This window comes from Arachis hypogaea, chromosome 11, assembly GCF_003086295.3.
Source record: "Arachis hypogaea cultivar Tifrunner chromosome 11, arahy.Tifrunner.gnm2.J5K5, whole genome shotgun sequence".
Lineage (NCBI taxonomy): Eukaryota > Viridiplantae > Streptophyta > Magnoliopsida > Fabales > Fabaceae > Arachis > Arachis hypogaea.
In genome coordinates this window covers 103314351-103386439 of record NC_092046.1, presented here as the reverse complement: position 1 = coordinate 103386439, position 72089 = coordinate 103314351, and the positions used below count along the sequence as shown (strand labels likewise).

At 38.8% G+C, this 72089-nt stretch overlaps 1 protein-coding gene and 1 non-coding gene across 2 annotated transcripts; one reads left to right on the top strand and one right to left on the bottom strand.

Annotated features, from left to right (window-relative positions):
- Positions 1-31284: 31284 nt before the first annotated feature.
- Positions 31285-31392, top strand: LOC112725491 (small nucleolar RNA R71). Its single transcript, XR_003164596.1, has one exon. It is a non-coding gene; the product is annotated as a small nucleolar RNA R71 (small nucleolar RNA).
- A 3941-nt stretch (positions 31393-35333) lies between these two features.
- Positions 35334-36035, bottom strand: LOC112721589 (dof zinc finger protein DOF5.8-like). Its single transcript, XM_025772640.3, has one exon. The coding sequence runs from the start codon at positions 36012-36014 to the stop codon at positions 35334-35336; it is 681 nt and encodes a 226-aa protein (XP_025628425.1). The 5' UTR covers positions 36015-36035.
- Positions 36036-72089: the final 36054 nt, after the last annotated feature.

Sequence of the window (72089 nt, the reverse complement as noted above, 5' to 3'; positions counted from 1 at the left end):
ATCATACTTAGTAGGATCAAAAGTGATTGTGTATACTGACCATGCTGCTCTTAAATATCTACTCACAAAGCAGGATTCAAAACCCAGGCTCATCAGATGGGTATTGCTTCTGCAAGAGTTTGATATAGAAATAAGGGACAGAAAACCAAGTGGCTGATCATCTGTCCCGGATAGAGCCAGTGGAAGGGACGCCCCTCCCTTCTCTTGAGATCTCTGAGACGTTTCCTGATGAGCATTTATTCGCCATTCAGGAGGCACCATGGTTTGCCGATATTGCAAACTATAAAGCTGCAAGGTTCATACCCAAGGAGTACAACAGGATACAAAAGAAGAAATTAATTACTGATGCAAAGTACTACTTGTGGGATGAACCTTATCTCTTTAAGAGATGTGCAGACGGAATTATCCGTAGGTGTGTGCCTAGAGAAGAAGCACAGAGGATCCTGTGGCATTGCCACGGATCTCAATATGGAGGCCATTTCGGAGGTGAGCGAACAGCCACCAAGGTCCTCCAATGTGGCTTCTATTGGCCCACACTCTATAAAGATTCCCGAGAGTTTGTACGTAATTGTGACAGTTGCCAAAGAGCTGGCAATCTGCCTCATGGTTACGCCATGCCTCAACAAGGAATCTTGGAAATTGAGTTGTTTGACGTATGGGGAATTGACTTCATGGGACCTTTTCCACCATCATATTCAAACACTTATATTCTGGTGGCAGTTGACTATGTATCAAAATGGGTTGAGGCTATTGCCACACCCACCAATGATACTAAAACAGTGCTGAAGTTCCTCCAGAAACATATCTTTAGCAGATTTGGTGTTCCTAGAGTATTAATCAGTGATGGGGGCACTCACTTCTGCAATAAACAGCTTTACTCTGCCATGGTTCGGTATGGAATTAGCCACAAGGTGGCCACTCCATATCACCCACAAACCAATGGGCAAGCTGAAGTCTCTAACAGAGAATTAAAGAGAATCCTGGAACGGACAGTAAATACCCGTAGAAAGGATTGGGCACGAAGCTTGGATGATGCTCTGTGGGCTTACAGAACAGCATTCAAGACCCCTATAGGGACCTCTCCATACCAACTCGTGTATGGTAAGGCATGCCACCTGCCCATGGAACTGGAACATAAGGCCTACTGGGCAACCAGATTCCTAAACTTTGATGCCAAATTAGCAGGAGAAAAACGATTGCTCCAGCTAAATGAGCTAGAGGAATTCAGATTCACAGCTTTCGAAAATGCCAAGCTTTATAAAGAAAAATAAAAAAAATGGCATGACAGAAAGCTGTCATCTAGAATCTTTGAACCAGGACAAAAGGTCCTGTTGTTTAACTCTAGACTCAGGCTATTCCCCGGGAAACTGAAATCCCGGTGGAGGGGACCATACGTGATTACAAGTGTGTCACCATATGGCTATGTGGAGCTCCAAGATATTGATTCTGATAAGAAGTTCATTGTCAATGGACAGAGAATCAAGCATTATCTTGAAGGCAACATCGAGCAAGAATGCTCAAGGCTGAAGCTAGATTAAAAGCTCAGCAAGGTCCAGCTAATGACAATAAAGAAGCGCTTGCTGGGAGGCAACCCAGCCATGGGGCAACAATCCTCTAAGCATTTTGCCCTATTTCTATTTTTATTTTTATTTGTTTATATAGAGTTCATTGACAACAAGGTAAATAATCATTTACAGAAGACCTCGGCACACAAAACAGAGTAAAAGAGCTCAATGGCAAGAAAACGCCAGTAAAGGGGCATTTGGGCGTTCAGCGCCCAAAATGGGCATCCACTGGGCGCTGAACGCCAGTAATGGTAGCAATCTGGGCGTTCAACGCCAGAAATGGCCACCTACTGGGCGTTGAACGCCAGTAATGGCAGCAACTGGGCGCTGAACGCCCAGGAGATCAGCATTTGGGCGCTGAACGCCCAAAACAAGCAGTGTTTGGGCGTTCAAACGCCAGGAAGACAGGGAGGAGCCAAATCCATTTGTCCCACACGTATTTCCATTTTAATTTCAAATTTTATGCTTCAATGCATGATTTTTACATGAACATGTCAAGAACCCTGATTTCTAAAATCCTTAATTTCTAAAAATCCATCTTTCCAAATTCAATCCAACTCTTTTCAAAATCTTTTCTGAAAACAAATCTATCTTTTTCACTCAAAAATCTTTTCAACTAATCCATATCTTTTTCAAATATCCATATTATCTTTTTCAAAATTCAGAGTTATCTTTTTCAAAAATCTATCATATCTTTTCAAAATTAAACTCTATCTTCTATCTTATCTTTTTCAACTCAATCTTTTTATCTTATCTCCTCCAATTTTTCGAAAACCCACCCCCCACCCCTTTAAAAATTGGGTTCGGCCTCCCCCTCCTCCATCAACAAGTGCACCTCGATCTCCTTCTATCCTTCTCCTTTCTTTTCTTTTGCTTGAGGACAAGCAAACCTCTAAGTTTGGTGTGTTTTTCCGAGATCAGTAAGATCATGGCTCCCAAAGGAAAACAATCCACTCCAAGAGGCAAGAAAGAGAGCGTTCCAAAACCACTTTGGAATCAAGGGAAGTTCTTATCTAAAGAACATTCAGACCATTATCTTAAAGTAATGGGTCTGAGATCAGTGATCTCGGAAGTTAGATTCGATCTGAAAGAAGACGAATATCCGGAGATCCAGGAGCAAATTCGAATCAGGAACTGGGAAGTCCTAGCTAATCCTGAAACGAAAGTAGGAAGGAACATGGTCCAGGAGTTCTATGCTAATATGTGGCAGACTGACAAGCAAAGACTATCTGGAACTGCCTGCTACGAATTTCGGACCATGGTCAGGGGAAAGATTGTTCATACCACCCCTGACAAGATCAGAGAGATATTAAAGCTACCTCAGCTAAAGGATGATCCAGACTCCTTCAACATGAGGATGATGAGAGCAGACATTGGCCTGGATAAGATTCTAGAGGACATATGTATCCCTGGAGCCAGGTGGACCACCAACACAAAGGGCGTCCCAAATCAACTCAAGAGAGAGGATCTCAAACCAGTTGCCAGAGGATGGCTGGACTTCATTGGGCATTTGATGCACATAAACTAGTTATGCTACGATTTAGGAAATTGCACGATCGGCAAAATTCCTTCCGGCAAGTGCACCGGTTATCGTCAAGTAAAAACTCACAATAGAGTGAGGTCGAATCCCACAAGGATTGGTTGAGTGAGCAATTCGGATTAGAAGTGTGTTCTAGTTGAGCGGAATCAAGATTGAGATGAGTATTGCGGAATGTAAAATTGGCGGGAAAAGTAAATGACAAGAAATTGAAATGGCGGAATCTTAAATTGCATGAATTAAAGAGCAGAAACTAAATTGCTGAAATTAAAAGGGAATGGGGGTGATTGCATGAATTGAGTAGCAGAATGTAAAGAGAAAGTGGAAATCAGAAATGGGGAATTCATTGGGTTATAGGAGATATTGAGATCTCTGAATCAAAACATGTTTATCTCTTCCTCAACCAATGCGTTCATTGAATTACAATAGAGCTCCCTAACCCAATGAAAGGGGTTTAGTGAGTCATAGCTCTGAATTCAATTACAAAACTAAAAGAAAATGATTTCCAGTTCTCTCCCCCTCAGGGGCTGGATTTCCCTTCCATCCCCCCCTTTTCAAATGCAGAAACTAAGGCCTTTAAATAGGCTCCCTAAATTACAAAATGAAAATGAAATTCAAAGCAAATTACAATCAAATGAAAATAAACTATTCTAGATGATTCTTGCGGCCTTGATTTGGTGTTGTTGATGGGCATTGCTTGCTTGAAGGGTAGAGTGACATAATTGATCCAAAAAGGATAATGATCCATTAAACTACACTCAAACGTTGCACCCCCCTTTCTTGAGTCGTCACTTTGTTCTCTTGTCAACCTTGCCAATTTGATGCCAAATATAAACTATTATACCTCGTTGGAAAGCTATGGATGTCAGCTTTCTAACGCAACTGGAAGCACCTCAATTGGATCTCTATAGCTCAAGTTATGCTTGATTGAAGGTGACAAGGTTGCTGGTTGGTTTGACAGCGTTTAAGCCAACGTTTAAGTCACTTAAACGTGCTCGAAAATGCCAATTTTGGGAGCTCAGTTGCATTGTCCACCCCATACTTCTATACATCGTTGGAAAGCTCTGGATGTCTACTTTCCAATGCAACTGGAAGCGCATCATTTGGAGTTCTACAACTCGAGTTATACTCCATGGAAGGTGAAGAGGTCAGCTGGCCTGATTGCATGTTGGTACTATGCTCTTCTATGCACATTACGGGGCTATTTTCTCCCTCCATTTTTAGTATCCACCATGCATGCCATATATGCTTGGAAAGCTCTAGATGTCTTCTTTCCAATGCATTTTGAATCACCTCATTTGGAGTTTTGTAGCTCAAGTTATTTATGTTTGAAGAAGGCATGGTCAAGCTGTTCAATATAACACGTTTAAGCTCCAGTTTAAGGTTAAACTGGAGCTTAAACGTGGAAGCTGAGAAAGGTAGCCCTGGAGGTGTCGAACACGTTTAAGCTCCAGTTTAAGGTTAAACTGGAGCTTAAACGTGGAAATGGAGAAAGCAACCCTGGAGGAGAAAACTTGGTCGAACACGTTTAAGCTCCAGTTTAAGGTTAAACTGGAGCTTAAACGTGGAATTGGCTCCCTGGTGCATTTCCCATTTCTGGCGTTTAACCTCCAGTTTAAGGTTAAACTGGAGGTTAAACGTGGAAATGCTTCCTGAGTGGCATTCTCATTCTGGCGTTTAACCTCTAGTTTAAGGTTAAACTGGAGGTTAAACTTCAGTTTCAGCATTTCTTAGCCTTCATGATTCTGGCGTTTAAGCTCCAGTTTAGGCTTAAACTGGAACTTAAACGCCATTTCCAGCATTATATGGCTTGGTAGTTTAAGTTCCAGTTTAAGCTTAAACTGGAACTTAAACTCCACATGTGATATTCAAGCTTCCTTTATTGATTTTGTTGCTTCCTTGCCTAGCCTCTTCTTTCCTGAAATCATCCAACAATTGCATCAAAGTCTTGCAAAATTTCATGAGAATTCTTCCATTCATAGCATTCAAGGAATATAACTAAAAACTCATGGAATTTGCATCAAAATCTTCATGTTGAATGATTTAAGACAAGCATGACTAATTGGCCCAAAATGATTACTTAAGGCTCAAGAAAATGCATAAAACAACTAAAAATAAAAGAAAAAGGCTAGTGAAACTAGCCTAAGATGCCTTGGCATCACAACACCAAACTTAATCCTTGCTTGTCCCCAAGCAAGTTCTGAATTATTGAGAAGAAAGAATGAAACAGAAAGTAAATTCATTAGCCATATCAGTAAGTAATTGACATTGATTAATGGGGTGTTCATGCAGAAAGTTGTTGCAGCATCACTTTATTGTTTCTTAGGTAAGAATGTCACTTTTTATGTTTCCACTAAAACACTGCTTATGGCCTCTTGTTATTCACATATCCTTGGCAAGTTTCTTTTCTTTGTTTTTCTTTTTCTTTGAGCTTATTTGCTCCTTGTTGCTCAGTGTCATGTGTTGCTCAAGCCTTTGGCATTTTCTTTTTCTTATTAGTGCACTACACATATCCACTACAGGCATTTTAGTTCACATTTCTTCTTGAGACATTGGTGCCCAGCACCTCTTTGTGTGACTAAATGTTTTGTATTTAGGTTGCTCTTCATAATGGACTTTTGGTTGATAATCCCGGGTTAGTTAACCCAAGTTACCAAGTGTTGAAACACTCCTCAGAACCTATTCATCCAAGCATATCCTTAATACATAAACACCACAGGCATTTGTCTCAGAAGTTCAAACCATTGGTGCCTAGCTTATTTTCTCAATTTTTTTGCTTTTTGGTTGCCCTTTTTCAGTGGCTTTTTCTTCTTCTTTTTCTTTCTTTTTCATGGCCAAAGACATTTATTCATCAAGATCCATAGACAGCATCCTAATTTCCACTAAAAGTGACAATTCTAACTTTATTTCTTAGTGAGCTGACTATTCAATCAAACATGCATACCAACACTTAATCTTATTTGATTTCTTACTAAATGGAATTGAGTTACTTTTGTTCAAACTTTTCTTTTATTTTTGGAAACAGAACAAGCATGGCAAGCATACATTTAAGCAAGTGAAGTTTATCCAGACACTTAGACTATCACTTATTTGAAAATTAAACAAACAGACAAACAAAAACTGCAATGACTCAAACTTAAAGCAGGGGTGCATGCAAACTTCCAATATCAGCAATTCAAAGTACAAGCAATTAAGTGACAATACAACCTTTTAGCATCTTCTTTGTTGTTCATCATCCTTCTAGCCTTGTGTTCTCTTTGATGATGATGTATATTCCTTCCATGAGATTGATTGTCTTCCTGCAAAGCTATTAGAAGTTGCTTGTTCCCAAGCACTTTGAGAATTGGTTAGCATGCATGTATGTTTGTAGGCCTCTGAACTTAGATTGGTGTGTGAACACCAAACTTAGTTCCTTGCCATATGCAGCAATTTGGATCATATGCAGAAAACCTCATGTGCTTTTATTAAGAAAATAACTATGAACTAGAAATTAAACTATTGTTTAAGTAGTTTCCCTGATTGGTTGGAGCTAGTGACTAGTCATGCTGAGGTAGAAATGTGCTTTTAATGAAGTTTTTGGTGGAACACCAAACTTAGAATCTCACATTCACCCTTGAATTGTTTTGGTGTGCAACACCAAACTTAGCTCCTTGCTATACAGATAAATCTACTTAACTCTTTTATTGAAATAACTAGAAAAGAAAAACTACCTTTGGTTGGGTTGCCTCCCAACAAGCGCTTCTTTAACGTCATTAGCTTGACATGCTGTTCCTGACTTTCTTCCTCTTCTTCCAGTTTGTTAAGAGGAATGACTTCAAGTGGATAAAGGAGCTAGTTAGTGCCCCTTGTTGTGAATGCTTCTTTCCAGCAAGCTTTCCCTTGTGATTGGCTTGAGTGAACTTGCTTGTTGGCTCAGGAGTTGGATTGTTCTTCGACCTTCTCTTCTTCATGGATATGATCCTTTGTTTCTCGGTCACAATCCTCATTTTGGTGCTTGTTTCTACTGCCTTCACATCCTTGATCTCAGAACTTGGTTGTTGTTGGACAGTTGGAGTATCCTGTTCATCAAAAGCTTCCTGAATTTGTGGTTCAATGAACCCTTCCTCTTTGCCACTCTCTGTTTCATTGGAGTGTGATCTCCCTTGATTGACTTTCTCCCTTTCTTGTTCTTCTGATTCCTCCCTTGGGTTTGCCATGGTATCACTAGAAGAATTGTGGGTAGGGATTTTCTTTGATAGATATCCAATTTGTGCTTCTAGCTTTTGAATGGCAGCACCTTGATTTTGTAAGTTGGATATCACTTCTTCCTTAAAGCCTTTCAAATCGGCCACATCTCTGCCCATAGTTGCAATCATTCCTTCTATCCTGTTTAATTGATCTTGAAATTGTTGGTTCGGATTGGGTTGATGAGGTTGATTATCTTGGCTGTGATATGGTGGCTGGGAGTATGTGTTTTGTGTGGGCTGATAGAGTCTTTGGTTGGAGTGTTGGTAGTGGTATGACTCTTGTGTGTAGTGGAATGAGTCTTGTGGATAGTGAAATGGATTGTATGAATTTGAGAAGGAATTTTGTGCTGAGAAATGCTCAAGTGATGAAGAATTTGGATATGTAAAACTAGGAGGTGAGGTTGGATAATTCAGAGGTGATGGCTCTTGATGAATGGGGTGTGAATAAGTGAAATCTCTTTGGTTTTGATCTTCCCAGCCACAACTTGAGTAGTGATCAAATTCACCAAAACATGGACCATTTTGTGGCTCTGGGAAGTACCCCGTTTCCTGTTCCTGATACTCCCACCCACCATGAGCATAATAACATGAATCATTCTGTGGTGGTGGAGAGTTTCTCATGAATTTTGATTGACCAAAAGATGATGGATACTCCTTTCTTTTTTGCAATGTGCTCAGTCTCAAACAATACTCATCCAAAGATAGTGGAAATTCCATAGTGAGGCAATATCACAAACAGCTAGTGGTTAGTATGCTAACAAGTGAATAAGCAAAGAAAACAAATTAAAATTTGCAGAAATTAGCAGTAATAAACTGAAACAAAAACTATTAACAAAAGAAAAGAATAATTGCTCAATCTAGTTAACTTCCAATTTGAGAATTGTCAATCGAAAACCAATCCCCGGCAACGGCGCCATAAACTTGATGCACATAAACTAGTTATGCTACGATTTAGGAAATTGCACGATCGGCAAAATTCCTTCCGGCAAGTGCACCGGTTATCGTCAAGTAAAAACTCACAATAGAGTGAGGTCGAATCCCACAAGGATTGGTTGAGTGAGCAATTCGGATTAGAAGTGTGTTCTAGTTGAGCGGAATCAAGATTGAGATGAGTATTGCGGAATGTAAAATTGGCGGGAAAAGTAAATGACAAGAAATTGAAATGGCGGAATCTTAAATTGCATGAATTAAAGAGCAGAAACTAAATTGCTGAAATTAAAAGGGAATGGGGGTGATTGCATGAATTGAGTAGCAGAATGTAAAGAGAAAGTGGAAATCAGAAATGGGGAATTCATTGGGTTATAGGAGATATTGAGATCTCTGAATCAAAACATGTTTATCTCTTCCTCAACCAATGCGTTCATTGAATTACAATAGAGCTCCCTAACCCAATGAAAGGGGTTTAGTGAGTCATAGCTCTGAATTCAATTACAAAACTAAAAGAAAATGATTTCCAGTTCTCTCCCCCTCAGGGGCTGGATTTCCCTTCCATCCCCCCCTTTTCAAATGCAGAAACTAAGGCCTTTAAATAGGCTCCCTAAATTACAAAATGAAAATGAAATTCAAAGCAAATTACAATCAAATGAAAATAAACTATTCTAGATGATTCTTGCGGCCTTGATTTGGTGTTGTTGATGGGCCTTGCTTGCTTGAAGGGTAGAGTGACATAATTGATCCAAAAAGGATAATGATCCATTAAACTACACTCAAACGTTGCACCCCCCTTTCTTGAGTCGTCACTTTGTTCTCTTGTCAACCTTGCCAATTTGATGCCAAATATAAACTATTATACCTCGTTGGAAAGCTATGGATGTCAGCTTTCTAACGCAACTAGAAGCACCTCAATTGGATCTCTATAGCTCAAGTTATGCTTGATTGAAGGTGACAAGGTTGCTGGTTGGTTTGACAGCGTTTAAGCCAACGTTTAAGTCACTTAAACGTGCTCGAAAATGCCAATTTTGGGAGCTCAGTTGCATTGTCCACCCCATATTTCTATACATCATTGGAAAGCTCTGGATGTCTACTTTCCAATGCAACTGGAAGCGCATCATTTGGAGTTCTACAACTCGAGTTATACTCCATGGAAGGTGAAGAGGTCAGCTGGCCTGATTGCATGTTGGTACTATGCTCTTCTATGCACATTACGGGGCTATTTTCTCCCTCAATTTTTAGTATCCACCATGCATGCCATATATGCTTGGAAAGCTCTAAATGTCTTCTTTCCAATGCATTTTGAATCACCTCATTTGGAGTTTTGTAGCTCAAGTTATTTATGTTTGAAGAAGGCATGGTCAAGCTGTTCAATATAACACGTTTAAGCTCCAGTTTAAGGTTAAACTGGAGCTTAAACGTGGAAGCTGAGAAAGGTAGCCCTGGAGGTGTCGAACACGTTTAAGCTCCAGTTTAAGGTTAAACTGGAGCTTAAACGTGGAAATGGAGAAAGCAACCCTGGAGGAGAAAACTTGGTCGAACACGTTTAAGCTCCAGTTTAAGGTTAAACTGGAGCTTAAACATGGAATTGGCTCCCTGGTGCATTTCCCATTTCTGGCGTTTAACCTCCAGTTTAAGGTTAAACTGGAGGTTAAACGTGGAAATGCTTCCTGAGTGGCATTCTCATTCTGGCGTTTAACCTCTAGTTTAAGGTTAAACTGGAGGTTAAACTTCAGTTTCAGCATTTCTTAGCCTTCATGATTCTGGCGTTTAAGCTCCAGTTTAGGCTTAAACTGGAACTTAAACGCCATTTCCAGCATTATATGGCTTGGTAGTTTAAGTTCCAGTTTAAGCTTAAACTGGAACTTAAACTCCACATGTGATATTCAAGCTTCCTTTATTGATTTTGTTGCTTCCTTGCCTAGCCTCTTCTTTCCTGAAATCATCCAACAATTGCATCAAAGTCTTGCAAAATTTCATGAGAATTCTTCCATTCATAGCATTCAAGGAATATAACTAAAAACTCATGGAATTTGCATCAAAATCTTCATGTTGAATGATTTAAGACAAGCATGACTAATTGGCCCAAAATGATTACTTAAGGCTCAAGAAAATGCATAAAACAACTAAAAATAAAAGAAAAAGGCTAGTGAAACTAGCCTAAGATGCCTTGGCATCAGCATTCTCTGTTACCCACTAGCAACCGTTCTGAAGTCACAGTTAAAAGAGCAGTGATGATTCATTGCATCATGACGGGGAAGGAAGTGGAGGTTCATCAGCTGATTTCCACTGAACTCTACAAGATAGCTAATAAAAATTCAAAAGAGGCCAGGTTGGCTTATCCAAGCGTGATTTCTCTGCTCTGCAAGGACGCTGGAGTCAAGATGGGAATAACTAAATATATCCTAATTGAAAAGTCAATCACCAAAGCATCAATGGAGAGACAACAAGCACAGGAGGATCATATCAAGAAGAGAGCACAGGAATTCCTCCCAGAGATTCCTCAAGCGGAATATTGGGAATATCTTAAGACGTCTGTCACCAAGATACAGGAAGCTATGGAGCAAATAATAAAACAACAGAAGGAACACAGTCAAATTCTGACCCATATGTTTAAACATGAATAAAATAGTAGATCTTTTGAATAAGAAGCAATAAAATTTTGAGTTTAATAAAAGAAATTCTAATTGGTTAAATGTGGTGGCAACGCTTTCTGTCTTCTGAATGAATGCTTGAACAGTGCATATGTCTTTTGAATTTTTTGTTTAAGACTGTTAAATATGTTGGCTCTTGAAAGAATGATGAACATGAGACATGTTATTGATAATCTGAAAATCATAAAAATGATTCTTGAAGCAAGAAAAAGCAGCAAAGAACAAAGCTTGCAAAAAAAAAAAAAAAGCAAGCAGAAAAAGCCAAAAGCTCTTAAAACCAAAAGGCAAGGGCAAATAAAAAGGATCCCAAGGCTTTGAGCATCAGTGGATAGGAGGGCCTAAAGGAATAAAATCCTGGTCTAAGCGGCTAAACCAAGCTGTCCCTAACCATGTGCTTGTGGCGTGCAGGTGTCAAGTGAAAACTTGAGACTGAACGGTTAAAGTCAAGGTCCAAAGCAAAAAAGAAGAGTGTGCTTAAGAACTCTGGACACCTCTAATTGGGGACTTTAGCAAAGCTGAGTCACAATCTGAAAAGGTTCACCCATTTATGTGTCTGTGGCATTTATGTATCCGGTAGTAATACTGGAAAACAAAGTGCTTAGGGCCACGGCCAAGACTCATAAAGAAGCTGTGTTCAAGAATCATCACACTGAACTAAGAGAATCAATAACACTATCTGAATTCTGAGTTCCTATAAGATGCCAATCACTCTGAGCTTCAATGGATAAAGTGAGATGCCAAAACTGTTCAGAAGCAAAAAGCTACTAGTCCCGCTCATCTAATTAGGATCTAAGCTTCAATCAAAAACTCTGAGATATTATTGCTTCTCAACCTATTAGTCTTCTATTTTATTTGTCTAGTTGCTTGAGGACAAGCAACAATTTAAGTTTGGTGTTGTGATGAGCGGATATTTTATACGCTTTTTGGGGTTAATTTCATATAGTTTTGAGTATGTTTTAGTTAGTTTCTAGTTTATTTCCAGTAGTTTTTAGGAAAAATTCATATTTCTGGACTTTACTATGAGTTGTGTGTTTTTATGTAATTTCAGGTATTTTTCTGGCTGAAATTGAAGGAGCTGAGCAAAAATCTGATTCAGGCTGAAAAAGGACTGCTGATGCTGTTGGATTCTGACCTCCCTGCACTCAAAGTGGATTTTCTGGAGCTACAGAACTCGAAATGGCGTGATTCTAATTGCGTTGGAAAGTAGACATCCAGGGCTTTCTAGCAATATATAATAGTCTATACTTTGCACAAGGATAGAGGACGTAAACTGTGGTTCAACGCCAGTCCTCTGCCCAATTCTGGCATCCAGCGCCAGAAAAGGATCAAAAGCTGGAGTTGAACGCCCAAACTGGCATAAAAACTGGCGTTCAACTCCACAAATGGCCTCTGCACGTGAATTGCTTAAGTCTCAGCCCCAGCACACACCAAGTGGGCCCCAGAAGTGGATCTCTGCATCATCCGTCATAGTTTATCCAATTTTTGTAAACCTAGGCTACTAGTTTAATATTTAAACAACTTTTAGAGACTTATTTTTTATCTCATGACATTTCAGATCTAAACTTTGTATTCTCTGACGGCATGAGTCTCTAAACCCCATTGTTGGGGGTGAGGAGCTCTGCTGTGTCTCAATGAATTAATGCAAGTATTTCTGTTCTCTATTCAAACACGCTTGTTCCTATCTAAGATGTTCATTCGCGCTTAACTGTGATGAAGGTGATGATCAGTGACATTCATCACCTTCCTCAAACCAAGAACGTGTGCCTGACAACCACCTCCGTTCTACATCCGACTGAATGAGTATCTCTGAGATCTCTTAATCAGAATCTCCGTGGTATAAGCTAGAACTGATGGCGGCATTCATGAGAATCCGGAAAGTCTAAACCGTGTCTGTGGTATTCCGAGTAGGATTCAAGGATTGAATGACTGTGACGAGCTTCAAACTCCTGAAGGCTGGGCGTTAGTGACAGATGCAAAAGGATAGTAAATCCTATTCCAACCGGTGATTAGCCGTGCTGTGACAGAGCGCGTGAGCGTAGTTTTCACTGGAAGGATGGAAGGTATCCATTGACAACGGTGATCCACCAACACACAGCTTGCCATAGGAGGACGTGCGTACGTGAATCAGAAGACAGAGGAAAGCAGAGATTCAGAAGACAAAGCATCTCCACAACTCCAACATATTCTCCATTACTGCACAACAAGTAACCTTTAATTTATGCTCTCTTGGTTATTGATGAGATATTTTGATGAGAAACGAATCTCTCACAAAACATCACAAAACTAACCGGCAAGTGTACCGGGTCGTATCAAGTAATAAAAACTCACGGGAGTGAGGTCGATCCCACAGGGATTGAAGGATTGAGCAATTTTAGTTTAGTGGTTGATTTAGTCAAGCGAATCAAGTGTTGGTTGAGTGATTTGTGACTTGCAGAATGTAAATTGCATGAAATTAAAGAAAGCAGGGAATTAAATTGCTGAATCTTAAAGAACAAGAAATTAAAGTGCAAGAAATGTAAATTGCGGAATCTTAAAGTGCAAGAAACTTAAAGTGCAAGAAATGTAAATTACGGAATCTTAAAGTGCAAGGAATGTAAATTGCTTGAAATGTAAAGGGAATTGGGGAATGGATTTGCAGAATTTAAACAAGGAAAAACTAAATTGCATCAAACAGAAGAGGGAAAGGAAATTGGGATTGAACCGGATCTTGAAGCAGTAAAGTAAATGAACAGAAAAAGCAATAAGCAGGGAATTGAAATGAGAAATTCAGATCTCAGGACCCAGAGACTAGAAAACCAAGTCTAGATCTCAATGCCTTCCTAGATCCAACAGGAACAATTGCAAAGAAAATGTAAATTGTAGAAAAGAGAGATGAAGAGCAATAAACCGGAAATGAAATTCAATTAACAGTAAAGAAAATAGAGAGATCCAAGATTGAGATTGAAACAGAATTTCTTCAATTCTCCAATCCAAGATCCAAGACAAAAGTAAAATGAAATTGAAAGCAATGAAAACAAGAAATTAAAGTTTACTCAAGTTCAAAAGCTCTCCGAAAACTATTATGAAAATTCTAAAAGGAAAGCTCCCTTAATAACTTGAATTCTATCCTATTTATACACTTTCAAAAATGATCTTCAAGCCTTGAGTTGGGCCTTTGTTCTTGGTGGAATTGGGTTGAAAGAGGCCTTGGTTGATTGCTCTTGAAGTTTGAAGAAGAACCGAAGTGAACCAATTGAACCGGTTTTGAAGTTAGCCAAAGTTGGTCCCAACGTTAGGGCCAAAGTTAGGGGTCTAACTTTGACCCTAACTTTTCATAGCAGCAAGCATGATTCCCTGGTTTGGACGTTGGTGCCAACGTTAGGGGTCTAACTTTGACCCTAACGTTGGCCTTGCTTAGTGCTAGTGGTGCCAACGTTAGCCTCCAAGTTAGGGGGCTAACGTTGGCGCAAACGTTGGTGCCCCTCCCTTTGTGATTCATGTGCCAATGTTAGCCTCCAAGTTAGGGGGCTAACGTTGGCGCAAACGTTGGCCTTCTCCCCCTTTATAACTCATGTGCCAACGTTAGCCTCCAAGTCAGGGGGCTAACGTTGGCGCAAACGTTGGCTGGCCCAGGGATGAGTTTCAAGTTTCTCTTGCCAACGTTAGCCTCCAAGTTAGGGGGCTAACGTTGGTTCAAACGTGGGGAGTCCAGGGAGTGATCTTTTATGCCCAACGTTAGCCTCCAAGTTAGGGGGCTAACGTTGGGGCTAACTTCATGCCTCCAGGATCAACTTCCATTCTTCACTTCTAGCCATTTCTCTTTGCTTCACCCTTTCTCCAAGCTTTCTTCACCTATCATTAATCAACCAAACTAATCAAAGCTATGCTCAAAATCATGAGATATTCATTCTTTCATAATATGCAACAAATATAGCACAAAACCTCATGAAATGGCATGAATTCATATATGGTTGGTTCAATCAAGGGAAACATGAAAATCTACTCAATTAGCTTGCTTGTAGCTCAAGAAAGTGCAAAATTCTAATGAAAACTAAAGAAAAAGACTAGCTAAAATAGGCTAGGATGACTTGTCATCACAACACCAAACTTAAAGCTTGCTTGTCCTCAAGCAAGAAATGAATTATGCTCAGAGATTCTTTTAATTAAGATGGATTGAGGAATACTTGTAAAGTACAGTGAGTGAAGTGATCAAGTAACAGTGGGATGAATTCTAAATCATATGCTCATGCAAGGGCTTCAGTGCTCACTAGTCCTTACATATTGGGAGTCGTAGGTCTTTAGGTTTTTCATCCAAATGGTATCATGGAGATCTCTTTATATGTAATCACCTTGAAGCAGCTTATAGTTTCTGTGCTTTGGCCTCGACTCTAAGTATCATGTCTCAAGGCGGCTCTTTAGATAAGCTTTCAATCAATACTCCTAAACCAGTTGGTTTTAAGGTATTAGGTGTTGAAGCACCCCTGAGGATTTACTTGCTCAAGCCTCTTTCCTTGACACACTTCAACCACAAGCATTTTACTAGGCTAACAACTCTTTGAGTCATTGTTTCTTCTTTCTTTTCTGCCTAGTAATTGATGCTCAGAGCCTTAGACCATGTTCTTTTTGCTTTTGTATTTTCTTTTCTTTCTTTTGTTTTGTTTGCTGCTTCTTGGATCAATAGATTTTTGAGAATCTCCACAATATTTCTTTGAACTTCATGTCCCGCCTATGAGCTCCCATGCAAGTTTTCACAAGCATGCAACCTCAATACATTATCACACAACCAGAACCACCACTTCTCTTAATCTTTTGCTTGCCTCAAAATTGTTTAATTCCTCAATCCTTCTTTTCAAAGAACTTTCATGTGATGCATTTCTTGAAAATTGAGTGCAAACAAGTTTTGAAGATAAGAATGTTGTGAATGATCAGACACCTTGCTTATTGACTTATAAAGAAAGACTATGCTATGCAGGCAGGCAGGGGTAAATAAAAAAAAACTATGCTATGCAGGCAGGCAGGGGTAAATAAAAAAAACTATGCTATGCAGATAGGCAGGATAGATCAGGATACAATCCAACTTTCAATCACAGCAATATTTGATGTAAAACAATCACTTAACAATACAACCTGTTGGAGTTCACTTGCTTTCCTTCTTCTCATCATCATCATTGCTGTCCTTTATGCTCATCTTTTGCTTCTTTGGTTGATGATGCTTAATCTCTCCAAAAGCTTGTATGACATTCTGCAATGATATTGAAAGTTGCTTGTTCCCCAAGCCCTTGAAAAATGGTTAGCTTGCATGATTTATTTGTGGGCCTTTATACTTACTTTGGTGTGGGAACACCAAACTTAGTACCTTGCCAATGCATCAGGTTAACCATGTGTAAAACCCATTTTTTTTTTTTTTCAAAAGCAATAAAGCTGAAAACTAGGAAACAGTAGAATAGTTAACTAGTTTATCCAACATGCTTGAAGCCAGCATTATGCAGAAGGTGAGAGTGTGTTTTATGATGAGATTTTGGTGGAACACCAAACTTAGAATCCTTCATTCTCCCTTAGATTGTTTTGGTGTGCAACACCAAACTTAGCTTCTTGCATTATAGATAAAACTAATTAACCTTTTTATTAAAATAGTTATGAACAGAAAACTACCTCGGGTTGGGTTGCCTCCCAACAAGCGCTCTTTTATTGTCACTAGCTTGACATCCTTCACTCTGTGCTCATGGAAGTTGAGGCTTCTGTTGCCTCAGGTTCCCTCCTCTTGCTATGGGCTTCCTTCCCTCTATTTCTCTTTCCATAGCCTTCTTATTTTCCTCCATGACTCCCTTCTCTTTCAACACAGCATCCTTTTCATGGCTCTTTGGGTTCAGAGTCCCCTTTTTCTCACCCAATTCAGCAAGGTTTTGCACTAATTGTTCCACCCGCCCTTCAAGTCTTCTGAGTGAAGCCTCCTGGTTCTTGCTTATCATCTCTTGATGCTTCTTTATTTCTTCCCGCTCTATTGCCATCATTTCTTGAATTTTGATGGACCTTTCCATTAGCATTTCCAGAATATAGATCCTTTGAAAGGTTGGAAGTGGTTGTGGCAATTGTGGTGGTTGATGATGGTCATTTTGAGTGAATGGTGAGGTAGGACGAGGTTGGAAGTGTGTGTGATTGTTGTTGTGGGGGTGTGTTTTAAGTTGGTTTTTGAAGTTGGGATTGTTGCAGTTGAAGTCCTTTGGTCTTTGGTTTTGGTTCTCAAACCCCCTCCCATTAGAATGAGTTCTCCAAGGTGGAGTGTACACATCATTCTGATGTCTGTTCTGGAGCATGCTGGAGTGATTGCTTGGAGCTTGTAGTTACTCATAGCTTTGTTGCTCATGGTTAATGGCCCCAAGGTTGTGTTCAGCTTGATTACATCCATATGAGCTTTGAGTCAGGTTGTATGTATGTACTACAGCATGTCTCAACTCAATGATTTTTTTAGCCATCATATCTAATTGTTGTAGAGTCTGCTGATGCATCTGCTTGTTTTGGCTTATTACTGCACGAGCACCTTCAATTTCTTTTTCTAAGGGATGCACTTCTGCCTCTTGCTTAACAACTCCTTGTGATGAGTTAAATTTGACTAGGAGTCCATTCATCAGTTCTTCCCATCCGATAATGCTTCCTTGTGGAAAAGCTTCAAACCATTGGGCAACATCATTCATGGCTATGGATAGTTGCTTCGAACCATGGGTTACATTATCGTCCATGGTGGGGGTATTACTCTCATGATTGCTCGAATTTGTTGAGTTTCCTTCGATGATCTGCACAGTCACAACCAATTCAAGTGAAGATAGAGCATATTCAGGCCAGGATATGATTGAAGGATCAGTTGACACAAAGTATCAAACAGTTGGCAAACTTGAGAGAGAAATGAACGAAAACCATTCCTCTCGTTTGTTTTTCAAGCTATGAAAATCATATTCAGCAGGATGAGCTAAGGAAATTTCACTCTATTGCTAGAATGAGGTTTCTATTAGCTCAGGCAAAACTTCAAACAGTTAGTAGGTTAGTCAAAAATTAAAGAAAAAGTGCTTGATCTAGATTACCACCTCACTTAATCATTGTCAATCTAATCAATCCCCGGCAACGGCGCCAAAAACTTGATGAGATATTTTGATGAGAAATGAATCTCTCACAAAACATCACAAAACTAACCGGCAAGTGTACCGGGTTGTATCAAGTAATAAAAACTCACGGGAGTGAGGTCGATCCCACAGGGATTGAAGGATTGAGCAATTTTAGTTTAGTGGTTGATTTAGTCAAGCGAATCAAGTGTTGGTTGAGTGATTTGTGACTTGCAGAATGTAAATTGCATGAAATTAAAGAAAGCAGGGAATTAAATTGCTGAATCTTAAAGAACAAGAAATTAAATGGCAGAAACTTAAAGTGCAAGAAACGTAAATTGCAGAATCTTAAAGTGCAAGGAATGTAAATTGCTTGAAATGTAAAGGGAATTGGGGAATGGATTTGCAGAATTTAAACAAGGAAAAACTAAATTGCATCAAACAGAAGAGGGAAAGGAAATTGGGATTGAACCGGATCTTGAAGCAGTAAAGTAAATGAACAGAAAAAGCAATAAGCAGGGAATTGAAATGAGAAATTCAGATCTCAGGACCCAGAGACTAGAAAACCAAGTCTAGATCTCAATGCCTTCCTAGATCCAACAGGAACAATTGCAAAGAAAATGTAAATTGTAGAAAAGAGAGATGAAGAGCAATAAACCGGAAATGAAATTCAATTAACAGTAAAGAAAATAGAGAGATCCAAGATTGAGATTGAAATAGAATTTCTTCAATTCTCCATTCCAAGATCCAAGACAAAAGTAAAATGAAATTGAAAGCAATGAAAACAAGAAATTAAAGTTTACTCAAGTTCAAAAGCTCTCCGAAAACTATTATGAAAATTCTAAAAGGAAAGCTCCCTTAATAACTTGAATTCTATCCTATTTATACACTTTCAAAAATGATCTTCAAGCCTTGAGTTGGGCCTTTGTTCTTGGTGGAATTGGGTTGAAAGAGGCCTTGGTTGATTGCTCTTGAAGTTTGAAGAAGAACCGAAGTGAACCAATTGAACCGGTTTTGAAGTTAGCCAAAGTTGGTCCCAACGTTAGGGCCAAAGTTAGGGGTCTAACTTTGACCCTAACTTTTCATAGCAGCAAGCATGATTCCCTGGTTTGGACGTTGGTGCCAACGTTAGGGGTCTAACTTTGACCCTAACGTTAGCCTTGCTTAGTGCTAGTGGTGCCAACGTTAGCCTCCAAGTTAGGGGGCTAACGTTGGTGCAAACGTTGGTGCCCCTCCCTTTGTGATTCATGTGCCAACGTTAGCCTCCAAGTTAGGGGGCTAACGTTGGCGCAAACGTTGGCCTTCTCCCCCTTTATAACTCATGTGCCAACGTTAGCCTCCAAGTTAGGGGGCTAACGTTGGCGCAAACGTTGGCTGGCCCAGGGATGAGTTTCAAGTTTCTCTTGCCAACGTTAGCCTCCAAGTTAGGGGGCTAACGTTGGCTCAAACGTGGGGAGTCCAGGGAGTGATCTTTTATGCCCAACGTTAGCCTCCAAGTTAGGGGGCTAACGTTGGGGCTAACTTCATGCCTCCAGGATCAACTTCCATTCTTCACTTCTAGCCATTCCTCTTTGCTTCACCCTTTCTCCAAGCTTTCTTCACCTATCATTAATCAACCAAACTAATCAAAGCTATGCTCAAAATCATGAGATATTCATTCTTTCATAATATGCAACAAATATAGCACAAAACCTCATGAAATGGCATGAATTCATATATGGTTGGTTCAATCAAGGGAAACATGAAAATCTACTCAATTAGCTTGCTTGTAGCTCAAGAAAGTGCAAAATTCTAATGAAAACTAAAGAAAAAGACTAGCTAAAATAGGCTAGGATGACTTGTCATCAGTTATTCACAATTCAACTGATAAACATAATTGACTTCCTGACTAAGATTTACAAGATAGCCATAGATTGCTTCAAACCAACAATCTCCGTGGGATTCGACCCTTATTCACGTGAGGTATTACTTGGACGACCCAGTGCACTTGCTGGTTAGTGGTACGCGTTGTGAAAAGTGTGATTCACAATTCGTGCACCAGCCTCTCTTCAAACTCTTCCTTGTAAACTTCAGCTACACTTTCATCTATGACATCACATTGGAAGATAGAACGATCTTCTGGGGGTTGTCAATGACTCCATTCAGATTGAAGATTACTATGCGGTCATCTATTTCAAAGGAGTATGTTCCTGAAAAAGCATCCAATTTGAATTTTGATGTCTTCAGGAATGGTCTTCCAAGTAGGATTGATGATGGCTTATCTGAATCATTATGGAGCATCTCCAAGATATAAAAATCAGTGAAAAATGTAAGCCTTTTAATGTTCACCAAAACATCTTCAGCAACTCCAGCCACTGTAATAATGCTTTTATCTGCTAACACAAAACGAGCTGCCGACCTTTTTAAGGGAGGGAGCCTCAAAATATCATATATAGACAAAGGCATTATACTGACACTTGCTCCTAAATCACACATGCAATCATAAATTACTACACCACCAATAGTACAGCTAACTATACAAGGACCTGGATCACTACATTTTTCAGGTAATCCTCCCATTAAAGCAGATATAGAATTACCTAAAGGAATAGTTTCTAATTCATTAATTTTGTCTTTATGGATACATAAGTCTTTTAGAAACTTTGCATATTTAGGTACCTGCTGAATAACATCAAAAAGAGGAACAGTTACCTCAACCTTTTTGAATATTTCTACCATTTTGGGGTTGGGTTCCAGCTGCTTCTTGGGCTTCCTTGCAAGTTGTGGAAATGGAATAGGAGTAGTGTTTTCTGTGGTGTTTGCGCCTTTTGGTGCTTCCTCCTGTGGTTGAGCTATTTCTTCTTCAGCTATGTCCTGTATGTCCTCTTCCTCTTCAACATCTTCTATTTCTACTACCTCTTCAGCTGAGGTGTGTTCTGGTGGGCTTGGTTCCTCCTGATTCCTCTCCTGCAGTATGGTTCCAGACCTTAGGGTGATGGCATTAATGCCTCCCTTTGGATTGGGTAATGGTTGAGAGAGGATTCCAATGGAGCTTGAAGGTTGGTTACTGGAATTTTGCGTTGATCCAATCTGTGACATAAGAGCTTGCAAAGTAGAGGTGAGACCATTCAGACTGGCATTAATACTATTCATGATGTTATTTTCCATGGTCTGTTGTCTTTGCTCAAAAGATTGTAGTAGCTCTTCATTAGGAGATAAAGAAGAATGAGTAAATTGAGAGGTCTGCTGTTGATTGTTCCGTGGTCCTTGGTTTTGCCTCAGGTGAGGTGCTCTGTAAGGTTGATTCTGCTGCCTGTTGTTGTTATTATTCCACCTCTGATTTCCCTGATTATCTCGGCCTCCTCTGTTATTGTTGTCCCTCCAATTCTGGTTAGAATTGTCCTTCCATCCATGGTTATTATTTCCACTTTGATTGTACCCTTGGTTGGGGCGGTCATAGAAGTTATGAGTGGATGCCACCATGTTGTCTTCTTGTTGGAGCTGCGGGCATTCATCAGTGTAATGGCTATAATCAGCACAGATTCTGCAAATTCTTTGCGGGACTAATTGTTGGTTTTGCTATGGCGAGGGAGGTTGAGCTTGCTGAGCTTGTTGTTGATTCAGTTGCATCTGCTTCAGCAAGTTGGTCATCTCACATATACTTTGAGCTAGAGCCGCAGTCTCTCTGTTAGAGGATACTTCTGCAACGGCTTTTGAACGGCCTTGCTTTTGCGTGTGGTTCCTAGTAGATTCAGCTAAATCACTGATCAATTGCCAAGCCTCATCAGTGGTCTTGTACTTCTTCATAGACCCATTGCTAGCACTTTCCAATGTGGTCTTATCTTAGGGCCTCATGCCCTGTGTGATATAGCTAGGTAACACTATCTTGTCAATCATGTGGTGGGGGCATGCTTCCAGAAGATTATTGAAGCGCTCCCAGTATTCAAAGAGAGTCTCATTGTCATCCTAAACAATTGTGGAAATATCCTTCCTTAGTTTATCAGTAACTTCAGATGGAAAGAATTTCTCCAAAAACTCATTTCTGAGTGTATCCCAGTTGGATACATTTGCTAGAGGTTGAGTGTAGTACCACTCTCTTGCTTTTCCCTCGAGAGAAAATGGGAAAGCTTTCAGCAAAATTGAAGTTTCATTAGTATCATCACGCCTGACAGTAGAACAGGCTGCCTGGAAATCTCTCAAGTGCTTGATAGGCTCTTGAGCAGGTAGGCCATGAAACTTGGGCATCAAATTTAGCAGTGCGGTCTTTATTTTAAAATCTGTAGCTACCGCTGGATGATGCACTTGAAACGGTTGCATTGTAAAATCAGGGGGCTCCTTCCTCCTGGATGGTAACTCTCATAGCTGCCATGTCTTCTGCACGTAAAACAACCAAATCAGTAGAACGGGGGCTGGTTTCTTCCTCATGTTCACTTTCAGATCCGCCCTCAGAGCGGACTAACCGACGCTGTTCTCGCCTTATTCGTGAAATAGTCCTTTCAATTTCAGGATCGAATATTAGCAAGCGCGGATCAGAAAGTGAACGCATCATTTGACGAAAGAAACATGCAGCTCATAGTAGCAAAATAAAATAAAATGCAAATAAATAAATTCTAATTAATAACTTTAGCACTCTATTGCAACTCCTCGGCAACGGCGCCAAAAATTGATGAGGCACAGAAGTTGGTGAATTAAAAATTATTAAAATAGTTACGTTGCAAGTATAGTTCTTAACTCACTGAAAATCTACCTATCAATTTAGAAATATGTCACAGAGAGTTTAAATTAAAAATTACTGGGAGTTGGAGTGCCAGGTCGTCTCCCAACGAGTTGCAGAAAAGTGTGCTATTTGATTAATCAGATGTTCCAAAAGGTTGAGTTAAGTAGATGGAAAATTAAATTGAGAAAATTTAAATAAGATGAATAAAAGCCTTGACTGGGAGTTGATTAGTTGGAATCTCTATTATTGATGGGATGATTTCAAGATTAATTTATAATTAATGGTTGTTCTGTTTAGTTATCCTTTACTAGGTAAAGGAAAGTCAAACAAGTTGGAATGCTAGATCTATTCACGAGTTGCAACCCACTTAGTTCAAAGGGATTGGTGTTAGTGACTGGATAGCAATCCAACAGTTAACCCAATTACAATTTCTCTTTCAATCCTTCCAACTCAAGAATTCCTTTCAATCAACTCCCCATCAAGTGAAGAAACTACTCGCTCATTGTAAATAATAAATCCATAACATATGAAAGAGAATTAAAAGAAGACATGATTATTGGAATGGAAAATAAATTAAAATGGAAGAAATAATCCTTGTATTATATAATCATGAAAGTATTCAAATGACAAAATTGAACAAAGCAAAGAACATGAAAGAATAAAACCAAGTTAAGAGAACGAACTAGAATGACGAAGTCTTAATGAGGAAATAACTCTTCTCAATGTTCCAATGCTAAGACCAATTAAAAATTAAAATTCTAAAACCTAGAGAGAAAAAAAACCTAAAGGAGTAAAACTAGATCTAAAACTGAAAACTGTCTAGAATGAATGTTGTGTTTTGTTTCTGCATATTCTCTGGCTCTAGTCTGCTGTTCTGGGCCGAAAACTGGGTCTAAATAAAGTCCAAAATCGCCCCCAGCGAATTCTGCAGATCGCACATGTCATGCGATCGCGTCATCCATGCGGACGCGTTATTCGCGCTTTTCCTTGCCACGCGTTCGCGTCGTCCACGCTACCGCGTCGCTTGAGCTTTTCCAATCCGTGCAGCCACGTGAGCCATGCGGCCGCGTCACTGTGATTTGCTCTGCTTCGCGCGGTCACGTGAGCCATGCGACCGCGTCACTTCTCGCTGGTTATCTCCTCAAATTCTTGTGTTCCTTCCATTTTTGCTAGCCTCCTTTCCAATCTCCAACTCATTCATGCCCTATAAAGTCTGAAACACTCAACACACAGATCACGGCATCGAATGGAGTAAAGGAGAATTAAAAATACATAATTAAAGTCTCTAGGAAGCTGTTTTCAAACATGTTATAAATTCAGGAAGGAATTATAATTTCATGCTAATTTAATGAATAAGTGGGTAAGGATCATGATAAAACCACACAATTAAACACAATATAAACCATAAAATAGTGGTTTATCAAAAAGCCCTGGATGTCTACTTTCCAACGCAATTGAGAGCGCGCCAATTGGGTTTCTGTAGCTCCAGAAAATCCATTTCGAGTGTAGGGAGGTCAGAATCCAACAGCATCTGCAGTCCTTTTCAGCCTCTGAATCAGATTTTTGCTCAGGTCCCTCAATTTCAGCCAGAAATTACCTGAAATCACAAAAAAACACACAAACTCATAGTAAAGTCCAGAAATGTAATTTTTATTTAAAAACTAATAAAAATATACTAAAAACTAACTAAATCATACTAAAAACTACTTAAAAACAATGCCAAAAAGCGTATAAATTATCCGCTCATCACAATACCAAACTTAAATTGTTGCTTGTCCCCAAGCAACTGAAAATCAAATAGGATAAAAAGAAGAGAATATACTATAAATTCCAAAGTATCAATGAAACTTAGCTCGAATTAAATGAGTGGGACTAGTAGCTTTTTGCCTCTGAACAGTTTTGGCATCTCACTTTATCCTTTGAAGTTCAGAATGATTGGCATCTATAGGAACTCAGAATTTAGATAGTGTTATTGATTCTCCTAGTTCAGTATGTTGATTCTTGAACACAGCTACTTTATGAGTCTTGGCCGTGGCCCTAAGCACTTTGTTTTTCAGTATTACCATCGGATACATAAATGCCACAGACACATAACTGGGTGAACCTTTTTAGATTGTGACTCAGCTTTGCTAGAGTCCCCAATTAGAGGTGTCTAGGGTTCTTAAGCACACTCTTTTTGCTTTGGATCACGACTTTAACTGCTCAGTCTCAAGCTTTTACTTGACACCTCACGCCACAAGCACATGGTTAGGGACAGCTTGGTTTAGCTGCTTAGGCCAGGATTTTATTCCCTTGGGCCTTCCTATCCATTAATGCTCAAAGCCTTGGATCCTTTTTATTTTACCTTGCCTTTTGGTTTAAAGGGTTACTAGCTTTTTCTGCTTGCTTTTTCTTTTTTTTTTCTTTTTCTTTTATTTTCGCCATTTTTGCTTTTTTTTTTTGCAAGCTTTTGTATTCACTGCTTTTTCTTGCTTCAAGAATCAATTTTATGATTTTTAAGATTATCAATAACATTTCTCTTTTTCATCATTCTTTCAAGAGCCAACAAATTTAACATTCATAAACAACAAATTCAAAAAATATGCACTGTTCAAGCATTCATTCAGAAAACAAAAAGTGTTGCCACCACATCAAAATAATTAAACTATGCTCAAGGATGAATTCAAAATCATGTACTTCTTGTTCTTTTGTTTTTAGAACATTTTTCATTTAAGAAAGGTGATGGATTCATAGGACATTCATAGCTTTAAGGCATAGACACTAGACACTAATGATCATGTAATAAGACACAAACATAAATAAAAATAAAGCATAGAGAACGAAAACATAAAAAATTAACTAGACAAGGAGATTAAGGAACGGGTCCACCTTAGTGAGGGTGGCGTCTTCTTCCTCTCGAAGAACCAATGGTGTTCTTGAGCTCCTCTATGTCTCTTCCTTGCCTTTGTTGCTCCTCCCTCATAGCTCTTTGATCTTCTCTAATCTCATGGAGAATGATGGAGTGCTCTTGGTGCTCCATCCTTAGTTGTCCCATGTTGGAACTTAATTCTCCTAGAGAGATGTTGATTTGCTCCCAATAGTTTTGTGGAGGAATGTGCATCCCTTGAGGCATCTCAGGGATTTCATGATGAGGAATTTCCTCATGTTCTTGTTGAGGTCCATGAGTGGGCTCTCTAGTTTGCTCCATTATCTTTTTAGTGATGGGCTTGTCCTCTTCAATTTGGATGTCTTCATCTATGACAATCCCAGCCAAATTGCAGAGGTGACAAATGAGGTGAGGGAAGGCTAACCTTGCCAAAGTGGAGGACTTGTCAGCCACCTTGTAGAGTTCTTGAGGTATAATCTCATGAACTTCCACTTCCTCCCCAATCATGATACTATGGATCATGATAGCCCGATCCACAGTTACTTCGGATCGGTTGCTAGTAGGAATGATAGAGCGTTGGATGAACTCCAACCATCCTCTAACTACAGGCTTAAGGTCATGCCTTTTCAATTGAAATGGCTTGGCTCTTGAGTCAATTTTCCATTGAGCTTCTTCCTCACATATGTCCATGAGGACTTGGTCCAACTTTTGATCAAAGTTGACCCTTCTAGTGTAGGGGCGTGCGTTTTCTTCCATCATTGGTAAGTTGAACGCTAACCTTACATTTTCTGGACTGAAATCTAAGTATTTCCCCCGAACCATTGTAAGCCAATTGATGCGCGAAAAATTTCTTTCACGTATAACCGGCAAGTATACCGGGTCGTATCAAGTAATAAAAACTCACATGAGTGAGGTCGATCCCACAGGGATTGAAGGATTGAGCAATTTTAGTTTAGTGGTTGATTTAGTCTAGCGAATCAAGTGTTGGTTGAGTGGTTTGTGATTAACAGAAACTAAATTTGCTTGAAACGTAAAGGGAGAAGGGTAAAGTGCAGTAAATTTAAGAGCAGGAAAGCAAATGTGCTGAATCTTAAAGAACAAGTAAATTAAATTACAGAAACTTAGATTGCAAGAAATATAAATGACTGAATCTTAAAGTGCAAGAAATGTAAATTGCTTGAATGATAGAAGGGAATTAGGAAGTGGGATTGCAAAAATTTAAACAAGAACAAGTAAATTGTAACAAACAGAAGACTAAAGATGAATTGAATTTCAAGTAGATCCAAACAGAAAAGTAAAAATGCTTTGAGAATTGCAAAGACAGAAAGGCAGTGCTTAATTTGCAGCAAATGAAAAGAAGTTGAAGATCTCAGGAGTGGAAGAGACTAGATAACAAGTCTAGATCTCAAATCCTTCCTTGATCCAACAAGAACAATTGCAAGAGAAATGAAGAAAAGTGAATTGCAGAAATTGTAAAAGAAGAAGCAGTAAATGGAAATTTAAATTTAATTATGCAGAAAATTAAAACAAGATCTCAAGGTGAGATTGAAACAGAAGTTCTTCAATTCTCCACCCAAGATCCAAAGCAAGAAAATTAAAGAGTGCTCAAGCAAGAAACAAGAAGAAGAGAGATCAATTCTTCCTCCAAGTTCTCTGAAATCTAAACTCAAAAACAAAAGCTCAAAATGAAAAATGAAAGTTCAAAGAAAAATTCAAAATAAAATTCAGCCCCCTAATTACATCAAACTAACTCCTATTTATACACTTTCTATTCTTGGATATTGGAATTTGGATGGGCTTTTGATTTGGTGAAGAAATGAATTAAGTTGGAATTTTAAATTTCATTTTCAGCCCAAATGCATCTCCCAGGGGAATGCTCAGCTCACAAAGTGAGCTGAGCTTTGTGCCTTGCATAGCGTGTCTTGTTGGTTGGGAAGCATCAGGGGAGAGCTCAGCTCACTTTGTGAGCTGAGCGCTAGTGTCTTGGTGCCACTTTTGTGTGCGCCTTGTGCTGCCAGGACCGTGTCAACTTTGCGCGCTCCCTACTCCCTGCCCGTGTCAAGTGTTGCGCTTCATGCACCAAGGGCCTTGCCAATGTTGTTGCGTGCCTCACTCCCTGACCGTGTCACGTTGCTTTCTTGCATCAAGGAGTAGCGCTCAGCTCTCCAAGTGAGCTGAGCCTTGGGACATCCAATGGAAGGTCCTTGGTTCGAAACCCATGGGAAGCATGCGCTACCCCTTTTCTTGGTTGCCTTGCTTCCTTGCTTCCTCAAGGTGTGGGGTTCGAACCTTGGGGAGTGCACTTGGCCAATTTTGGCTTATTTTTCCTTGTGAGTAGCGCCTCCCCCCTCCCCTTTGGTCATGGGTTCAAGTCTTGGAGCATGCATTTGCAAATCATTTTCCTTGAATTATTTCCTTAGTGCTCTCGATAATGCTCACTTTGTGAGCTGAGCTTGGTTCTTCTTTCCTTGTTTCTTGGCCTCATGTTGTGCTCAGCTCACAAAGTGAGCTGAGCTTTGTGCCTTGGTCCCTTGGGAGTGAGTGTAGCGCTCATTTAGTGAGCTTGGTGCTCTTGGAGTGAGCTTCATGGTTTGTTGCACCACACTTCCTCTTCCTTGAACCACGCTTCTTAGGCCACGCTTTTCTTCTTTTCTTCTTTTCTTCACCTACAATTAATCAAAACAACCAATCAAAGTATCACCAAATTCACAAGGTTTATAAATCATTAAAAATCAATTAAATTTAGCTTAAACCTCATGATTTAGCATCAATTTCATGGTGGTTATTTGATTCAAAGAAGTTGTGCATTTTCATTCCAAATTGATTTCTTAGGATGCAAGAAAGTGTATAAAACTAAATAAAAATAAAGAAAAAGGCTAGTAAAACTGGGTCAATATGACTTGTCATCACCAATTCTTTGGATTCGGGTTCATACTTTGATCATGGTTCCTAGTGATCCGTGCATTTACATAGAACTCTTGAACCATTAAGATTCTGACTTGTTGAATAGGATTGGAGAGTACTTCCCATCCTCTTCTTCTAATCTCTTGTCGGATCTCCGGATATTCGCCCTTTTTGAGCTTAAAAGAGACCTCAGAGATCACCTTTTTCTTGGCCACAACTTCATAGAAGTGGTCTTGATGGACCTTTGAGATGAATCTCTCCATCTCCTATGACTCAGAGGTGGAAGCAATTGCCTTCCCTTTCCTCTTTCTTGAGGTTTCTCTGGCCTTAGGTGCCATTAATGGTTATGGAAAAACAAAAAGCAATGCTTTTACCACACCAAACTTAAAATGTTTGCTCATCTTCGAGCAAAAGAAGAAGAAAACTAGTAGAAGAAAATGGAGGAGATGGAGGGGAAGGTGTATTTGGCCAAGTGGGAGAAAAAGTGTTTGTAATGTGTGAAAATGAAGTAGTGTTGAGGCGTTTATATAGGGGTGGGGGGAGGTTTAGGTTTCGTGTATTAGGGTTGGGTTTGGGAGGGAAATGGATTTTAAATTTAGAGGTAGGTGGGATTTTTGGGGAAGAGTGGATGTATATGAGTGGTGAAGGGTATTTGGGGAAGAGATATGGAAGTGATTAGTGAAGGGTATTTGGGGAAGAGTGTTATGAAAGGGTGTGAAGAGGAGAGAAGAAGAAGTGGGGTAGGTGGGGATCCTGTGGGGTCCATAGATCCTGAGGGGTCAAGGACTTGTCATCCCTGCTCTATTTAGGCGTACAAAACGCCCTTAGAGTGCACTTCTGGCGTTAAACGCCAGGTTACTGCTTATTTCTAGCATTCAACACCAGTTTTTCTCCTATTTCTGGCGTTAAACGCTAGTTTGGTGCTTGTTTCTGGCGTTAAACGCCAGCTTGATGCTTCTTTCTGGCGTTAAACGCCAGTCTGATGCTTCTTACTGGCGTTTAAACGCCAGTAAGCTCTTCCTCCAGGTTGAGCTGTTTTTCATGCTGTTTTTCATTCTGTTTTTGATATTTCAGTTGTTTTTGTGATTTCACATGATCATCAACCTAAAGAGAATATAAAATAGCAATAGAAAATAAATAGATATAATTAAATAACATTAGGTTGCCTCCCAATAAGCACTTCTTTAATGTCAATAGCTTGACAGTGAGCTCTCATGGAGCCTCACAGATAATCAGAGCAATGTTGGGGCCTCTCAACACCAAACTTAGAGTTTGGTTGTGGCCTCCCAACACCAAACTTAGAGTTTGAATGTGGGAGTTTTGTTTGACTCTGTACTGAGAGAAGCTTTTCATGCTTCCTCTCCATGGTTACAGAAGGAGAACCTTGAGTCTTAAATACAAGGTATTCCTCATTCAACTAAAGGAAGGGTCTGCCAAGGATGATGGATTCATCCTCATCCTTCCCAGTGTCTAGGATTATGAAATCAGCAGGGATGTAAAGGCCTTCAACCTTCACTAGCACGTCCTCTACTAGCCCATAAGCCTTTTTCATTGATTTGTCTGCCATCTCTAGTGAGATTCTTACAGCTTGTACCTCAAAGATTCCCAATTTCTCCATTACAGAGAGTGGCATGAGGTTTATCCCTGACCCCAGGTCACACAGAGCCTTTTCAAAGGTCACGGTGCCTATGGTACAAGGTATGAAGAATTTTCTGGGATCCGGTTTCTTCTGAGGTAATGTCTACCTCATTAATGCACTCAGTTCATTGGTGAACAAGGGGGGTTCATCCTCCCAAGTCTCAATACCAAATAACTTGGCATTCAGCTTCATGATTGCTCCTAGATATTTAGCAACTTACTCTTCAGTGATGTCTTCATCCTCTTCAGAGGAAGAATATTCATCAGAGCTCATGAATGGCAGAAAAAAGTTCAATGGAATCTCTATGGTCTCTGTATGAGCCTCAGATTCCTTTGGTTTCTCAAAGGGAAACTCCTTTCTATCCAGAGGACGTCCCATGAGGCTTTTCTCACTGGGACTCACGTCCTCCTCACTCTCTCCAGGTTCGGCCATATTGGTCATGGTTATGGCCTTGCACTCTCTCTTGGGATTTTCTTTTGTATTGCTTGGGAGAGTAGTGGGAGGAGTTTCAGTAATCTTCTTACTCAGCTGACCCATCTGTGCCTCCAAATTTCTAATGGAGGACCTTGTTTCATTCATGAAACTTAGTGTGGTCTTGGATAAATCAGAGACTATGGTTGCCAGGCCAGAATGGCTCTGTTCAGAATTCTCTGTCTGTTGCAGAGAAGATGATGGAAAAGGCTTGCTATTGCTAAACCTGTTTCTTCCACCATTATTATTGAAGCCTTGTTGAGGCTTTTGTGGATCCTTCCATGAGAAATTTGGATGATTTCTCCATGAAGGATTATAGGTATTTCCATAGGGTTCTCCCATGTAATTCACCTCTGCCATTGCAGGGTTCTCAGGATCATAAGCTTCTTCTTCAGAAGATGCTTCCTTAGTACTATTGGATGCAGCTTGCAATCTATTAAGACTATGAGAAATCATATTGACTTGCTGAGTCAATATTTTGTTCTGAGCCAATATGGTATCCAGAGTATCAATTTCAAGAACTCCCTTCTCCTGAAACGTCCCATTGTTCACAGGATTCCTCTCAGAGGTATACATGAACTGGTTATTTGTAACCATTTCAATGAGTTTCTGAGCTTCTGTAGGGGTTTTCAGATAAAGAGATCCTCTTGCAGAATGGTCCAATGACATTTTTGATAACTCAGACAGACCATCATAGAATATACTTATGATGCTCCATTCTGGAAGCATGTCAGTAGGATACCTTTTGATCAGTTGCTTATATCTTTCCCAAGCTTCATAGAGGGACTCACCTTCCTTCTGTCTGAAGGTTTAGATTTCCACTCTAAGCTTGCTCATCTTTTGAGGTGGAAAGAATTTGGCCAGGAAAGCACTGACCAACTTATCCCAAGAGTTCAGGCTTTCCTTAGGTTGTGAATTCAACCATGTTCTAGCTCTGTCTCTTATAGTGAAAGGGAAAAGCATAAGCCTGTAGACCTCGGGATCAACTCCATTGGTCTTGATAGTGTCACATATTTACAAAAATTCAGCCAAAAACTGATGAGGATCTTCCATTAGAAGTCCATGAAACTTGCAATTCTGCTGTATTAGAGAAACTAATTCAGGCTTAATCTCAAAGTTGTTTGCTCCAATTGCAGGAATTGAGATGCTTCTTCCATAGAAGTTAGAAGAGGGTGCAATAAAGTCACCAAGCATCTTCCTTGCATCTCCACCATTGTTATTAGGTTCGGCCATGTCTCCTTCTTTTTCGAAAATTTCTGTCAGGTCCTCTCTAGAGAGTTGTGCCTTAGCTTCCCTTAGCTTCCTCTTCAGAGTCCTTTCAGGTTCAGGGTCAGCTTCAACAAGAATATTCTTATCCTTATTCCTGCTCATATGAAAAAGAAGAGAATAGAAAAGAAGAGGAATCCTCTATGTCACAGTATAGAGATTCCTTATGTAAGTAGAAGAGAAGAATAGAAGAAGGAGAAGATAAAAATTCAAACACAGAGGAGAAGAGTGGGTTCAAATTTTTGAGTGGAGGAGGGGTGTTAGTAGATAAATAAATAAATAGAAAGAGATGAGAGGGGGAAGAATTCGAAAATAATTAAAAAGAAAAAAATATTTTTGTTTTTATTTTAAATATTAATTAGAATTCAAAAATTAAGAAGGAAAATAAAATTAAATTGAAATTTAAAACAATTAGTTAATGAAAAGAAATTTTTGAAAAAGAGGTTAGTGATTTTCGAAAATAAGAGAGAGAAAAGTAGTTAGGTGGTTTTGAAAAAGATAAGAAATAGTAAAACAAACAAAAAGTCAAGTAGTTAATTGAAAATGATTTGAAAATCAATTTTGAAAAGATAAGAAGTTGGAAAAGATTTTGAAATTGATTTTAAAAAAGATATGATTAAAAATCATTTTCAAAAAGATTTGAAAAGGAAATTAAAAAGATTTGATTTTTGAAATTATAGTTGATTACTTGACTAACAAGAAACTAAAAAGATATGATTCTAGAGTTTAAAAAGATATGATTCTAAAAAGATATGATTCTAGAGTTTTAATAACTTGGAATTTTTTGAATCAAAATATTAAATGCTAGCAAAGAATTCGAAAATATGAAACAAAATAAGAAAAAGATTTTTGAAAATCAATTTGAAATTTTCGAAAATATGAAAGAAAAAATGAAAAAGATTTGAAAAAGATAGAATTTTTTAATTGAAAATTTGATTTGATTCATAAGAAACAATTAAATTTTAAAACTTTATAACTAAATCAATTTAAATTTTTGAAATTTATGAGAAGAATAAAGGAAAGATATTTTTTTGATTTTTGAATTTTTAAGAAGAGAGAGAAAAACACAAAAAGACTCAAAACATAAAAATTATGAATCAAAACACACAATGCATGCAAGAACACTTTGAATGTCAATATGAACACCAAGAACACTTTGAAGATCATGATGAACATCAAGCACATATTTTTGAAAATTTATAAGAAAAGTCACACATACAAAACACCAAACTTAGAAATTTTCAATGTTTAGACACTAACAAGTTGAAAATGCATATGAAAAACAAGAAAAGACACAAAACATGAAAATGCAAAGATCAAACAAAGAAAATCATCAAGAACAACTTAAAGATCATAAAGAACATCATGCATGAGTTTTCAAAAATTTTAAGAAAAATTGAAGAGATGCAATTGACACCAAACTTAAAAATTAACACTAGAATCAAACAAGAAACACAAAATCTTTTTGGTTTTTATGATTTTATTAAATTTTTTTGGGTTTTTCGAAAATTATTTGAAAAAAGAAAAATAAGGATTTCAAAATTTTTAATGAGAATTCCAGGAATCATGCAATGTTAGTCTAAAGCTCCAGTCCAAGAATTAGACATGGCTTACTAGCCAGCCAAGCTTTCAGGGAAAGCTCCGGTCCAAAACACTAGACATGGCCAATGGCCAGCCAAGCTTTAGCATACAAATCAGGCATACAACAGCGAAATTGATGAGAATCAAAAAGCTTTTTGTGATGATGAGTTGAAACCTCGGTCCAAAAGATTAGACATGGCTTCACAGCCAGCCATACTTCAACAGATCATCATAAAACTCTAGAATTCATTCTTAAAAATTCTGAAGTCATAGAATAATTTATTTTTTTGAAATTTTTTTTCGAAATTAAAATAAAAACAAAAAAGCTTAAAATTAAAATAAAATTACCTAATCTGAGCAACAAGATGAACCGTCAGTTGTCCAAACTCGAACAATCCCCGGCAACGGCGCCAAAAACTTGGTGCACGAAATTGTGATCTCAATGGCGCCAACAACTTGGTACGCACAATTGTAATCTCACTTCTTTTTCACAACTTCGCACAACTAATCAGCAAGTGCACTGGGTCGTCCAAGTAATAAACCTTACGTGAGTAAGGGTCGATCCCACGGAGATTGTCGGCTTGAAGCAAGCTATGGTCATCCTTGTAAATCTCAGTCAGGTGGATTCAAATGGTTATGAGGTTTTGATAATTAAAACATAAATAAAATATAAAATAAGATAGAAATACTTATGTAATTCATTGGTGAGAATTTCAGATAAGCGTATGGAGATGCTTTGCTCCCTCTGAATCTCTGCTTTCCTACTGTCTTCATTCAATCATTCATACTCATTTCCATGGCAAGCTGTATGCTGGGCATCACCGTTGTCAATGGCTGCTTCCCGTCCTCTCAGTGAAAATGGTCCAAATGCGCTGTCACAGCATGACTAATCATCTGTCGGTTCTCGATCATGTTGGAATAGGATCCATTGATCCTTTTGTGTCTGTCACTACGCCCATCACTCGCGAGTTTGAAGCTCGTCACAGTCATCCCTTCCCAGATCCTACTCGGAATACCACAGACAAGGTTTAGCCTTTCCGGATCTCAAGAATGGCCGCCAATAATTCTAGCTTATACCACAAAGACTTTGACCTTTCGGAATGGAGGATAAGAGATAAATGCTCAATCCAAGGTAGAACGGAAGTGGTTGTCAGGCACACGTTCATAGGTTGAGAATAGTGATGAGTGTCACGGATCATCATATTCATCATGGTTGAAGTGAAAGCGAATATCTTAGAATGGGAATAAGCTTGAATTGAATAAGAAAACTGATGGTTATCAGTGGCTAAGAGAAGGGGGTTTGAATCTTAGCCCCATTTTTACTTGATAATACTTGCCGGCCTTTGAAACCACTTCTGAAAACTTTTTGTCTTTTTATCTCATAACTAGCCACAAGACTTTTTCTTTTGTCTCGTCCCCAGCCACGAGACTTTTCTTTTTGTCTTGTCAGTCAGCACAAGAAATAGTCACAAGTAAAAAATTTTATAAAAACAGTCGCGTTATAGATATAGTCTCTAAACCAACAGAAATTCTTTCGTACAAACGTTTGGTTGTCACAAGTAATAAACCCCTAAATAAATTGATAACCGAAGTATTTAAACCTCGGGTTGTCTTCTTAAGGAACTGTAGGGAAGTATGTTCTTATTATTGGTTAGGGTTAAGTACTGAAATCGTCCCTAAGGTCTGGGGTGAAAATCAAAATCGTCTTCGACCTTTTTTTGTTATTAAAATCATCCTCAATGTTACAAAACGTTATAAAATCATCCTTTTCTACTTCAATTTTATTTTTTTTACCATATTACCCTTCATTATTAATAAAAATAATTAAAAATAATATTAAAAAAATTAAAACAAACTCCCCCCACCCCTCTCAACCCTCACCACTCCCCCCTCCGGTAACTCCCTCACCCCTCACCCCCCATCCCTCACCCCCTCACCCACTCCCTCACCCCCTCACCCACTCCCGTCTCCCCACTCCCGTAACCCCACTCCCCCTCACCCCACGTGTGCCCAACACTGGAGCCCGCAACACCGCCGCCAATGCTGCCTCCGTCTGCCACCACGCCCGGGAAAGCCCAACGGCTTCTCCCTATCCCCATCCCAAATCCAACATCTTCGAGGCCAGGCCCAAGACCAAGCCCGAACCCACCCAGAGCCAGAAACCCACCAGGACCCTGCTGTGTGTTGCTCAGCAACGAAGTGAAGCTCCCACCGAACTGCACGGGTGCTCCGGGGTGGTTGTTCCCAGCCACGGGAACCATGGTGAGCGGGGTCACAGAAGAAACCGAGGTGACGGCCGCACCCGCGGAGGAGGAGGTTGTGGCGGTGGAGGCTGAAGGAACGGTGCGAGAGCACTTGGCATTTTTACGGCTTCTACCGCCGACGGGGATGTCACAGAGAGTGCCGCCGTGGGTCCAGTAGCGGCGGCAGGACTTGTAGAAGTGGCGAGGCTGGGAGAACTTGTAGTTGTTGTAGTAGCAGAACTTGGTATTAGTAGAGTCGCAGGGAGGGCATGGCAGGTGCTCTTGCTCGGCCGGCGGTGGGGCTAGGGAAGTGTTGTGAGGCTTGGCTGATCGACGGCTTTCGCCGGAGTCGGAGGAGAGCATGGCGTTGTGAAATGGGGTGAAGGTAGAAATAGTATATAGTTGAAATTGTATGCGTGAGGGGGTGAGGGGTGGGGGGTGAGGGAGGGGGAGGGGGGAGTGGGGTGGGGGAGGGGGGAGGTTTATTTTAATTTTTTAATATTATTTTTATTAATAATGAAGGGTAATATGGTAAAAAAAATAAAATTGAAGTGGAAAAGGACGATTTTATAACGTTTTGTAACGTTGAGGATGATTTTAATAACAAAAAAAGGTTGGGGATGATTTTGATTTTCACTCCAGACCTTAGGGACGATATCAGTACTTAACCCTATTGGTTATGAAGATTGTAAATCGGGGTTTTGAAGATAAGGAACAAGTAATTTAAATTGCAATTGAAATAAGTAAATGACTGTAAAATAAATAAATAACTGTAAAATAAACTTTTGGCAAGGTATGAGAAATTAGAAGTCCTATTCTAGTTATCCTTATCAATGATGATGAAGATTGAATCTTAATTCCACTTAGTTAGCCTTTACTTAAAGTAAAGAAAAGTCAAGTGACTAATTAGTTAGATCCTCAAATCCTAGTTAATCCCTAAGGAAAGATTGGAATTATTGAAGTTCAATTCAATTAGCAAAGATAACAATTATCAATCATGTTTGAGTTTGATAACTCCTGAGTTACTGATTTCTTAACCAAGACCAAAAAGAGAAAAAATAAATCTACCGGAATAAAAATGTCTTCAGATTGGAAGCAATAGTAACATAAATAAAAGAAACAATTGTAAACTGAAATACCTCAAATAACATTAATTCAAACGAGTAATATATAACATAGAAGAATTCATAAATTAAATTGAAAAGATAAATAAAAAGGAATGTTGAACCTGGTAAAAAGAGATAATCCTGAAAGCGAATAAAATCCTAATCTAAATCCTAATCATAAAGAGAGGGGAGAGAATTTCCCTCTCAAAACTAAATCTAAATCATGAAAACTAACTAATTGGAGACTCTCCTATGAATGAATGGATTCCCCCACTTTATAGCCTCTAATCTGTGTTTTCTGGGCAAAAAACTGGGTCAAAAACAGCCCAGAAATCGCCCCCTGCAATTTCTGTTACGTTCAGGTCGTGGGCAAGTGACGCGGAGGCGTCGTCCACGCGTCCGCGCGGATTGAAGTTTGCAGATGCGACGTGGGCGCGTCATTCACGCGTTCACGTCGCCTAACGTCGAGGCAGCTATGGCAAATTATATATCCAATCGAAGCCCCGGATGTTAGCTTTCCAACACAACTAGAACCGCGTCGTTTGGACTTCTGTAGCTAAAGTTATAGTCATTTGAGTGCGAAGAGGTCAGGCTGGACAGCTTAGCAGTTTCTCCAACTTCTTGTATTCCTTCCACTTTTGCATGCTTCCTTTCTATCCTCTGAGCCATTCCTGCCCTATAATCTCTGAAATCACTTAACACACATATCAAGGCATCTAATGGTGATAAGAGAGGATTAATATTAGCAATATAAAGGCCAAAGAAGCATGTTTTCAATCATAGCACAAAATCAGGAAGGAAGACATAAAGCATGCCATTAGTATGAATAAATGGATAAAGAGTTGATAAAAACCACTCAATTAAGCACAAGATAAACCATGAAATAGTGGTTTGTCAACCTCCCCACACTTAAACATTAGCATGTCCTCATTCTAAGCTCAAGAGAAGCTATAAAGGTGAAGAGGAGTAGTAGATGTATGGAATGCAACCTATCTATATGAATGCAACTACATGCAAAATGATTCTACCTACTTGGTTAAAAATAAATAAGTTCTCCAAGACAAACATGAATCAGATTTCACTAATTCAAATTATACAATAAAAGACAAGTAAACTTGTAAGAAGATAGCTCCTGAAAGCAGGGAACATAGAATCAAGCATTGAACCCTTACTGGTAATGTATATCACTCTAATCTCTCAAGTGTCTAGGGTTAATCACTCTATTCTTCTCTAATCATGCCTTCTAAACCTTGTTCTTCATCTAACCAATCAACAAATATTTAGCATACTAATGCAAACATCATGAGGTCTTTTCAAGGTTTTAATGGGCTAAGGTAAGGGTGAGGATATATGTATGGCCAAGTGAGCTATAATGTGAATCTTTAATTAGCCTAAGCTCTCACCTAATATACATATACTCTATATACTTTTAAATTCATGCCTAGCTACCCATAATTCCCACTTTTATATGATTCCCATAATCATGTACCAAAATTTTGATATTTCTTTACTTTTATCACATGTGCATTGATCTTTTTATTAACTTTGCATTGGGGTAATTTTGTCCCCTTATTTATTTACTTATTTATTGAATATTTTTAGATTTTTCTCTCTTTTTTTTTGTATAGAAATAAACATAACTTATCAATGCACATGGATTTTCCATTATTTTTCTATTTTGGTTTTTTTTTCATGAGTAGGTTCCCAAATTCTCAATATTCAAATAAATTAGAAACATGATACATTCCCTTATTAACCCATGTTCCCACAATTTCCCCACACTTAGTTGTTACACAATCCCTATCTTAAGCTAACCAAAGATTCAATTGGGATGTTTAATTATTTTTCTGCTTTAGGCTAGTGATGTGGTAAAATACAGAACAAATGGGGATTAAAAGGCTCAAAGTGGCTGACAAGGGTGATTTAAAGGGTAGGCTTATTTGGGATAAGTGAGCTAAAATCAAACAATGGCCTCAATCATATGCAAGCATGTAAATACACTAAATAATGGACATATAGATTGGAACAAAATATAGATTACAATCATAGAGAAGGGAACACACAGGAATAAAATATTTATGGTTAAATAATGTAACCATGTAAATAAGCTCAAAATCTCACATATTGTGTGTTCTTTGGCTTAAAAACCATGTTCCAAATACAACTTCCAAACAAGTTTTACACAAAAATTTTGATTTTAAATTAGTGAAATCTTTTTTTCAAAAATAGGATCTTAAAAAGAAACTTATTATTTTAACCAAGCAGTAACTAAATGCATAAAATCAAATAAACATGCAATTAAACATGCAAATGCAACAACTAATTTAATAAAGAAAATTTAAACATTGGTGTTGAAACAGAAAGGTACTAACCCATGGAGATCAGTATCGACCTCCCCACACTTAAAGATTGCACCGTCCTCGGTGCATGCTAAGATGTGCAGGTGGACGGGTTGTTCCAACTGATACTTTCCTTCAAGGATTGTGCAGATGGCCTTGTTTGTCTCCCCTTATAGAAGTTTCTCCTTTTTTCCGTCTTCGGTGGCCAGCCTGAAAGAAGAAAAAAAAAGAAGAAGAGTAACCCAAAATTAAAGATAAGAAAATAAATGAAGTATGGGTGGATTAATGCCAAATGATAAGGGTCTCATTTACATGGAAGCTTCAACATGTACGTGAGAAAACAATAGAAGCCATGGCATGCCAGTGGTACACAATGTACAACAATGGGGAAGAGAGTGGGTAATAAAAGACAATGGAAGTGCATGTCAATGCAAAAGGAATATAGGTATCAAAGATTGGCATTGATATAAATAAGATTACCTATCCAGAATAAAACAAGTCACTAAGCACCAAGATAATACCAGAAAAGATATAACAGTTGAATAAGAACATTTGAACACCAATAATTTTAGAAAAATAAAAATATGCACAAAATTAAAATACAATGAATGAAAGTATGCAAATAAATAAAATAAAATAAAAGATAAGAAGAATGAGAAGGGAAAGAAATAAAGTAAGAAAGAAAGAAGAAAGAAGAAAAGACAGAAGAAATTAGGATTGGGAAAGAAAAATAAGATAATTGGCACTAATCCGGATAGGTTGTGCGATGCTGGCGACGCGGACGCGTGAGTGACGTTGTCGCGTGGTGCGCGATAAGGTCAGGTGACGCGAACGCGTGGGTCATGCGATCGCGTGGCCTGATTTGTGCGATTGGCACGAGTGCAGCCTCGCATTCGCACAACTCTCTGTTTGAGATGTATTTTTGCAAAAAATTTGGGTGACGCGGTCACGTGGTTGACGCGATCGCGTGGATGGCCTATTTCCAATATGACGCGGACGCGTGGGTGACGCGTTCGCTTGGGAGGGCTTGGGCTTCCAGCACGAGTCCAGCACCATTCCAGCTTAACCTTCGGCCATGCACCCTTGTGACGTCGATTTACATGGCACGCGGCCGCGTGGGTGACGCGGTCGCGTGGGAGGCCAAAGTTCCCATGTGACGCGGACGCGTCGGCGATGCGGTCGCGTGGGTCGATTTGTGTCACTGGCACGCCTCCATCCACGCTCCAGCGTGACTCTCTGTTCGTTTTTATTTTCTCCCCTCTCCTTGCGACGCGGACGCGTCGAGTGGCATTTTATTTTATTTTATTTTATTTTATTTTTTTTTAGAAAATGCAGAATGCAGTGTTAATATGAATGTGATGCAAAACTCCAGGTTCAATAAAATAAAATAAAACTCAAAAACAAATAAAACTAAATAAAAATGAAAAAGGAACGATCATACCACGGTGGGTTGTCTCCCACCTAGCACTTTTAGTTATTGTCCTTAAGTTGGACATTTGGGGAATCCTTTGTTATGGTGGCTTGTGCTTGAACTCATCCAGGAATCTCCACCAATGTTTATGATTCCAATGTCCTCCGGGATCCCAAATTAGGCGCAGAAAGCCTTCAAGTAAGTTAAAGCATGTGACAAGGCCCCAATAGTGCTGATTTCTAGATTGGATTTTGGGGTCCCAAATCTTGCTTTTGCACCCGTCTTCTTGTTGATCATCATGATTCCATCCGGGTGGTAGGCAATCTGAATTCTTACTAAAGCAGCCAAACAACTTCCTAGACCTATTCAGTGGAGCTTTACACAAACCTTTACATTTAAAATTTAAGCTTTCAACCATAATGAACCTTGCAGGACAATTCTTACCGCTGACCATTTTTCTCTTACTCTTAATGCCACAAAGAGCTCTAAGTTGACCATCCGTCTCCAGTAGCCCATATTCAAGTGGGATTAGAAAGCTAAGGGATATGAATTTTACCCACTTGAATGTTGTAAAGGATGATGGCAACTTAGGGGGAGGGGTCTCCAATAACTTTGGCAAGGTGATTTCAAGCTCCACTCCCTTGTGCTCTTTGACTACTTCCACCTCTTTGCAAGCTTCTTCAATTTCAACCTCTTCCTCTTGGTAGCTTTCTTCCAATTCAATCTCTTCTTCATTGCTCACCAAGGGCATGGAAGGTTGTGCTTCTTCTTCTTTAATCTCCATCTCTTGATCAACCTCTACAAAGTCTTCAACCATGATCTGCCTTGGAGGTTGTACGCTCCCTTCAACATCAACATCAAACACCATGGAAGGAGGCTCTATGACTAGACTTTCCAATGGAGGTACAGCATCTCTTAAGTCTGCAACCACTTCTTACTTTTTAAAAATTGCTGCTTTGTCCAGTTGTTTAAGGATAAGATCGTACTCATCCTCGATGATTTTCTTTCCATGACAACTCCTTTCAACTACTCCTTTATCTTCAAGGGTCTCTCCTACCTTTACCCATAAGGCCTCCTCTAGCTCCTTATGAAGTATGGATTCGCGAAGATGATTTCTTTTTTCCTGTTCCATATCAATAGCATAATTGGGATTATCTTGCTCTTGGATTGATAGATGTGGGTGCTCTTCCATGGAGGGTGGTGATGGGATGAAAAGATCATTATGTGGTTGAAAAGGAAGTGCACCAGAGCTTGAGGGTTGGATTTTGGAGGTAGAGGGTTCGTTCATGCGGGATATAAGATTTTGGAGTGTAGAGGTGAGACCAATGATGTTAGAGATGAGTGTATTGTTATCCAATGGAGGTTGGGGTGGATCTATGTATGGCTCATTCGATTCATAGGGTGGTTGGTATGGTGGATGTGGGTTATTGTCATATGGAGGTGAATGGTGGTAGTTGGCTTGTGAGTGTGGTGGTTCAAAGTTGTGTTGAGGAAAGGGTTCATAGGCATATGGTGGTGGTTGTTGAAAGTCCATTGGAGGTGGTTGTTGCCATAAGGGTTGATCAAATCCTTGTGGCTCCTCCCATCTTTGATTGTTCCAACCTTGATGCCTATGCTCATTGTAATTTCTTCTTCCTGCAACATAATTGTGACCAGACTCATAGCCAAAGGGGTGAGAGTTCATAGTAGTAAATAAAAATTAAAAATGAAAATAAAAATAAATTTAAATTAAAAGTTTATTTAAATTTTGAAATTTGAAATTTGAAAATTTTTAAATTTAAATTTTGAAAATTTTTAAATTTGAATTTTGAAATTTGATTTTTGAAATAAGATAAGATAAGATAAAAATTTTAAAAATAAAAATCTGAAATTTTTTTTTTTGAAAAAATTAATTAAAAATATTTTTGAATTTAATGAGGAAAGAGAAAAACAATAAAATGACACCAAATTTCAAATTTTTAGATCAAAACGAAGAAAACAACTAAGAACAGCTTGAAGGTCAAGATGAACGTGAAGAACAACTTGAAGATCAAGATGAACACTAAGAACAAATTTTTGAAATTTTTTTAATAACTAAATAAAAACAAATAACCTCTTAATTTATGGAAAATAAAAAATAAAAACAAAAATAAAAACAAATAAACAAGCAAAAATAAAAAAAAATATTTACAATAACCAATAATAAGGCACACGTTTGCAATTCCCCGGCAACGGTGCCATTTTGAAAGAGTGGAAGATTGATGGTTTAGAAGTTATAGTAAATACTCGTTGCAAGTATAGTTACTAAACCAAGCAATCAACCTTTCTTACAAACGTTTTTGTTGTCACAAGTAACAAACCCCTTTTAAAATTGATAACCGAGTATTTAAACATCGGGTCGTCTTCTCAAGGAATTGCAGGGAGGTATGTTCTTATTATTGGTTATGAGTTTTGTAAATTGGGGTTTTGGAAGTAAGGTGGGAATATGTTATATGACAAGTAAAATAAAATAATAATAATAATAAAATAGACTCTTGGCAAGATATGAGAAATTAGAAGTCCAGATTTAGTTATCCTTATCAACAATAATGAAAATTGAATCTTAATTCCACTTAGTTAACCTTTGCTATAACAAGGGAAGGTCAAGTGACTAATTAGTTAGATCTTTGAATCCTAGTTAATTCCTAAGAAAAGATTGGGATTATTGAAGATCAATTCAATTAGCAAGGATAACAATTATCAATTATGTTGTTGAATTGGATAACTCCTGAGTTACTAATTTCTTAACCAAGACCAAAAGAGAAAATATCTAAATTAAAATTAAAAGCATTCATATAAATAAAGCAAAGCAAAATTAAGTCTGAAAATACCTCGAATTGCATTCACAAAAGAACTTAAATCTGACATACAAATTAAATTGGAGAAATAAATAAAAAGAACATTGAACCTGGGATTGAGAGTCACTCCTAAAATTAAGAGAAGTCCTAAATCCTAAATCTAAGAGAGAGGAGAGAACCTCTCTCTCTAAAAACTACATCTACTCCTAAAATTGTGAAGGTGAAAGCTTGTTTCTGAATGGATGCATTCCCCCACTTTATAGCCTCTAATCTGTGTTTTCTGGGCCGCAAACTGGGTCGAAAACAGCCAAGAATTCGCTGGTCTCGAATTCAATCACGCTGGATTTTCGTCACTGCGACGCGGCTGCATGGAGCACGCAGTCGCATCGCCTAGCTTCAGGGAAACTATGGTATATTATATATCAAATTGAAGCCCCGGACGTTAGCTTTCCAACGCAACTAGAACCGCATCGTTTGGACCTCTGTAGATAAAGTTATATCCGTTTGAGTGCGAAGAGGTCAGGCTGAACAGCTTAGCAATTTCTCCAACTTCTTGTATTCCTTCCACTTCTGCATGCTTCCTTTCCATCCTCTGAGCCATTCCTGCCCTGTAATCTCTGAAATCACTTAACACATATATGAAGGCATCTAATGGTAATAAGGGAGGATTAATAATGAGCAAATATAAGATCAAAGGAGCATGTTTTCAATCAAAGCACATAATTAGAAAGGCAAATGTAAAACCATGCAAATAGTATGAATACGTGGGTAAAGAGTTGATAAAAATCACTCAATTGAGTACAAGATAAACCATGAAATAGCGGTTTATCACTGACCATCTTCCTCTTACTCTTAATGCCACAAAGAGCTCTAAGTTGACCATCCGTCTCCAGTAGCCCATATTCAAGTGGAATTAGAAAGCTAAGGGATATGAATTTTACCCACTTGAATGTTGTGAAGGATGATGGCAACTTAGGGGGAGTGGTCTCCAATAACTTCAGCAAGGTGATTTCAAGCTCCACTCCCTTGTGCTCTTTGACAACTTCCACCTCTTTGTAAACTTCTTTAATTTCAACCTCTTCCTCTTGGTAGCTTTCTTCCAATTCAATCTCTTTTTCATTACTTACCAAGGGCATGGGAGGTTGTACTTCTTCTTCTTTAATCTCCATTTCTTGACCAACCTCTTCCGAGTCTTCAACTATGATATGCCTTGGAGGGTGTACACCCTCCTCAACATCAAATGCAACTGTCTTGGAAAGAGGTTCTATGTCTTGACTTTCCCATGGAGGTTTAGCATCTCCTAAGTCCGCAACCACTTCTTCTTCTTCGATAATTACAGCTTCCTCCACTTGTTCCAGTACAAAGTCATGCTCTGTGCTGTCCACTGGAGTTTCTAATATCTCCTTCATGCTATGTTCTTCATTAAATTGCCCACATGAAGCCATGGGGGTTCCTTGAGTGTCCGAACGTCGGGAAGGTAGTCTATTTATTACTTGATTTAATTGGTGAAGTGTGGCATGAAGTTTTGCACATGTTTCCGTGAGATGCTCTGTTGAGTCATGAGGTGATGGATATGGACATGGTACATAGGAATGTGGTGGTTCTTGATATGGTTCATATGGCTCATAAGGTGGTTGGTATGGTGGATAAGGGTTAGGATCATATGAGGGTGTCTGGTGGTAAGGGGATTGTGAGTGTGGTGGTTCAAAGTTGTGTTGAGGAGAGGGTTTATAGGCATATGGTGGTGGTTGTTGATAGTCCATTGGAGGTGGTTGTTGCCATGAGGGTTGATCAAATCCTTGTGACTCCTCCCATCTTTGATTGTTCCAACCTTGATGCCTATTCTCATTGAAATTTCTTCTTTCTGCAACATAATTGTAACTAGACTCATAGCCAAAGGGGTGAGAGTTCATAGTAACAAATAAAAATTAAAAATAAAAATAAAAACAAATTTAAATTAAAAGGTTATTTAAATTTTGAATTTGAAAATTAATTTTTGAAATTTTGAAATTTTGAATTTTGAAATTTGAAATTTAAATTTTTGAAATTTGAATTTTGAAACTTGAAATTTGAAATTTGAAAATTTTTAAATTTGAATTTTGAAATTTGATTTTTGAAATAAGATAAGATAAGATAAAAATTTTAAAATCAAAATTTGAAATTTTTTTTTAATTTTTTTTTCAAATTTCGAAAATTCAATTAAAATAAAGAGAAAAGATATTTTTGAATTAAATGAGGAAAGAGAAAAATAATAAAATGGCACCAAACTTAAAATTTTTAGATCAAAGCAAAGAAAACAACTAAGAACAACTTGAAGGTCAAGATGAACACGAAGAACAACTTGAAGATCAAGATGAACATAAAAAAAAATTTAAAAAAAAATTTTAATAACTAAATAAAAACCAATAACCTCTTAATTTACGAAAAGGCAAAAATAAAAACAAATAAACAAGCAAAATGCAAATATTTACAATAACCAATAATAAGGCACACGTTTGTAATTCCCCGGCAACGGCGCCATTTTGACGTTAGGATTTTTGCCAGTAAATAATTTTATAAAAACAGTCGCATTGTAGATATAGTCTCTAAACCAACAGAAATCCCTTCGTACAAACGTTTGGTTGTCACAAGTAATAAACCCCTAAATAAATTGATAACCGAAGTATTTAAACCTCGGGTCGTCTTCTCAAGGAACTGAAGGAAAGTATGTTCTTATTATTGGTTATGAAGATTGTAAATCGGGGTTTTGAAGATAAGGAACAAGTAATTTAAATTGCAACTGAAATAAGTAAATGACTGTAAAATAAATAAATAACTGTAAAATAAACTTTTGGCAAGGTATGAGAAATTAGAAGTCCTATCCTAGTTATCCTTATCAATGATGATGAAGATTGAATCTTAATTCCACTTAGTTAGCCTTTACTTAAAGTAAAGAAAAGGCAAGTGACTAATTAGTTAGATCCTCAAATCCTAGTTAATCCCTAAGGAAAGATTGGGATTATTGAAGTTCAATTCAATTAGCAAAGATAACAATTATCAATCATGTTTGAGTTTGATAACTCCTGAGTTACTGATTTCTTAACCAAGACCAAAAAGGGAAAAAGTAAATCTACCGGAATAAAAATGTCTTCAGATTGGAAGCAACAGTAACATAAATAAAAGAAACAATTGTAAACTGAAATCCCTCAAATAACATTAATTCAAAAGAGTAATTTGTAACATAGAAGAATTCATAAATTAAATTGAAAAGATAAATAAAAAGGAATGTTGAATGTGGTAAAAAGAGATAATCCTGAAAGCGAATAAAATCATAATCTAAATCCTAACCCTAAAGAGAGGGGAGAGAATCTCCCTCTCAAAACTAAATCTAAATCATGAAAACTAACTAATTGGAGACTCTCCTATGAATGAATGGATTCCCCCATTTTATACCCTCTAATATGTGTTTTCTGGGCCGAAAACTGGGTTAAAAACAGCCCAAAAATCGCCCCCTACGATTTCTGTTACGTTCAGGTCACGGGCAAGTGACGCGGAGGCGTCGTCCACGCATCCGCGCGGATTGAAGTTCGCAGATGCGACGCGGGCGCGTTATTCACGCGTTCGCGTCGCCTAACTTTGGGGCAACTATTGAAAATTATATATCAAATCAAAGCTCCAGACGTTAGCTTTTTAATGCAACTGAAACCGTGTCATTTGGACCTCTGTAGCTAAAGTTATAGCCATTTGAGTGCGAAGAGGTCAGGCTGGACAGCTTAGCAGTTTCTCCAACTTCTTGTATTCCTTCCATTTTTGCATGCTTCCTTTCTATCCTCTGAGCCATTCCTGCCCTGTAATCTCTGAAATCACTTAACACACATATCAAGGCATCTAATGGTGATAAGAGAGTATTAATATTAGCAATATAAAGGCCAAAGAAGCATGTTTTCAATCATAGCACAAAATTAGGAAGGAAGACATAAAGCATGCGATTAGTATGAATAAATGCGTAAAGAGTTGATAAAAACCACACAATTGAGCACAAGATAAACCATGAAATAGTGGTTTATCAACAAGTCCAGAATCTAAACCCAAACTGAACTTGACTTGGTCACAGCTAAGCTTTCAACTGTAAAGTGCTAACCCAACTTACAAGGGAATTCCCACAGAATCATGAAACACAACATAGATGTACAAAGGAACTCTAAGGACATCTATGGATTTTTCTTTTAAGTTTGCACTCTCTGCCTTTTTCTGCTCTATGGCCTTTTCATACAAACCTCACTATTTGCCTTTTTCCATAAGACTCAAGACATGACAAAATTAAACAAAAAAAATTACAAAATGAGAACACTGAAGGAGAAGAAATTCTGTCAGCTTAGAGAGCTATGAGAACCATGTGCTTTTGCACTCTCACTCCTTGAATCAAACCCTGACTGTTCACCCATACTTATAGAGAGAAGCCTTCAAGGTTGAAACCAAACAAACCAAGCCAATCTTCTTCTTCTTCAAACAGAACCGGTTCGGCCAGAGAGAGAGAGAAGAGATAACACATGCAAAACACAACATGCAATTACGTCTAGTCCTTCCTTGGTCACCACTCTTCATCAATCCGAGCCCTTCATCCTTGCCTTGCTCTCCAAGATGAACTTCTGGCCCTTGATGCTTCATGATGATGATAGCTTCATCTGCTTCAATCTCTGCCTCTTCCATCACGTAGCCACTGTAGCTACCTGATGAGCGGATATTTTATACGCTTTTTGGGGATAATTTCATATAGTTTTGAGTATGTTTTAGTTAGTTTTTAGTCTATTTCTATTAGTTTTTAAGAAAAATTCATATTTCTGGACTTTACTATGAGTTGTGTGTTTTTCTGTAATTTCAGGTATTTTTCTGGCTGAAATTGAAGGAGCTGAGCAAAAATCTGATTCAGGCTGAAAAAGGACTGCTGATGCTGTTGGATTCTGACCTCCCTGCACTCAAAGTAGATTTTCTGGAGCTACAGAACTCAAAATGGCGTGCTTCCAATTGTGTTGGAAAGTAGACATCCAGGGCTTTCCAGCAATATATAATAGTCTATACTTTGCACAAGAATAGACGACGTAAACTGGCGTTCAACGCCAGTCCTCTGCCCAATTCTGGCGTCCAGCGCCAGAAAAGGATCAAAAACTGGAGTTGAACGCCCAAACTGGCACAAAAACTGGCATTCAACTCCACAAATGGCCTCTGCACGTGAATTGCTTAAGTCTCAGCCCCAGCACACACCAAGTGGGCCCCAGCACACAGAAGTGGGCCCCAGAAGTGAATTTCTGCATCATCCATCATAGTTTATCCAATTTTTGTAAACCTAGGCTACTAGTTTAGTATTTAAACAACTTTTAGAGATTTATTTTGCACCTCATGACATTTCAGATCTAAACTTTGTATTCTCTGACGGCATGAGTCTCTAAACCCCATTGTTGGGGGTGAGGAGCTCTGCTGTGTCTCGATGAATTAATGCAAGTATTTCTGTTTTCCATTCAAACACGCTTGTTCCTATCTAAGATGTTCATTCGCGCTTAATTGTGAAGGAGGTGATGATCTGTGACACTCATCACCTTCCTTAATTCATGAACGTGTGTCTGACAACCACCTCCGTTCTACATACGATTGAATGAGTATCTCTTAGATTCCTTAATCAGAATCTCCGTGGTATAAGCTAGAATTGATGGCGGCATTCATGAGAATCCGGAAAGTCTAAACCTTGTCTGTGGTATTCCGAGTAGGATTCAAGGATTGAATGACTGTGACGAGCTTCAAACTCCTGAAGGCTGGGCGTTAGTGACAGACGCAAAAGGATAGTAAATCCTATTCCAACCGGATCGAGAACCAACCGGTGATTAGCCGTGCTGTGACAGAGCGCGTGAGCGTAGTTTTCATTGGAAGGATGGAAGGTAGCCATTGACAACGGTGATCCACCAACACACAGCTTGCCATAGGAGGACGTGCGTGCGTGAATCAGAAGACAGAGGAAAGCAGAGATTCAGAAGACAAAGCATCTCCAAAACTCCAACATATTCTCCATTACTGCACAACAAGTAACCTTTAATTTATGCTCTCTTGGTTATTCGCAATTCAACTGATAAACATAATTGATTTCCTGACTAAGATTTACAAGATAACCATAGATTGCTTCAAACCAACAATCTCCGTGGGATTCGACCCTTACTCACGTAAGGTATTACTTGGACGACCCAGTGCACTTGCTGGTTAGTGGTACGCGTTGTGAAAAGTGTGATTCACAATTCGTGCACCAAGTTTTTGGCGCCGTTGCCGGGGATTGTTCGTGTTTGGACAACTAACGGTTTATTTTGTTGCTTAGATTATGAAAAATTTCTCTTTTTTTGGTTTAGAGTCTTTTATTATTTATCCCTTATTAAAACACTTTAAATTTATAGCTCAGTTAGTTAGAACGTGGTGTTTATGTTCATGGTAATTGGCTATCATATTTTTTAAAATCTTTTTCAAAAACAATTTTTTCTATTAAATCCTGTGCCAAACTTTAAGTTTGGTGTTTTCTTGATTGATTTTCCTTAAAATTTTCGAAAATTTTGGTTTGGTTTTCTAAAAATTTTAAGTTTGGTGTTCTTTCTTCGTGTTCTTGAGCTTTCCTTGTGACTTGATCTTAAAATTTTTAAGTTTGGTGTTCCTTGGTGTTTTCCTTCCAAAATTTTCGAAAATAGGGAGCATTAGATCTAAAAATTTTAAATCTTGTGCTATCTTATTGTTTTTCTCTCTCCTCTTTAAATTCAACAATATCTTTTCTCTCTGTTTTAAAAGCAAATTTTCGAAATCTATTTCAAAAATTCAGATTTTTTTTAAAAAAATTTAAAACTTTTTTCAAAAAAAAAAAATTTAATTTCAAAATTCAAATTCTTTTTAGTTATTCTATTTTATTTAAGTATTTACTTCTTATAAAATAAAATAAATAAAAAGGTAAATCAGTCCAAGTTATATCCATATATCCATCATGGACATAAATGGAGATGAACAGTCCAGGAGGACTCTGGGGTCATATTCTAACCCCTCTACTGCTTCATATGGGAGTAGCATATGCATACCCTCCATTGGAGTTAGTAGCTTTGAGTTGAATCCTCAGCTCATTATCATGGTGCAGCAAAGTTGCCAGTATTCCGGTCTTCCACAGGAAGAACCTACAGAGTTTCTGGCACAATTTCTACAAATTGCTGACACAGTACATGATAAGGAAATAGATCAGGATGTCTACAGACTATTACTGTTTCCATTTGCTGTAAAAGATCAAGCTAAGAGGTGGTTAAATAACCAACCTAAGGCCAGCATAAGAACATGGAAACAGCTGACAAAAAAATTCCTGAATCAGTATTTTCCTCCAAAAAGGATGACACAGCTAAGGCTGGACATCCAAGGCTTTAAACAAGGAGATAATGAATCTCTTTATGATGCCTGGGAGAGATACAGAGAGATGCTACGAAAATGCCCCTCTGAAATGTTTTCAGAGTGGGTTCAGTTAGACATCTTCTACTATGGGCTTGCAGAAGGAGCTCAGATGTCTCTAGATTACTCAGCTGGTGGATCTATCCATATGAGAAAGACAATTGAAGAGGCTCAAGAGCTCATTGATACAGTTGCCAGGAATCAGCATCTGTATCTAAGCAGCAACCCTTCCATGAATGAAGAGGTTAAAACAGTAACTGCTGAATTCAGTACTGTAAAACAAGCTGCTGAATTCAATCAGCAATTGGATTTTCTAACAAAGCAGCTAGCTGAATTCAAAGACAGGCTACAGGAGACAAGGATAGCTAATATACATATGGACGAATAGTTTAAACAAACAAAGCAGCAGCTATCAAGGCAAATAGCAGAAGAATGCCAAGCAGTTCAATTAAGAAGTGGGAAAACATTAAATACCCCACCTCAAGGCATCAAAAATTCAAGAAATGAGCGACCCACCAAAGATTCACCTGAGGACAGTAAGAGCCCAGGGAAAAATAATTCTGGCACTAAAACGCCAGAAAATGGGTGGAAGGCTGGCACTGAACGCCCAGACCATGCCCAAAACTGGCGTTCAGCGCCAGAAACAAGGCAGGATTGGCGTTCAACGCCAGAAATGGGCAAGAATTTGGCGTTGAACGCCCAAAATGGGCACATTTCTGGCGTTCAGGCGCCAGGAACAGACAGTGAGCTGGCATCTAACGTCACTCCAGCTTCTGACTCTGGCACTCAATTGCCAGTGAGGGATCAGACACACACAAGTGCTGATAACAACCCCTCTAAAAAGGCTTCTTTAACCACTAAGGTTGAGGAATATAAAGCCAAGATACCTTATCCTCAAAAACTTCGGAAAGAGGAGCAGGATAAGCAATTTGCTCGCTTTGCAGATTATCTAAGGACTCTTGAAATAAAGATTCCATTTGCAGAGGCACTTGAGCAAATACCTTCTTATGCCAAGTTCATGAAAGAGATCTTGAGTCATAAAAAGGAGTGGAGAGAAACAGAAAGAGTTCTCCTCACTGAAGAATGCAGTGCAGTCATTCTGAAAAGCTTTCCTGAAAAGCTTAAAGACCCTGGGAGTTTTCTGATACCGTGCATATTAGAAGGTGATTGCACCAAGACAGCTTTATGTGATCTTGGGGCAAGCATCAACCTGATACCTGCATCCACTATCAGGAAGCTTGGCTTAACTGAAGAAGTTAAACCAACCCGGATATGTCTCCAACTTGCTGATGGTTCCACTAAATACCCATCAGGCGTGATTGAGGACATGATTGTCAGAGTTGGGCCATTCGCCTTTCCCATTGACTTTGTTGTGCTGGAAATGGAGGAGCACAAGAGTGCTACTCTCATTCTAGGAAGACCCTTCCTAGCAACTGGACGATCCCTCATTGACGTCCAACAGGGGGAAATAACCCTGAGAGTCAACAATGATGAGTTCAAGTTGAACGCTGTCAAAGCCATGCAGCATCCAGACACATCAACAGACTGCATAAAAGTTGATCTTATTGACTCTTTGGTAGAAGAGATCAACATGGCTGAGAGTCTCGAATCAGTGTTGGAAGACATCTTTAAAGATGTTCAGCCTGATTTGGAGGATTCAGGGGACATGAAAGAGCCTCTAAAATTTCTTCTGAAAGAAGAAAAACCTCCCAAACCCGAGCTCAAGCCACTACCACCATCCTTGAAATATGCATTTCTGGGAGAAGGTGACACTTTTCCAGTGATCATAAGCTCTGCTTTAAATTCACAGGAAGAGGAGGCACTTATTCAAGTGCTAAGGACACACAAGACAGCTCTTGGGTGGTCCATAGGTGACCTTAAGGGCATAAGCCCAGCTAGATGCATGCACAAAATCCTATTGGAGGATAATGCCAAACCAGTGGTTCAACCACAGAGGCGGCTAAATCCTGCCATGAAGGAAGTGGTGCAGAAAGAGGTCACCAAGTTACTAGAGGCTGGGATTATTTATCCCATTTCTGATAGCCCCTGGGTGAGCCCTGTTCAAGTCGTCCCAAAAAAGGGAGGCATAACAGTGATTCATAATGAAAAAAATGAATTGGTTCCTACAAGAACAGTTACAGGGTGGCGCATGTGTATTGACTACAGAAGGCTCAATACAGCCACCAGAAAGGATCATTTTCCTTTACCATTCATAGACCAGATGCTAGAGAGACTAGCAGGTCATGATTATTACTGCTTTTTGGATGGCTATTCAGGCTATAACCAGATTGCAGTGGATCCCCAGGATCAAGAGAAAACAGCATTCACATGCCCATCTGGAGTGTTTGCTTATAGAAGGATGCCATTTGGGTTATGTAATGCGCCTGCAACCTTCCAGAGATGCATGCTCTCTATTTTCTCTGACATGGTGGAAAAATTTCTGGAAGTCTTCATGGATGGAGACTCATTCAGCTCCTGTCTTGATCACCTGAAACTTGTTCTGAAAAGATGCCAAGAAACCAACCTAGTTTTAAACTGGGAAAAGTGTCACTTCATGGTGACTGAAGGAATTGTTCTTGGGCATAAAATCTCAAACAAGGGAATAGAGGTGGATCAAGCAAAAATAGAGGTAATTGAAAAATTACCACCACCTGCCAATGTTAAGGCAATCAGAAGCTTTCTGGGGCATGCAGGATTCTATAGGAGGTTTATAAAGGATTTTTCAAAAATCGCAAAACCTCTAAGCAATCTGCTAGCTGCTGACACGCCATTTGTGTTTGACACAAAGTGCCTGCAAGCGTTTGAAACGCTGAGGGCTAAGCTGGTCACAGCACCAGTCATTTCTGCACCAGACTGGACATTGCCATTTGAGTTAATGTGTGATGCCAGTGATCATGCCATTGGTGCAGTATTGGGACAGAGGCATGACAAGCTTCTGCACGTCATTTACTATGCCAGTCACGTTCTAAATGACGCCCAGAAAAATTACACAACCACAGAAAAAGAATTACTTGCAGTGGTTTACGCCATTGACAAGTTCAGATCATACTTAGTAGGATCAAAAGTGATTGTGTATACTGACCATGCTGCTCTTAAATATCTACTCACAAAGCAGCATTCAAAACCCAGGCTCATCAGATGGGTATTGCTTCTGTAAGAGTTTGATATAGAAATAAGAGACAGAAAAGGGACAGAGAACCAAGTGGCTGATCATCTGTCCCGGATAGAGCCAGTGGAAGGGACGCCCCTCCCTTCTCTTGAGATCTCTGAGACGTTTCCTGATGAGCATTTATTCGCCATTCAGGAAGCACCATGGTTTGCCGATATTGCAAACTATAAAGCTGCAAGGTTCATACCCAAGGAGTACAACAGGATACAAAAGAAGAAATTAATTACTGATGCAAAGTACTACTTGTGGGATGAACCTTATCTCTTTAAGAGATGTGCAGACGGAATTATCCGTAGGTGTGTGCCTAGAGAAGAAGCACAGAGGATCCTGTGGCATTGCCACAGATCTCAATATGGAGGCCATTTCGGAGGTGAGCGAACAGCCACCAAGGTCCTCCAATGTGGCTTCTATTGGCCCACACTCTATAAAGATTCCCGAGAGTTTGTACGTAATTGTGACAGTTGCCAAAGAGCTGGCAATCTGCTTCATGGTTACGCCATGCCTCAACAAGGAATCTTGGAAATTGAGTTGTTTGACGTATGGGGAATTGACTTCATGGGACCTTTTCCACCATCATATTCAAACACTTATATTCTGGTGGCAGTTGACTATGTATCAAAATGGGTTGAGGCTATTGCCACACCCACCAATGACACTAAAACAGTGCTGAAGTTCCTCCAGAAACATATCTTTAGCAGATTTGGTGTCCCTAGAGTACTAATTAGTGATGGGGGCACTCACTTCTGCAATAAATAGCTTTACTCTGCCATGGTTCGGTATGGAATTCGCCACAAGGTGGCCACTCCATATCACCCACAAACCAATGGGCAAGCTGAAGTCTCTAACAGAGAATTAAAGAGAATCCTGGAACGGACAGTAAATACCCGTAGAAAGGATTGGGCACGAAGCTTGGATGATGCTCTGTGGGCTTACAGAACAGCATTCAAGACCCCTATAGGGACCTCTCCATACCAACTCGTGTATGGTAAGGCATGCCACCTTCCCGTGGAACTGGAACATAAGGCCTACTGGGCAACCAGATTCCTAAACTTTGATGCCAAATTAGCAGGAGAAAAACGATTGCTCCAGCTAAATGAGCTAGAGGAATTCAGATTCACAGCTTTCGAAAATGCCAAGCTTTATAAAGAAAAATCAAAAAAATGGCATGACAGAAAGCTGTCATCTAGAATCTTTGAACTAGGACAAAAGGTCCTATTGTTTAACTCTAGACTCAGGCTATTCCCCGGGAAACTGAAATCCTGGTGGAGGGGACCATACGTGATTACAAGTGTGTCACCATATGGTTATGTGGAGCTTCAAGATATTGATTCTGATAAGAAGTTCATTGTCAATGGACAGAGAATCAAGCATTATCTTGAAGGCAACATTGAGCAAGAATGCTCAAGGCTGAAGCTAGATTAAAAGCTCAGCAAGGTCCAGCTAAAGACAATAAAGAAGCGCTTGCTGGGAGGCAACCCAGCCATGGGGCATCAATCCTCTAAGCATTTTTGCCCTATTTTTATTTTTATTTGTTTATATAAAGTTCACTGACACTAAGGTACAGAATCATTTGTATAAGTTTACAGGGTTACAGAAGGAATCTGCACACAAAACAGAGATAGGGAGCTCAATGGCAAGAAAACGCCAGTAAGGGCAGCAATCTGGGCATTCAACGCCAGAAACAGGCACCCAATGGGCGTTGAACGCCAGTAATGGCAGCAACTGGGCGCTGAACGCCTAGGAGATCAGCATTTGGGCGTTGAACGCCCAAAACAAGCAATTTTTGGGCGTTCAAACGCCAGGAAGATAGGGAGGAGCCAAATCCATTTATCCCACACGTATTTCCATTCTAATTTCAAATTTTATGCTTCAATGCATGATTTTTACATGAACATGTCAAGAACCCTGATTTCTAAAATCCTTAATTTCAAAAAAAAAATCCATCTTTCCAAATTCAATCCAACCCTTTTCAAAATCTTTTCTGAAAACAAATCTATCTTTTTCACTCAAAAATCTTTTCAACTAATCCATATCTTTTTCAAATATCCATATTATCTTTTTCAAAATTCAGAGTTATCTTTTTCAAAAATCTATCATATCTTTTCAAAATTAAACTCTATCTTCTATCTTATCTTTTTCAACTCAATCTTTTTATCTTATCTCTTCCAATTTTTCGAAAACCCACCCCCCACCCCTTTAAATTGGGTTCGGCCTCCCCCCTCCTCCATCAACAAGTGCACCTCGATCTCCTTCTATCCCTCTCCTTTCTTTTCTTTTGCTTGAGGACAAGCAAACCTCTAAGTTTGGTGTGTTTATCCGAGATCACTAAGATCATGGCTCCCAAAGGAAAACAATCCACTCCAAGAGGCAAGAAAGAGAGCGTTCCAAAACCACTTTGGAATCAAGAGAAGTTCTTATCTAAAGAACATTCAGACCATTATCTTAAAGTAATGGGTCTGAGATCAGTGATCCCGGAAGTTAGATTCGATCTGAAAGAAGACGAATATCCGGAGATCCAGGAGCAAATTCGAATCAGGAACTGGGAAGTCCTAGCTAATCCTGAAACGAAAGTAGGAAGGAACATGGTCCAGGAGTTCTATGCTAATATGTGGCAGACTGACAAGCAAAGACTATCTGGAACTGCCTGCTACGAATTTCGGACCATGGTCAGGGGAAAGATTGTTCATACCACCCCTGACAAGATCAGAGAGATATTAAAGCTACCTCAGCTAAAGGATGATCCAGACTCCTTCAACAGGAGGATGATGAGAGCAGACATTGGCCTGGATAAGATTCTAGAGGACATATGTATCCCTGGAGCTAGGTGGACCACCAACACAAAGGGTGTCCCAAATCAACTCAAGAGAGAGGATCTCAAACCAGTTGCCAGAGGATGGCTGGACTTCATTGGGCGTTCTCTGTTGCTCACTAGCAACCGCTCTGAAGTCACAGTTAAAAGAGCAGTGATGATCCATTGCATCATGATGGGAAAGGAAGTGGAGGTTCATCAGCTGATTTCAACTGAGCTCTATAAGATCGCTAACAAAAATTCAAAAGAGGCCAGGTTGGCTTATCCAAGCGTGATTTCTCTGCTCTGCAAGGACGCTGGAGTAAGGATGGGAATAACTGAATATATCCTAATTGAAAAGTCAATCACCAAAGCATCAATGGAGAGACAACAAGCACAGGAGGATCCTATCAAGAAGAGAGCACAGGAATTCCTCCCAGAGATTCCTCAAGCGGAATATTGGGAATATCTTGAGACGTCTGTCACCAAGATACAGGAAGCTATCGAGCAAATAATAAAACAACAGAAGGAACATAGTCAAATGCTGACCTATATGTTTAAAGAACAAGAGGAGCAGGGGCGTGACTTAAGGGAACTGAAGTGCCAAAAGTCTTCTCTTGTAATACCAAGCATCCCAAGGATCAGAGGAACCCCCGTGCCCCCAGAATAAAGGTTGTTAATTTCTAATTTCTGCCTTAACTCTGTGACAGTGTCCTTATAAAAGTTTACCTTAGAAGTCATATAATAGTAATTAGTATCTATTTGATTTTATCTCCAATTAAGCTGTAGTTTATTTTTCTCATCATCATTAAACATGAATAAAATAGTAGATCTTTTGAATAAGAAGCAATAAAATTTCGAGTTTAATAAAAGAAATTCTAATTGGGTAAATGTGGTGGCAATGCTTTCCATCTTCTGAATGAATGCTTGAACAGTGCATATGTCTTTTGAATTTGTTGTTTAAAACTGTTAAATATGTTGGCTCTTGAAAGAATGATGAACATGAGACATGTTATTGATAATCTGAAAAATCATAAAAATGATTCTTGAAGCAAGAAAAAGCAGCAAAGAACAAAGCTTGCAGAAAAAAAAAAAAAAAGCCAAAAGCTCTTAAAACCAAAAGGCAAGGGCAAATAAAAAGGATCCCAAGGCTTTGAGCATCAGTGGATAGGAGGGCCTAAAGGACTAAAATCCTGGTCTAAGCGGCTAAACCAAGCTGTCCCTAACCATGTGCTTGTGGCGTGCAGGTGTCAAGTGAAAACTTGAGACTGAGCGGTTAAAGTCAAGGTCCAAAGCAAAAAGAAGAGTGTGCTTAAGAACTCTGGACACCTCTAATTGGGGACTTTAGCAAAGCTGAGTCACAATCTGAAAAGGTTCACCCAGTTATGTGTCTGTGGCATTTATGTATCCGGTAGTAATACTGGAAAACAAAGTGCTTAGGGCCACGGCCAAGACTCATAAAGAAGCTGTGTTCAAGAATCATTACACTGAACTAAGAGAATCAATAACACTATCTGAATTCTGAGTTCCTATAGATGCCAATCACTCTGAGCTTCAATGGATAAAGTGAGATGCCAAAACTGTTCAGAAGCAAAAAGCTACTAGTCCCGCTCATCTAATTAGGATCTGAGCTTGAATCAAAAACTCTGAGATATTATTGCTTCTCAACCTATTAGTCTTCTATTTTATTTGTCTAGTTGCTTGAGGACAAGCAACAGTTTAAGTTTGGTGTTGTGATGAGCGGATATTTTATACGCTTTTTGGGGATAATTTCATATAGTTTTGAGTATGTTTTAGTTAGTTTTTAGTCTATTTCTATTAGTTTTTAGGAAAAATTCATATTTCTGGACTTTACTATGAGTTGTGTGTTTTTCTGTAATTTCAAGTATTTTTCTGGCTGAAATTGAAGGAGCTGAGCAAAAATCTGATTCAGGCTGAAAAAGGACTGCTGATGCTGTTGGATTCTGACCTCCCTGCACTCAAAGTGGATTTTCTGGATCTATAGAACTCAAAATGGCGTGCTTCCAATTGCGTTGGAAAGTAGACATCCAGGGATTTCCAGAAATATATAATAGGCCATACTTTTCACAAGAATAGATGACGTAAACTGGCGTTCAACGCCAGTCCTCTGCCCAATTCTGGCGTCCAGCGCCAGAAAAGGATCAAAAACTGGAGTTGAACGCCCAAACTGGCACAAAAACTGGCGTTCAACTCCACAAATGGCCTCTGCACGTGAATTGCTTAAGTCTCAGCCCCAGCACACACCAAGTGGGCCCCAGCACACAGAAGTGGGCCCCAGAAGTGAATTTCTGCATCATCCATCATAGTTTATCCAATTTTTGTAAACCTAGGCTACTAGTTTAGTATTTAAACAACTTTTAGAGATTTATTTTGCACCTCATGACATTTCAGATCTAAACTTTGTATTCTCTGACGGCATGAGTCTCTAAACCCCATTGTTGGGGGTGAGGAGCTCTGCTGTGTCTCAATGAATTAATGCAAGTATTTCTGTTTTCCATTCAAACACGCTTGTTCCTATCTAAGATGTTCATTCGCGCTTAATTGTGAAGGAGGTGATGATCTGTGACACTCATCACCTTCCTTAATTCATGAACGTGTGTCTGACAACCACCTCCGTTCTACATACGATTGAATGAGTATCTCTTAGATTCCTTAATCAGAATCTCCGTGGTATAAGCTAGAATTGATGGCGGCATTCATGAGAATCCGGAAAGTCTAAACCTTGTCTGTGGTATTCCGAGTAGGATTCAAGGATTGAATGACTGTGACGAGCTTCAAACTCCTGAAGGCTGGGCGTTAGTGACAGACGCAAAAGGATAGTAAATCCTATTCCAACCGGATCGAGAACCAACCGGTGATTAGCCGTGCTGTGACAGAGCGCGTGAGCGTAGTTTTCATTGGAAGGATGGAAGGTAGCCATTGACAACGGTGATCCACCAACACACAGCTTGCCATAGGAGGACGTGCGTGCGTGAATCAGAAGACAGAGGAAAGCAGAGATTCAGAAGACAAAGCATCTCCAAAACTCCAACATATTCTCCATTACTGCACAACAAGTAACCTTTAATTTATGCTCTCTTGGTTATTCGCAATTCAACTGATAAACATAATTAATTTCCTGACTAAGATTTACAAGATAACCATAGATTGCTTCAAACCAACAATCTCCGTGGGATTCGACCCTTACTCACGTAAGGTATTACTTGGACGACCCAGTGCACTTGCTGGTTAGTGGTACGCGTTGTGAAAAAAGTGTGATTCACAATTCGTGCACCACTACCTCCTGTGATGGTTGAGCCGAGTCAGAGACAAGCCATCCTTTCCAAGATCTTCCTCTCTATTGGACGAGATCTTCACTTCCATTTTTGGTATGGAGGAGCCAAGATCTCTTCACAAAATCTTACCACAAGTGAAGGAGGATCTTAGCCACAGCATACTTTTCGTTTGCTTTTTCTTGCCATCATTGTGATGGTATTGTTGCTTGCTCTATCTTCTTTTCGGTGGCTAGGTGTAGCTTTCATGGTTGCTGGGTAATGACTGAAAGAGAAGAAAGAAAGATGAGAGAGAAGATGAGATTAGAAGAAAAGCAATTAATTGAAATAGAACAAATTAATTAAAATGAGGTTGCTTTTACTTCCCTTGCTGAGTGGCGTGTTGCATTAAACCAATCAATCATGTCAATCATACTTTTTCTCTCTCTTTTATATTTCCAATGCTAGCAAATTAAATTTTGAAATCCATCCCCCAACAAGAAATGGAATCCATTGGAGGCATGAAACCAATTTGCTTTCTTTCAATGGGTTTCGGACCAAGCATTGGATCATTGGTTTAATTTGGGCTTATGGTTGATGTTAGTAGAAATTGGCCCAATTAAACACAATTTACATCAGCCATATAGTATGCCATACTTTGAACAAGGCTTAATTCTTAAAAGCATATTGGGCTTGTAATAATAAATCAAACTGGCCCATTAAAATAAATCAGCCAACACAATCATATTGACATCAAAGCTGAAGGTTAGTTTGCAACAATTTCTTTTTGTATTCGGTCCAAACAGAACCTGCATAGCAAAAATAATTTTCATCACCATATATGAATTAATATTTTTGCATTTAATTAGATTAATAATGTTTAGTCATCACAAATGTTATTTTAGAGTTTTTCAAACTCATCAATCTCCTTCTTAATGACAAACATTATTAAAATTGAAATGGAAAAAAATAAAAGATTGAAGTATAGAATACTCCCTTTGAATATTTGAATTTCTCCCCCTTTCTAATTGTCACATGGCTCCCCCTTGATGTATGCTTATTTTACCAAGGGAAGCTTCATACCTGTAACAATTTTTATCAAGCCTAAGGCAACAATGTTATACAACATATTCAGTATGCAATGTTGAATGGCTTGATTTATGGGCAGAAGTGAATGATAATCAAAACCCTTTGTTATCAATAATTTGATTTTCTGCTCAATCATACAAAAGCAAACAGCATGATGTTTCCTGAATATTTTCTAATAAAAACAAGGCAGATTGATCATAGCAAAAGAATGTTTTCTAATCATTCATGATCATCTCAAGCCATAGTAAAATTCATATTTTCAGCTTAAAGGAACTGCCAAAAATAAGTCCAAAACAGCAATCATTATATCAAGGTAAAACAAATGCTTCATAATTATAATCAACAATCAACCAAGCATTTTACCAAGATAAACATTAAGCAATCAGCAGCAATCATGATAAAACAAGTGCATTATCGACATGCATTATCAAGCAAGCATAAACAAGGGTAATCATGAACTCGTGATCATGAACTCTCAAAGGAGTTTCATCTCTTGTTTTCCATTTTCAATTTTCAGAACCATTCCTCCCCCTTTTGGCATCAAGGGGCACCTGCAAAAAGAATATGACATAGCAAGCAGAATATCCAAAATATTTCCAAAAGTATCCACAGAGTATCACAGAGTTATAGTACTAATAGTAACAAGCCAAAACAGAGTATCAAATTGAGTCTAAGTGTGCCAATATCAAACACTAAACAGAAGTTTAATCATCAGAGAGATGAAAATCAGATGCTTCAGCTCCTTCTTCACTTGCATTTTCCGGATCCTCATCAAGACTTTCTAGCATCAAACTGACTTTATCTTTGCATCTTCCCCAAGCCTTCTCATTTTCATACGCTAACTTGCGTCCTGCTTTATGGAATTGTATCATGAGTTCTGACATATTTGAAAATTCAGTGAGAATTTCCCTAATGGATTCAGTTGCCTTGGAAGATTCGGGCCGACTCTCATAGTCACTCTCCGAAGCCCCAAATTTCTTGCCCTTTGTTCCCTTAACCGCTCCACCTCCCTTGATCATTGACACTTTGTTCTCTACAGCCTCATTCAGAAGGTCAACTTTAAAATATTCAAAGATGCTGGTTAAGAACATACCATAGGGCATATTTGCCTTTTTGGTGCTTTTTACCGATTCCCACATATGTCGGATCATAAGATAACCAAAAGATATAGGGGTAGATGTAACAAGTGCAAAGATAATAAGAGAGTCAGAGAGTGTTACTCTATTGTGAGAGCCGCTTTGAGGAGTCAGAATGTGGGTTACAATTCTGTGAAGCAGAGAATTGGTTGGTCCGAGAGCTTTGTAGGTGGGGGTAGTGCCATCCAAGCCAGAGAGATTCTCATAAATATGTTGAAGAACAACCTTGTAGGGAATGCCGACCTGTGAGTCCCACTTTTCGGCAATGTATGCTCGCGGCCCTTCCTCCTTGTAGCCCAAGGCCGTCCCAATGGTGGCAGTGTCAAGTGTGATGTGAACTCTCTTCACGTATGAATGTATGGTACCATCAATAAGTCTCAAGTTGGCGTAGAACTCTCGAACTAAACCTGGGTAAACTGGCTTCTCGATGTAAAGCAGAGGAGTCCATTGAAGCAGTTTAAAAAGAGGAGACACATTTATCCCCTTGCTGGTGAGAGAGTCCAGGTTGACAAGGTAGGTTGCACAGAGATGACGCTTTTCCAAGACTTCTTTATGGAATTCATATGAAGCACAGGAGTTGAATCGGGCAGGGTCATAGTGAGAGTGTGTCTTGCTGAATTTGTTCTTGAAGTCCAAAGATTCCAGGTTTGCAGGTTCCTTAGTGTTGTGCAGAGCAAATCCTTTTGATTTCTGGCCACTCTTCCTGGGTGTGACTTTCTTCTGTGGAGATGGTGGTGGAGACGGAATGGGTGATGTGTGAGACTCTTCCTCTTCTTCCACGGGAACTCTCTCTTTCTTCTTCCTTGAAGAAGTTTTTGTAGCTATGACCTTCCTACGCATGGTGTCGGTTTGCTTTGAGGGAGGTGAGGGAGAAGATGATGATATAGAGTGAATATGGATGTGAGTATGAGATTGTGGAGTGGATGGTTTTTTAGAGAAAAGAATGCGTTCGCTTTTCCTGGGAGCAGTTTTCTTTTTCATGGTAGTGAAAATGGAGAAGTGGAATATGAGGGGATTGAGTAGAAACCGAATGGAGTGAGGGAGGAGGGAGGTTAGAGAAGCAATAAATATGGAGCAGCGAGAGAATTAAGGGGAATTAAATGTCCATTAAGTGGCGGTTAATACCCAGCGAGTTTCCCTTTTATTTGAAATAAATTGAAAAGGTGGTTTCCTAGAATCAAGGGATTAGGTGAAGAGAAGGATTTGATTTGACAATAACCACTTCCAATAAGATTTGATGAGACAACAAAAAGACATTTTGATTTTCAGAGAGAGAAACTAACAAAACGGTCAGAATGGGGTCAAGGAAATTTGGTGGGGGCCATGAGAATTAATCTTTGGTGCTGTCTCCCCCTTGATCACAGCCCTTCCAACACTTTTATTTTTATCTCGTCCATTCCTAATAGACAAAACTGAGCAGAATCAATATTTCACAAGTTATCAATAGAACTTAAATCAAACGTTCCCAAACTTTTTCTCAAAGTGCAGAATCATTCTTTACAGAGGGGTTTTGTAAAAATATCAGCAAGTTGGTCTTCAGATTTTATAAATTGAATATCAATAGTACCCTTTTGCACATGTTCTCTAATAAAATGATATTTTATCTCAATGTGTTTGGTTCTTGAGTGCAAAACAGGATGTTAATGGCACTCATATTGTCACAAAATAAGGGTATACTATTGATCTTTAATTTGTAATATTCCAACTGCGTTTTTAACCAAATTAATTGTGAGCAACATGCATATGCAGAAATATATTCAGTTTCAGCTGTGGATAGAGCCACTGTGGCTTACTTTTTGCTTGACCACATGTTGAGTGAGCTTCCAAGGAAGCAACACATGCCGGATGTACTCCGTCTATCCATCCTATCTCCCGCATAATCTACATCACAAAACCCTATTGCACAAAAGTCATCAGATTTAGGATACCACAAGCTATAATCACTAGTCCCCTTGATGTATCTAATGATGCGCTTAACGGCCGAAAGATGGGATTCTTTTGGGTGAGATTGAAACCTTGAGCATACACCCACACTTTGAACAATATCCGGTCTAGAGGAGGTAAGGTACATAAGTGAACCTATCATTCCTCTATACCTTGTTTTATTCACATCTTGGCCATCATCATCCTTTTCAAGTTTTGTGTTAGGATGCATTGGTGTTCCCATTGGTTTGGAGCTTTCTAGGCCAAATTTTTTGATAAGTTCTTTTGCATACTTTCCTTGGTGAATAAAGGTACCACTAGGAGTTTGTTTAATTTGAAGGCCAAGAAAGAAAGTAAGCTCTCCATTAAACTCATCTCAAACTCACTAGTCATGAGTTTTCCAAACTCTTCACACAAGGTCTCATTGGCCGAACCAAACACAATGTCATCCACATAAACTTGAACTAGGAGAATATCATCATTAGATGCTTTAATAAATAAAGTAGTGTCGGTGGTACCCCTTTGAAATTGATTTTCTAACAAGAAGGCACTAAGCCTTTCATACCAAGCTCTTGGAGCTTGTCTAAGACCATAAAGAGCCTTAGATAGTTTAAAAACATGATTTGGAAAATCTTTATGTTCGAAACCGGGGGGTTGTGCCACATACACTTCTCCATCAATAAAGCCATTAAGGAAAGCACATTTAACATCCATTTGAAACATTTTGAAGCCCTTATGGGCAGCATAGGCAAGAAGCAACCTAATTGCTTCTATTCTAGCTACCGGAGCAAAAGACTCATCAAAATCTATACCCTCCTCTTGATCGTAACCTTGGGCCACTAATCTAGCCTTGTTATGAACAACTTGTCCATCCTCACCAAGTTTATTTTTAAACACCCACTTAGTACCCATAACTTTTTTACCATCCAGATGAGGTACTAGTGTCCAAACCTCATTCTTAGCTTGTCGAATTGAGCAAGCTCTTCTTGCATTGCTTTGACCCATGATGGATCTTCAAGAGTTTGTTTGACATTGTTGGGCTCCATTTGTGACAAGAGGGCAAAATTGCTTGGTTCGGATTGCCTTTTGGTTGAGGATCTTGTTGTTACACCTTGAGAGGGATCACCGATTATAAAGTCATGAGGATAACCCCTCATAGACTTCTATTCTCTAGGCTTCTGGAGTGGTGTTGAGCTTTGATGAGTTTCTGGTGGTCTCACTATTTCAGTTTCTCGTGTCTGCTCAGGAGACAAAATGGAAATGTCTCCTTCAATCTGACGAGACAAAACTGGACTGGCAGATTCTTCATTCTGAACAGATTTGGGATTTTCTTTACTTGTTCCAGCTTCTTCACAATCTGAATCATCATCTATCACAGTACTGGGAATTAAATTAGAATCACAAAAAATAACATGTATGGATTTCTCTATGGTCCTATGCTCTTTGAGATAAATTCTATAGGCCTTGCTAGTAGTGGAGTATCCAACAAACATTCCTTCATAGGATTTCGGATCAAATTTCCCAAGATTTTCTTTATTGTTAAGTACAAAACATTTGTATCCAAAAACATGAAAATACTTAAGATTTGGAGGGGTTCCTTTCCATAGCTCATAGGGGGTTTTCTTCAACCCTTTTTCTAATAATTGTCCTATTCAAAATGTAATAAGCTGTATTTACAGCTTGAGCCCATAAAAATTTAGGAGTCTCATTCTCACATAGCATGGCCCTAGTCATCTCTTGAAGGCTTCTATTCCTTCTCTCAACCACCCCATTTTGTTGAGGGGTTCTAGGGCATGAAAAGTTATGAGAAATTCCAAAGTCATCACAGAATTTTTCAAAATCTTGGTTTTCAAATTCTCTTCCGTGATCACTTCTTAAATGGGCAATTTTTAAATCTTTTTCATTTTGAATTTTCTTACATAGAGTTGAAAAAGCATGAAAAGCATCATTTTTATGAGCAAAAAAAAAGAACCCAACCAAATCTAGAGTAATCATCTACCACCATAAGACCATAGTGTTTACCTCCTAAACTTTGAGTTCTTGTTGGACCAAAAAGATCAATGTGTAACATCTCTAATGGCCTTTTGGTTGAGATTCCATCTTTTGGTTTAAAAGAGGATTTTACTTGTTTGCCCAATTGGCAAGCATCACAAGTAAGGTCCTTATCAAATTTGATATTTGGAATTCCTCTAACCAAATTTTTCTTAACTAGCTTAGAAATTTGGTACATGCTAGCATGACCCAACTTTCTATGCCATAGCCATTTTTCAGATTCAAGAGAGGTAAAACAAGTTACATTTTGTTCTTTCAAGTCCTCAAGCGTCAATCCATACACATTATTGCACCTCTTAGCTTCAAATAAAATATCCCCAGTTTTCTCACAAACAACCAAACACACAAACTTTCTAAAAATAACTTCAAAACCTAAATCACACAATTGAATAATACTAAGTAAATTATATTTCAAACCATTTACAAGAAGGACATCATTTATACAAGATTAAAAGCTTTTACCAACTTTCCCAACAACCACTATTTTTTCTTTTGCATCATCACCAAAAGTGACAAGTCCTCCATCATATTCATCAAGCTTTATGAAGAAGGTTGTCTTTCCGGTCATATTCCTAGAGCATCCGCTATCCCTATACCACATATTTTCTTTCCATTTGGACGCTAGGCATACCTACAAAACAAGCTCAAGTGACCTTAGGTATCCAAATTTTCTTGGATCCTTTCACGTTAAACTATCTCTTATGTCCTAAGCCATTATAATAAAAAACAACCTTGTAAACTTTATCACCTATCATCCTTTCACCAAAAAAGCATTGTATGGAAAAATGTCCAACTCAGTTACATAACCTACAAAATCTTGGAGTTGCTGTTTTTTAAAGCTTCTTGGATTTTGAAAACTTGTATCATTGGAAGATGAAGAAATATTTTCAAAATGGGATTTTTCAACAGATTTATAAAACCCCAAGCCAGCTTTATCATAAAGAGGTTTTTGGCTAGCCAAGATTTGATTCAAATTTTCATAATTTTATGTGAATTTGGCTAAGTCTTCGTTAAGCCTTTTGACCTCTTTAAGCAACTCTTCATTCCTTTTAAAACAATCAACATAAGTAACAACCGAATGATCACTTTCACAGCTCCTAAGTTGGGCTTTTAACTGCTTATTTTCTTTAACAAGATCACAAGCAGTTTCGGCCTCCCTTAGCTTTTCTTTTAGAAATCCATTTTCTTCTTTAAGGATGATAATTTTTTGTTCAAGTTCTTGATTATCCAGCAAAAAGCATCATATTTTTTCAGAAAGATGATCTATCATAAGATGAAGAGATTCTGTGTCACGGTTAGAAATGATTACCTGCTCAACGTGGTCAGCCATAAGGCATGGTTGAGACTTTGTTTCAGATTCTTCATCATCTTCAGAGTCATTTTCAAGATCTTCCCATGATGCCATCAGTCCCTTTTTCTTTTCTTTCTTCTGTTTTTCTTCCTTTTTTAACTTAGGGTAGTCAGATTTGAAGTGCCCCGTTTCTTTACAGTTGTAGCAAGTCACCTTGTTGAAATCTTTCTTCTGTTTTCTTAAGCTGCCTCCTTTGCCTCTCTCCTTGAGCTTCACCATTTTCCTGAATTTTTTTGCAAACAACACAAATTCATTTTCAGATGAGTTATCACTGGATTCATCATCCAGAGGGTTAGTAACAGATGAGAAAGTTATTCCTTTCTTTTTTGAATCTTTTTTCAAATAGTTATTTTTAAAAGCAAGTAAATTTCCTCTCAAATCATCATAAGTCATGGAGTCAAGACCACTACTCTCATAAATAATTAAAGCTTTTGTTTCCCACTCTTTTGTGAGACATCTCAACACTCTTCTCACTATCACAGATTCAAGATACTTAATTCCCATAGCATCCAAGCCAACAATAATGGTGTTGAAGCGCTCAAACAGCTCATCAATGGATTCTCCTTCCTTCATTGCAAAGATTTTATACTCTCTGTTTAACATATCTATCATGGTCTTCTTTACAATGGTGGTTCCTTCATGAGTGACTAGGAGTTTGTCCCAGATTTCCTTTGCTGTTGTGCATCGTGATACCCGTAGGTACTCCTCGAAGCTGATAGCACAGTTGAGTAAGTTGATCGCCTTGGCGTTGAGTTCAACCGTCTTTCTGTCTTCTTCGGTCCAGCTTGCTTCTGGTTTAGGAGTGAGTGACAACTCCTTCGGAACTTGTGACGGTTGGATATTGAGGACCTTCAAGGATGATCTTCCAGAGTCTGTAGTCCATTGCTTGCACAAAGATCTTCATTCTCTCCTTTCAATAGGTATAGTTTTTCCCATTGAAAAGAGGAGGTCGGTTGCTTGATTGTCCTTCAGTCAGATTGTAGGACACTAGATTTGAGCCACTGTTTTCTGCCATCAGGATCTTTTCTCCAAGCTGCAAGGCTTGATCTCTTTGAGACCAAGCTCTGATACCAATTGATGGTTATCAGTGGCTAAGAGAAGGGGGGGTTGAATCTTAGCCCCCTTTTTACTTGATAATACTTGCTGGCCTTTGAAACCACTTTTGAAAACTTTTTGTCTTTTTATCTCGTAACTAGCCACGAGACTTTTTCTTTTGTCTCATCCCCAGCCATGAGACTTTTCTTTTTGTCTCGTCAGTCAGCACGAGATATTTTCAGTTTTATCTCCTTGGCAGCAGAAACAGAAATGGAGTAGAAGAGAGAGAGAATTACACCAAGATATATCCTGGTTCAGCTGCAATGATGGAATTTCACTATAATCATCCTTGATTACAAACACCAATTCTCCCTAGGAACTACCCTTCCTATCCGGGACAAGTCTAGAATCTAAACCCAAACTGAACTTGACTTGGTCATAGCCAAGCTTTCAACTGTAAAGTGCTAACCCAACTTACAAGGGGATTCCCACAGAATCATGAAACACAACATAGATGTACAAAGGAACTCTAAGGACATCTGATAAACCCCGATTTTGTGGTTTATCTTGTGCTTAATTTGGGAGATTTTATCACCTTTTCTCACATTTATTCAATGAAATAGCATGGTTTTGCAATTCTTCCTTGATTTGTGCTCAAATGTGAAAACATGCTTTTTAGTACTTAAAATAGCTAATTTTAACTCACTTTAATTCCATTCGATGCCTTGATATGTTTTTTGAGTAATTTCAGGTTCATTAGGGAAGTATTGGATGGAAGAAGCGAGGAGAAAAGCATGCAAGTGGGAGAACTCATGAAGAAATGAAAGAACCATAAAGCTGTCAAGCCTGACCTCTTCGCACTCAATCGACCATAACATGAGCTACAGAGGTCCAAATGAGGCGGTTCCAGTTGCGTTGGAAAGCTAACATCTGGGGCTTCAAAATGATATAAAATTTTCCATACATTACTTGGCGTATAGGGGCGCACACGCGCCATGTACGCGTGCGTGCCGATGTTGCTCATGGCCCACTAAAGTGAAATCGCCCCCAGCGATTTCTGAAGCACTTTGGGCCCAACCCAACTCATTTCTGATGCTATTTCAAGAAGAATTCAAGATTGGGCAAGGGGGAGCAATTGTTTGTAGCATTAGCATCATGTAGGTTAGTTTCTAGAGAGAGAAGCTCCCTCTTCTCTCTAGAATTAGGTTAGGTTAATCTCTCTTAGATTTAGGTTCAATTACATGTTTTCATCTTGTTTCTTTTATGAATTCTTGCTTCTACTCTTTCATTCTCATGATTTGTAGTGTTAATTTCCCTTTTTGCTCTCTTTTATGTTCATGGATGCTTATGTTGGATTTAGATCTCTTTTAATGAAATTTAATGTTTGATGTTCTTTTAATTGTTGAATTGAGTTGTGAATTTACTTTTCTTGCAATTGATAGTTGGTAGATTTATTATTCTTGCACTTTTACCATGCTTTCTATTTATACCCACCAAGTGTGTGACAAAATGCTTGGTTCGACTTTGGAGTAGATTTTGAGCATTCCTGGCTTGGAAAGAGTAATTAGGCAATCTTGAGTCATGAAAACCCAACTCATGTTGGTGATCTAGATTTGTTAGCTAATATTGTTTCCATTGACGCTAACCTTTTGCTAATTTAATTAGTGAGTTGATTAGGACTTTTGGATTGAGATTAGCTAGTCTTGTTAGACTTTCTCTCATAGAAGATAACCTATATCTTCTTCCAATGTTGGAGATGACGTAATAAGATAAATTCTTGTTTATATTTGTGACATGATTAATTAGTCTTGTTTGACTTTCTCCTTATGTGAAGATGACACGATACCTTCTTCCATTTGTTGGAGTTGACTAAATAAGATGAATTGATCATTGTATGACTAGGATAGAAAGCATATATTCTCAATCCTTGCCATAAATGTCTCTCTCTTTATTACTTGCTTTCTCTTATTTACTTGTCTTCTTTAAATACTTGCTTCATTTAAATTCTTGTCCATTTACTTCCTTGCCTCTTATCCCAAAAAACCCTAAACATACTCTACAACCAATAACAAGACACTTTATTGTAATTCCTAGGGAGAACGACCCGAGGTTTAAATACTTCGGTTTATAATTTTAGGGGTTTGTACTAGTGACAAATAAATCTTTTGTGTGAAAGGACTATTGTTGGTTTAGAAACTATACTTTACAATGAGACTTCATTATTTGTGAATTCTAAACCACACAAAAGTCTGTTCATCAACATCTATGGCTTTTTCTTTTAATTTTTCACTCTCTACCTTTTTTCGCTCTATGGCTTTTTCATACAAACCTCACTATTTGCCTTTTTCCATGAGACTCAAGACATGACAAAATTAAACAGAAAAAATTACAAAATGAGAACATTGAAGGAGAAGAAATTCTGTCAGCTTAGAGAGCTATAAGAACCCTGTGCTTTTGCACTGTCACTCCTTAAATCAAACCCTGACTGTTCACCCTTACTTATAGAGAGAAGCCTTCAAGGTTGAAACCAAACAAACCAAGCCAATCTTCTTCTTCTTCTTCAAACAGAACCGGTTCGGCCAGAGAGAGAAGAGATAACACATGCAAAACCCAACATGCAATTACCTCTTTTCCTTCCTTGGTCACCACTCTTCATCAATCCGAGCCCTTCATCCTTGCCTTGCTCTCCAAGATGAACTTCTGGCCCTTGATGCTTCATGATGATGATAGCTTCATCTGCTCCAATCTCTGCCTCTTCCATCACGTAGCCACTGTAGCTACCTCCTGTGATGGTTGAGCCGAGTCAGAGGCAAGCCATCCTTTCCAAGATCTTTTTCTCTGTTGGCCAAGATCTTCACTTCCATTTTTGGTATGGAGGAGCCAAGATCTCTTCACAAAATCTTACCACAAGTGAAGGAGGATCTTAGCCACAGCATACTTTTCGTTTGCTTTTTCTTGCCATCATTGTGATGGTATTGTTGCTTGCTCTATCTTCTTTTCGGTGGCTAGGTGTAGCTTTCATGGTTGCTGGGTAATGACCGAAAGAAAAGAAAGAAAGATGAGAGAGAAGATGAAATTAGAAGAAAAGCAATTAATTGAAATAGAATAAATTAATTAAAATGAGGTTGCTTTTACTTCCCTTACTGAGTGGCGTGTTGCATTAAACCAATCAATCATGTCAATCATACTTTTTCTCTCTCTTTTATATTTCCAATGCTAGCAAATTAAATTTTGAAATCCATCCCCCAACAAGAAATGGAATCCGTTGGAGGCATGAAACCAATTTGCTTTCTTTCAATGGGTTTCGGACCAAGCATTGGATCATTGGTTTAATATGGGCTTAATGTTGATGTTAGTAGAAATTGGCCCAATTAAACACAATTTACATCAGCCATATAGTATGCCATACTTTGAACAAGGCTTAATTCTTAAAAGCATATTGGGCTTGTAATAATAAATCAAACTGGCCCATTAAAATAAATCAGCCAACACAATCATATTGACATCAAAGCTGAAGGTT

Excerpts from the sequence above, each read along its gene's own strand:
- LOC112721589 (XM_025772640.3), bottom strand. The coding sequence starts at position 36,014 with ATGCTCTCCTCCGACTCCGGCGAAAGCCGTCGATCAGCCAAGCCTCAC.